Below are 72,089 nucleotides of genomic sequence, written 5' to 3'. Positions count from 1 at the left end.
TAATGTAGCACACAATTGACATATATTCGATCAATATTTTATAGTAAATGATTAATATTCGGAGTACTAAGTTCAAAGTAAAAAAGATTAAAGAAGTCATTTTTTATTGCGAATAAATTTATTAGAAATAAATTAAAGAAATAATTTAAAGCCGGTTCATTAGATTTTGTAAATTCATTAAAATCTAAATAAGAAATTGAAATAAGTGTCCTATTTTTATACATTTCGATCGTGGATTTTCTATACCAACGTTATGATTTTTCATGTTAAAACACGATTGGACACGTTATGACGCAGTCACGCGCTGTTGTTACGTAGTGTTGTTATGCCCCCAGGCATGTTTAGCTGTCGTGTTTTGATTTGATGCAAGCATTCTCGACTATTTATCAGGCACGACATAGTTTATTCCTGATGTGTATATTCTGATTTCAAACACTTTCAAGTGATAGTTTACATTCATATTCTGTTTTGTTACAGATTTTACACAACTTCTCCACTTTCTGTTATTCTATGGAAAGAATCTAGTCATGCTCTAAAAACAAGAATGTAAATATCATTGCATTTTGTATCTGCCTCAATTAATTTTATCTTTTATATCTTGCTTTAATTGTTATTGTTATATGTTTAAAGATAAATTTTAATATTCCGTGGTTTTTAAATAGATTTTTTACAAATTCTACTTTCTTCTTGGGGTTTGATGATTCTTGCGAGATGACAGTTACTATGATGACTTCCTCTGGGACATAGCACCGTCGATGACAACGTCCACCGCATCTAATCGTGAGTCGCATGCGTTTTTATTCCTCTGATCACTCAATCATGTCGTAGGATGAAAGGTCCGAAGCGACACGGGTGATTGGTTGCATTACATAGAATTTGTTGTCGGCATAGTAACCACGGGTATTTATTATACCTGTGAATAGTAACTTTTTTTTGTTCTGTGTCTGATTTATTAGTTCAGGTAGGTCTTCTTGCACACCGCGTTTTTGTATAACAATAATAATATAATATAGTTATTTATAAAATTAGAATATATTCGATATTTTCATATAAATGAAAATAATAAAGATTTCTTAGTTTTATCTTCTCTTTTATGATAATATTAAACAATTTCGATAGTTTAATTGAAATCTTTTCTATTATAAATTTCAATATTATTTGACATGTAAAGATATTAATGTTTCTTTTTGTGACATATTAAATATCATACATAATCTATTAAATAAATGTGCAAGTAGAAATCTCGCGACCGGCAGATTTTAGAATCGAAGCAACAAAGTATGAACGCTGCTCCCGCATCTTCGAAAATGTGCTTTGATAAAGGAATCTCCTGAGGTTATTTCAATTAATATTTAATTTTTAATTAGAGTCAATTATTCCATCACATTAAATCTTAGTTTTCTTTCTCATGGATAATTTATATATTTTTTGCTCTTTGCCACTTATTTCTTTTGAATATTAGAGTTTTAATAATTGGTTGAGTTAATAGATTAGAGATATAATTTGAAATAAAATGAGAAAATGCAAAATTAAATTAGAATAACAATAGACCGTTGTACACAAGATATAATAATTACTTTTTTAGCTCAGGATTTCCAGGTTTCATCCTTCCATGTTCATTGTCAAGATCTCACTCACGTGTTACATAGGTGAGAGATGATGAGCACAACGATCATAGATTATAAGCTTAACAATGTCTCAGCGACTGACGATGGGTTAATATACTATACAAGATGTATTTTCCACAATGTGTGTATATGTGGTTAGGCTGTGGAGTTTTATTGCATATTAACAAAATTTATAATCAGTAATGGAATTTGAATTTATAATATTAATGCTAGATTCACTCTTACATATTATAGCTGAAGTAATGGATAAAATTAAATATATAGTGAGGACTATAAATAATAATATTATTAATTTTCGTATTAAATTCCAATAATGCTATTAAAATTTTGTGCTATCTATTCCAGTAATTTTACATCAGACATTACAGTTTAGAAGATATATGTACTTTACCTATTATAAATAGGCGCACATTTGTAATTAAAATTGAGATTTATACCGATATTTTTATTGCATCACGCAATAATTACTAGCCATCGTCAGTCACTTTCAGGAAAATGATATGTAAATTAGCATGCAAGTTGTCTGCCAAACTTAGATGTTAAATGAAATTGCCACAGGTGAGAAAACTCATCTCTAGCTTTACCTATCGATTTTTCGAATTTCATGGTCGCTGTCACGAAGTAGATTTTGAAACGAACGTACACATATTGCACGAGTATGCATAATACGAATAGGCAACGATCGCCTATGATCGTTTGTCATCTCCGTGTATCTGAATCAGCTTCCTCGATTTATATTTCTATTTCACTGTCGTAAGTTATATTTTAGTTTTCGATCAAAAAGTCTCGAGCCCAGATATAAGTTTCAGCGAGCATTGCGCTCGAAGATAGAAGAGGCTACAAGCTGAAGAGGCTCGGCATATTGCCATTCAAGAGAGCAACTACTAATGATTTCCCATCCTCTGGCTCACCTAGAGCATGGGTAGTCATTCTTGTTACTATTTTGTTACTATGCTCGCTTTTAGTATTTGTAGTCGTAGTAAGTTTTCTTTGACCGATGTACGAGTCAGTTTACTGTCATATTAGACAAATCGCGAATTTTTTACTAATATTAGGTAGTTTGAATTTTGTATTTTCTATTAAAGTTGCGAATAAACGTTAATTTCTATTTAAAGTAGAATTTTGATAATTTCGCGATTTCGATGTAAATTAGTGTTGCGATAAAATGATGAATTTGACAGAATTTCGTGGAAAATATAGCTGTCCGTAAATGTATGCATATTCCTACCGCGTAAACATCGTTTCACGTACTACTACTTCAAATTTACAAGCAACACGATTTTCCAGTTAAACAAGTTAACATACAAACAAACACCTACCATACGAATAAGCTTCCAATTTACTCGTTGAACAATAATCACATTTTCCACTTTTTGGCTAGAAGCAATGTTCGGTTTCAATGCAATATCCGTGGTAGTTCCTGTAGCAACAAATCCATTCCATCTAACGATTGGCACTCAAAAGCGACTACAGTTTTTTCCTCTCGCGTTACAATCGATACTTAATCACTCCATTTCATCCGTATAAATATACATCCGTGTTTTCCACTGTCTAAATGCTTTCGAGCTCGTTCGTTGACGCAAACACGGCCAAGTTTCACGGTGTTTTGCACAATCCACCTGCGCGTGTTCGCCCTTAAGCCCCGGAACGTGACAATGAGTATTTGCGGTCGCGCTGCTGCTTCGCGAGAGCGTGATCAGATTAAACGCCGCGAGGATTTTATGGCTGAGCCGTGAACGATTTACGGTAATCGATTAATTAGTCTTATTCCGGGACTTTCCGATGATCAGCTTCTCTAGATTTGTGTCAATGATGGGCTGGATGCTGCTTTAGCTCCGCTAATTGCTGTTGACTGATAAACCCTTGTCGCGATACAGAACTTGATAAGTAAGATTCTGCTTAACATATGAAGAGGATCCGGCGAATTTTTGTTACAAGTTTGTTCTTAATAAATTTTGTGAATTTTCAAGTATGCTATATTGCAATATGGAGCTGTATGAAACAATAAGAAATCTTAGATAGTTGCAAAAATGTAACGAAAGTAAGCAAGCTTTGGAATCTTCCATACGTGTTCTTCGAATTTTCATTCAATTTTTGCTATCCAAATGAAATTATTTTACAATTTTTTGAAGGTACATTAAAGCTCCTTTAAATCAAGAGACCTTAGTTATTCCGAAGAAATATAATAATAGAGGGTTTCCATATTTATTTGTAGAAATAGCTTTGATTGAATTTCCATTTTCCAGGCAATATTATTTCACAATTGAATTAATTTGCGAAATATAATAAGTTTTTCTTTAAACCACAATAAATTTCAACTTGTTTCAAAAAACTGACAGAAAAACGAAGCTTTAAAATCCCCAAACTATGCATTTCGCGGAACGTCTTTGACCCAATTTCCACTCACGAAACATCACAGTAAGAAGGAGAGTTATCCAAGCAATTCAGAGAAGCGTGCAAGACGAAAGATTATCCAGCCACTGTAAACCATTCGTGGTTAGGAAAAAGGTAGATATAAACTCAGTGAAAAAAAAAAAAGAAAAGAATAACACGATAACGTGGTTTGCACGCGATAGTTTTAACGACCGCGGGGGGTTCGGCCGAATTTTATTAAAGGACACTCATCGTTGGCCAACGAAGGGGTTATGCATATGCATGAGGGCGCGTTCGCGCGACGAACATGTTTATTGTAATACTGACATAGAGCGCGCGAAATTAGTGCGGGTTAAGGCGACATTTCCATTCCTGCGATGGAATATGCATGAGAAAATGCATCGTAACATCTGCGCGGAGCGTTGTTGCACTGGGTCAGCCGAGCTTAGACGGCCAGGGAAATATTTCATGCTGTCGAGTGGGACCCTCGGCCGACTCGCGTGGTCATAGTCCGTGAACGTAACTGTTTTCGCTTATGCACTTTGCCAACGGCCGTTCTCCGACCCTGTGAAGAGATAGAGAGTTGTGACGATGAAGTATTCAAACGGGAGGCCGGAAGTATCTTCCCTCGGTTTCCGCGTTTTCTGAAAATTGGATTCGCGAGACCGTTCCACTACCTTTTGCTCACGATTTTTCTCGGACCTTTCTCGGGATATAGCCCTGGCTTCAGTATTATGCAACTTTAAAAGGCTAAGCTACTAGGCAGAGATTTTCAGAAAGAAGAATATTACCTCGTAAGAATTATATAGCGGAGTTTCGTTTGTCTGGATTAGAATAAAGAATTTATGTTGTTGGGATGAGTAGAAGAGAGGATCTATGAAATTGTCGATTCTACCATATATGCAAAAACTAATTCTAAAAATGGGTTATTTTAAAATCCTTTCTTTAATAGCGAACAGTATTTCTATCGTTATTAAAGAGTATTAGATTATAGGAAACTCTTCGTATTTTACTCTCCTTTCATATTGGACCGAAATGTAGGATATTTGCGCCTATTCAGAAATACAAAGAACCTCAGTTTGCAGTGTCTGCCTTTCCTCATAAATTGGTAGGATAGAAGGTAGGAATTGAGAGAATATTGAACGATATTTTATATTTATTGGCATGCCTCGATAGGATGCATATAATCTTAAGAAAAACCAAAAGAAGAGTAACGCGATGCAATCGGAAGGAAACGAAAGTGTGGATGATCGAGTCTATCTTGCAGTGTCTATCTTTCAGCCACGGTGCAGGATATCGTTGGCTGCTTATATCCATGGCAGATGCGCCCGGTCGAATCTAGACGGAGACAGAGAACGAACAACGCGGAGCAGACGAGCAAAGAAAGGGGCCACTTCGTATGCAAATCCGACTCCGCCCTGAATAAAATATTAACCGACCAATCGAGGCGCGTGGCGGGGGTAGAAGCACGCGAGCCTCCCTCGACGAGTTCGTTTCCTTGCCGAGGTCGCTTCCTTTTTTTCATTACCTTTCGCGTAGGCATCATGCGTGCAAATGCACTTACACATACCAGGATCTATATGTGTACACATAAAAGTACACACTAGCAAAAATTTCTTTTGCATCTCATTTTTTCGCTGGTGGCTCTTTACGGCTTCTTTCCTCGTCGTCATCCAGCTAACCAACGCTATACAACCTTCGTGACGATGCTTCTTCTTCTTCGGTCCGTTCCCCGAGGTCTCTTTAAATCGAAGACCTCGTTATCTCACCGACGAACGGATTCTCGTTAGCGAAGCTTTAATTATAACCACTCTGCTCCGCAATCCTGATAACCGTCTCCGGTACTGGAGTGGCGACCTGTAGGAAAGCTGACGAAGGAGAAAACGAAACTCGCTCGTGTCGCGTCCAACAATTAACGCCTCCGTTATTATGATTTGTTCTTTCTCGGACGACAGTCCTGTTTCCCTTCTCGTTTGATCAGGTTCGTCATTTGTTACGGTTATGATTGATTTTGTTTGATTTGTTGAATTTCAGAATGTTTGCACGTTTATTTGATGGCCATGGTCCATTCAAGTATTCGTTGATAGGATAATAAGGAATGGCGAAAGTATATAGTCGTTGACAGTAGTTGCTTTATTACTTTGAATACTTATGCTAGTGTAAATAATACCATTTCATCACGCATTAGTGTATATATTATATATATTAGTGTATATAGCATATATTAGTATATATATACCATCTAAAATCCCAGGGAATAATTATAAGGTGACGTATCGTATAAATATTGGTATTTAAAGGATAGAAATGCCAAATTCTATCATGACTTTCAAAAACAGCAATCGTTCCTAACTATGTTATAAAGTTTACCTAACAAAGAACTTTAATATCGTCACTTTTTCCTTAGAAATCAACCAGTTGCGTCATCAGTCGCCATCGAAGACCTGATAGATCGAAAGGAACGAATGGAAACGAAAAAGTTCGAAGGAAAACGGTGGCAGCGGGTTTCCTGATCGTTAACAAGCATGGATCGTTGCTGGGTTTCTCTTCCGCATGAACAATTCTGCTTTTATTTCACGGCGACTGTTCGTTTCGCGTTTTAGAGCGAGCCGTTATAAAGGAATTCGTGAGAAACGCCCGGGAAGATAATAAGGAACGGTGAACGGGTAACGATCGAGCCACGGTTGTTACTCTTTCTCTCTGAATCTTTCTGTTCTTCCTCTTTCTCCCCTCTTCTCTTCATTTTTTTTTTCTTTGAACAGAAAAGAACGAATAGATTTTGTTTGGTTTTTTGCTCGTCGAGCACGAAAGCTACGAGTTTCCAGAGGAGAAAAATCGATGAAATCGTTAAAGCACAAAGAAGGTTTAGGTTAGGCAGTAGTCATGCTACACTGCTAGGCTGGTTTTTGTTATAGGCACTTTCGAGTAGAAAGAACACAGACATAGTCGCGGTGCAAGCGAATTGCCGCGTGTAATTAAGAAAGTTTCCTTGCGAAACCGCGTTCCCTATCTCTTTATTAGCTTTTACTCGTGCGCCTCTTTGTAAATCCTTGGCGCGAACAGTGTCAGAAACCGGTTCCGAAGGCATTAAAAGCGTCTTTGAAAATTCCCAGTTCTCCCCCCCCCCCCCTACCATCGAAATTCCATCTTTGATTAAACTTAATGGCAGGCCATTACCACTATATATTATCTTGAATCACAACGTTGCAAAGCAGAGTCACTGGTTTTACAACCAGTCGTTCGGATGTTTCATTGTATTTCGAAGTTCACTATGTTCACTAAGTTAAATGACGAACAATATGAACCAAGAAATGAGTAGAAATTAATTCTTTCTTTCCATCGAAAGTCTTCGCTTATAGCACTTGCATCGTGCATCATTTCAACTTCTCAATTATCTCTCGTTTCTGACGAAAATCGTGGATGAAAAATGAAACTGAGGAGAAAAAGCGCGTAGAAAAACCGAAGACGGAGGACAGTGCCAGTGACGAGAGATAAGCGACGTGACTGCTGGTCACGTCGATTCATGATAACCCCGTTGCTTTTCACCTTTTGTCCAGGAGGCGCGGTTGGATCCCTGTTTAGCCAGCCGCGAAATTACGTAGCTTCGTGGTTGGTGCACGATGCCGTCTGTTCTGGGGAAACAAAATTCTAGCGAGACGAGATTCTAACGAGCGTACCCATGTAGAGCCAGAGAGAGAAAGAAGTGTGAGGGAGGGTAGTGTGGTTGTTCGACGCGAGATTCGAACAAAAAAGCCTGGGGACCTCGTTAGGGGACGAGAGCATTTCTGCTCGGCGCATCGTTATTTCGATTAATTATTAGGCGAGCATTCGTTGGCCGGTTATATTGTTCGCGGTCCGACGGCCTCGATCGCGTCCTCCGGGGGAAAAAAATGTCGACTCCACGAGACGCCGATTCCACCCTATTTTTCTTTTTTCTGCAATTAGCGTGAATTAATGCGACCAGGCTGTGTCGCGGCATCGTCCAACGTCCTGCTAAATGAGAGTTCTAACTAACAAACTATGGCAACTAAAATTCTGCTTTACGAGGATATCCTTCAATTGGGAATATGTAGTTTGTATTTTTAATATCGAAATGGAAGACAGAAATGATAAATATGTAGGAAGCAAGAATTTAATTGGAATTACAAAAATTGTATTACATATAAGCATATCTTATCTTCCTACATTTCTGGAAATAGCACAACAGAATACTCCAAAACACATGTAGTATAATCAGGACTCCGAAAAAGTTACTGTTCCATCATCGAAGCGATTTTCGAGGGTCGAAAATTAAACCGTCTTAAATACCACCGTCATTGTATGCTAAACACACGCGTGGGAGGTTCTATTAGCATGACGTACGTATAATTTCCGGACGCAATTAAGTCGTCTCGATGTTTAACAGCCCGACGGTTACAAGCCTGACGAGGCATTACCTAGATTTTTCATTCGCTAGTACGAGTCTAATCGTAATAACGATTAACTGGACGAGTCGTAATTAAAGATCCAATACAAAAGGGAAAAGGAGAGGGAGAGAGAGAGAGAGAGAGGGAAAGAGAAAGGAAGACATTCTAAAGCAACGGTGCACGCGACTCGATACCATCTCGAAGGATAATCTAATGAGCAGCGATTCGTGCGATTCATTTCGAGACCGGCTAGCCTATTCGTTGGGCTCGTAACTCCGGGATAATCGAGCTTCTCCAACAAGGAAAGAAATTGCATCGGATGAGGACGATCCTTAAAAGGGAATACTCCTCTGATCCGTTTTTTCTCGTCTTGTTGGTAAAGAGAGAGGGTGGCTAGTGAGAGAGACGCGGGGTGCATAGTGGCCCGGAATCGTTTTCGGTACTCCTGGGACCGATGACGAAGGCAAATTCTCGGAGAGATTTCCGAGGAACGAACCTAATCCTCCGGGGTTCCTATGGCCGGCGAATTGGGTAGTAAAGCGGCCGGTAACGGAAAAGGGGTGAATTAGTGTAAGAGTGGTGGGTTTCCGCTCTCGTGGATCGCTAATAGAAAAGCTCCGAGGCTGTTCTGAATTTTTTTCCCCGGTCTTTCGAAGCTTTTTGCTGAATTATACGAGCTAGATCGGGGGTGGATTTAGTGCCGGTAGGGTAATGGAAGAATATATGCGAAGGACGTCGGTGTAGGTACTATACGCTTTTACGGAGACTTATCTTCACCATGGCTTCCTACATGGTATTGTTTTTGCGTGAGCTTGTAATCAGTTAGGAAGATATAGTATGCTTTCCTGATAGTTTTGTTTTATGATATTTATTCTTTTGGTTTATCTGTTTATAAGAAAATTCTGAACAGTTTTATTCAATGATCGATATTCTAATGTAATATATCTCCCATTGATACATTAAATCACGGATAAATACAGAATGCGTTGAAAAATACGTGTTTATATAACAAAACATGTTTATATATGATCACTGATGAAATTACGCAACCTTAAATCCTACTATACACGTTGATTGGAATTACAGATGAGTGGCACGATTACGTAACAGGGATACACATATATTATATCTTTCATCGGGGGCGATTTCTTTTTCTTGATTCGCAGCTGGCCTAACGCAACATCGTTAAAGCGAAAGATAAAATGCACGGTCGTAATGAATTTTCTTGATCGTTCCACCAATTTACACGCAACTCTGCTATTCAAAGGACCGGCCCCGCGCCACCAACGCGTTTTCACCCGTTCATAAATTATCCGCTGGTTTTCATAGGCCGTGTATCGGCCAGAGCGATAAATATTTATAGTAACTCGCGATGCTCAAATAAATATTTATGAACGGCCTGATCGCGACTATAAATATTTATCGACCAGCCCTCCGGAGTCCGTAGAAACGCAACGCGTCTTTTCACGCGCGTCCTCAACTTTTAATCGTTTCGCTAGAAAAAATAAGGGGAAAAATGACGAAAAGAATAGAAAAAACAGATCTCTCGATGGATTTTCATCGCTTTTGCGCGAGTTCGCAGATGTCAATGGTCACAGACGCGAATGGACACTCTCTTAGTTTCCCACGATTGATATTCAATTCCCAAGCAAAGCAAATATTCGTCCATTTGTCGAATCGGTCAACAATCTCGTGAGTCCCTTTGGGATTATGCTTTCGGGGGATGGTTTCAGAGTCCAGGGATCAGGTTGGTCGAATTTTTTCCAGGGTTCCAGAAGGCTTCGTGTCGCACGAGACGGCACGAGGAAGCCCGCGCGAGCACAGGAATTACTGTCGACGCTGGTGTAATAATATCCAGCCGATCGTGTCTGGCCGGGTCGCGAGCACGCGCGATCTACTTTTTGCACGGCAGGATCGTTAATGAGAGAGTCACGCGACACACGCGAAGCGAATCACGACCGGCGCGATCAAAACCCTCCAGAAAAGGAGCTCTCGCACGTTTTTCTCCTCTCAACTCCAGCATACGTATGGTAGTTGTAAATTCGATAAATGATTCGCTAATCGATCCTATCAAGGTTTATTGTTTTAACAATACGTGTATTATATATTCTGATACTTAAATTGTGAAAGTAAGAAATTAAATTAGTTTAATTTTCGAATGAATCGAGTTTGAGCTTAAAACATTTCCAAATACCAATACAATAAATAAGAAAGTCCCTAACAAAATAAATTGCAAATATTTTTTAAAGGAAAAATAAAAGTCGTGAGAAAAAGGAATCGAACACATCAAAACGTCCACGTATAAAATATTGCATCTACATATAAACAATATCCAACAATACTGTAATCATCAGCACATAAATCATACCGCTAAATCACCTACCCCTTTTCCCCTGATTTTCTTCAAACCATAGAAACGCACCTTCACCCCCTGAAGCGTCACTGGCCGCCGCAGGACGTTTGATTAATTGCAAACCGGATCGGGCTGAATGTAAATCGCGATATCCGTCCGGGATTTTTGCGTGGAAGCGAATCCACGGGCGCGGAAGAGATCTATGGCGTCCGATCACGAAACGTTTCACGTGCGCCTACATGACGGACGCGCGCGATCGACACGGTGTATTAGTACTTGTTAATGCGTCGCTCCGCGTCGCTATTTATCGCCACCGTGCAGCTACCACGTCCGGTCCCCTCCGGAGAACACACACGTGGGCGTCGTCGGTGTCTCCTTTGAGCGCTCGACCCACCGGTTCCACAGATTTCTAGTTTTTTTTCCCCGTTTCATCTGATCACTGGCTCGCAGCAGCTTTCTCCCTCCATGGCTACAGAGAGAAAACGTCAATGCGTTAAATTGAAAATAAACAGTCCAACACTCGCGACATTTTGTTTTTAAATTAAAGACAAATAAAGACTATTTCTGTGAGTGATTTTTCTATTGCTTACACGAGGTAGAAAGACAGGGTGGGAAGTGATCGTAGATTAATTGCTGCGTCGCGTCTGACTGATTTTCGACGTTCGATAGAACTGACCGGGGCTAATGGGGATTATCCTCCCTGCGATTGCAGGCAGGGAATTCTGAGTAATAGGGCGGTTCTTGTTAATATCGAAATTAAATCGTAATTGGAAAGTAAGATCGCTTTCTCGACATTACGAGGATAGGTAAAAAGTGGTCAAAATTACTGATTTGTAATTCTCCTATTCCATACAAATTTTATAGATTTAATATGATGCATTCTTTGGGATTTAATTCGAAAGAAGATTAAAACGTTGAAAGAAGAAGGAAATGTTGCATAGGACTCCACTAGGAAACCTAAGTAGAATAAAACGGAAGAAGTTCTGATCATTACGACGGGTAACTTTCATAGCTGGGCCGTAAACTCGAACAATTTCCGAAACTACCTCGTGAAGGTAACGCCGGGTCGCAGCTCTCGTGCGGTATGTCGCATGTATACGTAATAAGTCGTACCAGCTAAATTCCATGGATGCGGAGGAGTGGGCCATTAATACCGGAAGCGGGATCGTTTGCATGGAAACGACGTCGTGGAGGCGGTAACGCGGAAGAGTGTCGATTCAATATCCATCGAACCTCTGATGGGACGAGGGTCTGGATACGAGCGCGAGGAGAGAACAGATACCAGTCAGGTGAAACGAGTTTCCCTGGAGGATCCGTGAGAGGGACGAATCGAAGGAAGGAAAGAGGAAGAGGGTTCGACGTAACTGGGGTAAAAGACTGGCTCATTTTCCATGGGGAATGACAAAATCTGCTACGATCACCGAAGGGCTAGAGAAGGCAGAGGGAGCAGTAGGAAACCTAAAATCTTGGTAGTTATCGTTCCGTCTCATGAATCGCGAGAAGAGAGAGAAAGGATGCGCGATGAAACAATATTTTTCTTTTTATAATAAGTTTTAAAGTCGAATCAACTGCATGTACGTGTACGGTTATTAGCAACAATGAAGACCATTGACGAAGATCAATGATGAAAATCAACGATGAAATACGTTTCTGCTGGTTTTCTGATTTTAACATTGCTCTATGATCAGAGGATTTTGACACAAGATAATTGAAAATGAGAACGACCTGTTTGATCGAAAAATATGTCTCTGAGATTTCAAGACGACCTGTAATTTTTTAAACGATACTTTACTTTCGTTTAATTCAGACTGTAGTCTATTCCATGATAAGCTCATTTAGTTCATTGATCTTTGACATGCTGTTGATCTTTCCAAGTACAATATCACAAGTTTGTAGATCAGACTTAGAAATTAGACGTGTAGATCTACTGTGACCAATCCCAAGTTAGTTTCATATAGCTTGTTTTTTACGGTGGAGATTTTCAGCAGTTAGATCTTCGTTGAGAGACAGACGATATTGAAAACCTATAAAACCCACCGTAATTCGATGGGTGCCGCAGTCCATTGCAGTTTAGCCGGAAATGCAATTTAAACAAATTGCTGGAGCGAGCACGGCGCCGTGTCGTCCCTTTCTCTCTTCGCGCGTCCATCTCTGCTCGGTGTCTCTATCTATTCATCCATCTCCGGCTCTGGAGCTCCGTCCTCGTCCCTCTTCTGGGTCCGCGACGTTCCCCTGGTCGTCCGACTAGGCGCCTTGCTCGATTAATCGAAATCGAAACGAGCGCACCGTTCTAACGGACGTTTATCGCCCGTAGGGCAATAATTCGATTTTCGGTTAGCGGCAGCATCTCCTCTCCCTCTTTCTCTCGGCTTTCCTGGCGCGAGCATCCGCGCCGCCGCCGCTCATTGTTCATCCGCCGACACACGCGGCAAAACTGGCGATCAGAACCGGGGGTTTATGGATTTTCAGTTGGCGCCCGACCACCCTGTCGTGACTCGCAGCCCGATCGAGTTAAAAACTCGGTGACGCTGCACACGCTGTGCAGAACCACGTCTCTTCTACTCCGTTTCTCCCTTGCTTTTATGCCTCTTTTATTTTTATCGCCGTTTTTACGTGCCTTTTTGCCTTGTTTTTCCTTGCAGTTTGATTCTTTATGATATTTTGTTTGTTCTATCTGGCTGAGCTTCGATAGCCAGTTAGCAGAGAAATTTCCGCGGAGAACGTCCTGTTTGTAGCGAAATTTTGCCGCTAGAATTCGCAGCGGTTACGTTCTATAATACGACGTATGCTTTTAGAGTACTCGGAAAATAGTTCCATGGAAACGAGATATCGTTCACTCGTCCACACGTAGAACTCGGATTTTAAATATTGCTCTGGTTTTTTCCCTTTTTTACCGAACTGTTTTAACGGGACTTTCGTTTCATGAAGTCCGCCCGTCCACGAGTGAAATGAAAGCTGAAAGAGTCGCGCAACGAGTTCACGTTGAAATTAACGTGGCTCTGTGGATGTCGGATTGCGAATGACAGAGTTTCCGGTGTTTCAAATATCGTTTTGATATAGTGGAAAAATTTTGTCGGCCTAGAAGCATGGACTAACAAATGGATTTTAATAAAAATTTTCGTAAGAAATTCGGGTAATTGCACGTGGTACGCTTTTGATGGTAAGAGACGGAAACTCGTCATGTAGTCCGGAAATTCGATGTGTCACTTTGCGTCGGCCCGACGTTATCTGCTTCGAATAATGTTTAGCCGCGATTAATAACCTCTGTCGCGGTACCACACACGCACTTTCGTCGAACGGACGAGAGAGTGGGGGAGAAAAAAGCGATTTCTAACGGGGACTGTACGACCACTGGGTGACAACGTAGTTTCCCATGTTTTATGGTCAGTTCCGTGCGCCATGGTATCTGATTGCGTCATAAATCGAACGAGAAACGGGGCGAGGGTTGCAACGCGCGATACACGACCTACGAGATTTCGTTTTGCTGAAATTTAGCGGTCGTGTTCGGCCGTTTTTTTTTCATTCCATCCCCTCTACCGCCTACGATATATTTTTTGCTCACTGCGAATAGCCCGCATAATTCTCTGGCGTCTCGTTAAAGTCGAGTTTCCTAGATTTTAGATTGGTAATCTTTATGTAAGTCGTTTTATGGTTTTCCTTTGTGACGTAGAATATTTAGCAATTCTCTGAAATAAAATGCAATATTTTTAGCTAATGTTCATGTTTAGTTCAGTTCTAGACTTTTATGGACTGATAGTTTAACCACACAGACACTTCAGTTACTCAGTTCCTTCATTACTTGAACAGATCTGTAATTAAAAAATAATCCCTAGGATATTTCAAAATCTTTTGATTACATATTTTTCTCTTTCCTGAAAATGTTCAGCTTTAAATCGTCTTTCATCTGTCCAACATTCTATTAAATCTTATTTATTTCAAAACTTGTCACTTAGAAAACAAATAGCGGTACCAGACAAAAGGGTTGGAGTGTAGAAAGTACAAAGGATATGTTCTCTGAGAAAAATTGATCCTCCAACACTTTCAATATCCGACGATCGAATACGTCGTAGGAAGGTTTCGAAATAGTCGAACGCTTTTAGTTCGTCGAACGGGTAACAGTTGTTCCATTAAAACGATTTGGTACTCGAGTGGCAGCAGTGAGTCAGCCGGCTACGTCGGTTCTTTCGTTCTGGAGAGCCACTCGAGAGAGACTCCGCTCTCTGTGTAATTAATTCGCCGTGAAATGCTACATTAATTCGTAATGGGCCATGTGTCGTGTATACCAGGTACCCCGGCTCGCTTACAAGTGCGCCGGATACGGCCTGCGTATTAATTGTTTCCCGCCCCGCGCGAAACACGCTGCGACGATGCAGCCGCAATTCCAACCCTTTCTTCCAGCCACCAAGATCGATATTCATTTGTCGGAATATCGACTACGTAGTTTGTTGTAATTTTAATAATTCGTTTCCATGTAATATTTCCATGTAATAATGTATTATTTATAAAATTAACAATTCAATCTTAGAAACTGAATCGGGTGAAGACAAATGTGCTTGAAATTTACAGTTGGCCGAGTATATAAAAAATGCTCCTTGCATTGCTAGAGACCATTTCTTTGAATATAGCGTCGCTTTTTTGTCCATTTTTTGCATTCCGTATGTATATGCATAGTGTGGTTGTATTATCTATTTTGCATTGTCATTTTTACGCTGAATATGGTATTGTTGTCCATTTTTTCATTGTCTCCTTTGCATTCAATACACGCTTTGTGTATACTTTGTGTATAACAACTGCGTTGTTGCATTATTCTATATTCTTAATATTCTCCGAATATATATTTCATTAACTATGCTGCACGTCATGCATTTCTTTTTATATTCCACCATTTTTTCCTAAATATTTAATATAAACTTCAATATTTCCAACTTCTTGACCCTCGAAATTTAACATTTCGCCACGAAATTAAACCGCGTGTTCCTCCGTCCGCTCGATTCCCAATTTATAACGACAATAAAACCCCGGACGAATCGAACGAGTACGCCGAGAATCGAGAGGGCGAATATAACGAGTCGCGGGACAAAGAAATCCAGCAACCCGGAACAGATCGGGCAGCGGTAACGTTTAAATTACCGGCGCGCAGCTTAGGTTCGACGGCTGGCGAAAGGAAAAAAGGAATTGCCGAAGTTTCTTCAATGGAGTGCAGGTCGAACGAACAGCTACATTGTCCCCGTCGTTTAATCACGTTTTTCACAGTCTCACCGAAACCTTTTTACACAGTCAGCGACTATGGATAGAGCGAAAAGAAGATGCAGGGGTTGGTTCGATCCCCGGGCGAGTAAACTTTGTTTCCTTCTACGGGACAGATCCGGAGCGCTTCCGAGGAAGAGGAACGAGCATAGACAGACAGACGTAGAATTTGCTACGACGAAAGAAACCGAGACACAAGAGAAACCACGAAAAATGGCGAGGGATGCTGGTGGTAATCGCAACTTCCAAACGAGAGACACCCCTCTCCTCTTTCTACCCCCTTGCAATTTTACTCCGGTGAACTCGCGGGAAACTTTCGTCGTCCTCGTGTCGCTTGCACACACCGTGGAAATCGTCTCGCGACTGGTACCTGAAAAACTTTAACTTCATCCGCAATCCGGCAGCTCTTTTCCTGCCACAGAGCTTCTCGTGGATTTCGCTCGACTTCGTTCCGGGATCTTTCGCTCACCCCCGTTCCCACGAGGGGATCTCGCCGGTTGGCACGCCCGCTGAACAAAGCATTATACGTAGAGACGACTGCTCTCGCGAGTCGAACCGGTTACTGAGGCGGAGGTCGAAGGTCGCGGGGAGTTCGGTTTCTACCTTGCCTCGTTTCAGCGCAACAACATCGGCCGACTTCCAAGTGGGTCGAGTGGCGGCTTGCCTATCATTGCTGGAGAGTTTACGAGTATTTATTGCGAGCCGTGTCGTGGACCGCCGAGATCGAGCGTGTATCAAGGCTGGATCTTGAAATATCAATTCCGTGCCGTTTATTAGAGGCTCGATGCGCGCCATGCGTGATAGTTCGATTCGCTCGGCCACACACGTGGGTCGGTGATCGTGTGCTCCACCTGGAATTGTCTGCTCTTTGTTGTCTGTCATTTGTTTCACAGAGGATCGGAATAGGAATGTTTGTCGAACCTTTCTCATTTTCATTAGCTAGACACTTTTTTATGACAATTTATCAAGTGATAATTTATTAATTACAAATTTTTATTAATAATATTCGTTCAATTGTACAAGGAAGTTCTGTTTATCCTCTTTATTTTATACTTATTTTGTATCTCTATTTAATGCTATTTCCTGTCTTTTTCTCCAAGATTCATTTTTTTCGGGCTTTCTTCCTCTACTTAATATGATTTTCTGTAGACAGTATCTTTTTTCGCAATTTTTTTTACTAGTGTCGCCTTGTTCGATAATTATGCTATGTTCATAACTGCTGTTTGAATACACCGAACTTTCGAAATATATTAACTTTCACAGAACCACTTGTTTCACACTTGCTCCGAAATTCCGTTTCGGACTAGGTAATTCACTTTTATCACGATCCATTCATCATACAAACCGTTCAAACTTCCACTTGCACACGCGGCCGATTCTACGTCAAACCCGAAACATTTTCAACTCTCCTCGATGCGCACAGTCTTTCATTCTAACCGGTGAAATTCACCGGTAGCTCCCCGAATCTGGAATTATCGCGGCGATTTACGAATTCCTCGTCTATTGTCTGGCCCCTGTCTCGCGCTCGTCGTTACTCGATCGACGTAGACGTTTCCGCGCTAGGCGAATTACTCGAAATTTTCGTCGGGACAGATTTCACGGTCTGCCTGAGACGTTCGAAAGTTTGGAGACACCGAAGCAGGCGGAAACGCACCGGTGCCAACGATAGAGCTTGCGAGAGATTCCGCTCGAAGCCCTTCCGCTTTTCCTTAGAAGAAGAAAACGACATGATCGAGCGGCTATGTCAGAGTAAGAGAGAAAGAGGCTGAATTTGATCGGGATGGGGGAAAATCGCGGGAAGGGAAAGTTTCCCTTAATAACTATGCCGCGTAGCTTGGCAATCGAGGCGTGAACGCGAGATACGGATTAAAGGGGAGAAGTTCGCGTCGCTGTTCCTTGCGAACCAACGAAATTCTGAAGCTTGTTTTTCGCCGAAGCTGAAGCTTGAAGGGCGTGAAAGCGCGTCGAACTTCCGCGACGGCGAACATTTTTACGTCGACGTGGCACCAACCACCGAGAAGATTCTGCCAAGCCCGTTAATCCCTGTCAAATGATCGCGCTGGAAGTTGCAACGTTTATAGAACGTTTTAGTGATTTTTTCTTTTATTAATCGTTTTGGGATATTGACTTCTTAGCGAGAGTGGTCTGATCATATTTTAATCGCCTTTGAAAAGTCACAAGTTACATGTTACCATTAATATATTAAGTTTAGAAATCAAACAAATGCAATTTGCAAAACAAGCAAATTTTACACATTATAGATTTATAAATTTATATAAGAAAATTTATAATAGCGTGGAAATGATATCCGTAACCTACAACTTATGACTTGTCAATTTACAAATATTATTAATAGCTAAATCATTGCATAAGGAGATCCAAACATCTCATCTAAAACGTCTTACGAATTTCGCTAACTCACAAGATACTTCTTTCGCAGATTCGAAAGGATCCATCTCTTCGCTTATTTCTTACCTTCCATAAGACCAAACTTCGATCAAACTCAATACCAAACTTCGATACAAGTCAATAACAAATTAAACAATAAACTCCATCCACTGCGTCAATTAAAGGAATTACGAGGAGCAGGTTAAAGTCGATTAAATCCTGGAGTGGACTGCACACGAGTCGATTAGCGTCGGTTAGGGAAATTATCGGAGGTTGGAGCGCGCGGAGGAATCTCGTTTGAGACGTAACGAGGTCCAGTGGTGAACCGGAAGAATTCGATTTTCCTCGCGGCGGTATCGTTCCGTGTGTCGTTGTAATAGGGCGAAACGGGCCGGCGGCGGGCCGAGCTGTCCAATCAGCGACGCAGCAACAAGCCAGTTACGGATAGCCGAGCGTAGCAATTACATACGTCGCCCCGTTGCAGGCACAATGGAAATTCGCCAGACTGTTTGAAATTCGAATTACCGCACGGCTATCTTGATGTAGACGGTTATTCTGCCCTCTCTCCCGCTTTTCGGGCCGCGATTTTCAGATAAATTTTTCATTTCGCCAAACCGCGAAGAGGGTTCACTTCTTTGGAACGTGTACTTTAACCTCGGCGGTAAAATCCTGTTTGGTTCTGCCGTGATTCTATATCATTAAGTTTTTATTTGCATGAAGTAGATACGTTACATGGCAGTGTTAAAGTAACGATAGGAACGAAAACTCTGAAAATGAAATAAACGAATTTTTCCATAATAAAGTAAAACCAGCCATGAAAATAGTTATGAAAACAGTTTTCTTATCGTAGCTGGAATTCATAAAAATCAATAAGCAAATGTATCGACTACATCGGCAGACGTCACGTGTAGGTGCATTCAGATTTAAATTCCAACACATTATTTGACTTACACCATTCCACTTCTCCGTCGAATAAAATTTACCTTCGCTCTACAATTCTCGAAACCATCACCACGAAACTGCAAATTCCCTATTCTCTCACCCGAGTGATCTCCATCTTCGATCCACCTCCCACGATCGAGCACATTCGTTCCGAACGACGAAACGCAGTTGCTTGCAAACCTCGTGACTCGTTCAATCAACCCGCTCGTGTTAAAAATCGACCCGCAATCTCGTATCGATCTGATTTTACGTGTGCAGTAAACCGTGAACCGTATGGAGGAATAACCTTGAACGAAAATCGATCTGGACTCGTATCTTTACGAGAAGATTACGTTTTTTACGGGATGGTATGAGAAATCGAACGTCCTCCTGTTACGTTACTATTGTGGTTCATCAGAAATCGTTGTAAAACGCATGTCTATTGACGCAATAAAAGCCACGAGAGCGTTCCAATGATCAGAAGAGCGGAGACATGGAGTTCCTGGCGCCTCCGGCCGGAAACAACCCTGTTTATATCGGCAATTAACAAGTTGCCGTACGTTGGATAGGGTTGGAGAGAGACCAGAGTTAGTGCAACCCTTGGTTCGTGGTGCGCTAACGATCATGAGGGTGGCTACGATTTACGAAATTTCGCGAAAGTCACCGCGACGACAATGGCGGTTCGCTTGGGGCGCCACCCCTTTTAGTTGGGCGATAAAATTCGCGGACGCGTGGGCTCGTTTTAATGAACGACGCCTCTAATTTATCGTGGACCACCGTTGAATTAAACAGCGGGTGGAAAAAAGAGTAGGCAAAGGGGTGAATAACGAACGCGTTAGAACGATGGCCGATGTTCAAAGTTACTGCAATAATACGTTTTGATGTGAACAGAGGCGAATCGTATCTAGAATGGGGTAGAGGAGTCCACGATTCTCGACAAAACGATGCGCCCTCTCTTTCATTTAATTGGAGTGCTCCACTTCGTCTATTTCTGTCGCGGATTCTGCAGACTCTTCCGGGCCATCCACTCGTCCAGCTATAAAGTAATTAGTCAGACATTGTTAGCGATCTAGTTGAGCATTCTGGAGTCGATTGCTTCTTCCTCGACGTGTTTAGCTCGCTTGGTTCGGAATGCCTTTCGAGAGATCTTGGAAATCCAATAACGACCAAAAATGGCCTTTGTCGAAGAGTGATGCACGATTACTTCGATTCTATTAGAAACAAATTCTGTTTAATGTCGCGAGGGTGATGGAATTTTATCGATAGATAAGAGTCGTTTGAGAAAAGAATGATGAAGGTGTGAGTCACAGACGTTTCTGATTCAGAGAGTTAGAAGTATGAAAAAAAGGAACCTTTGGTCAAATACTTAAAATTAACGTACGTTGTACAGTTTCGATCATCCAAGATTTCAGGTGGAAGTGTCTGAATATCTTCGTGGAAGGGTTGCTAAGTCGAAGAGGACTGAATTGAACTCAGAGTTGAGATAGAGAGAGAATTTGCTCGAAAGGAGCAAAAGTTTTGAATGACCGTAGTTGTGTAAAATCTGCCTGCAACTCGCTTCCATCAATGAATTACCTACATCATACAGTAAATATCTATCAGTGAATCAATCGTACAAGTCCAGTGTAACACTCGCAAAGTAGATAAAAATTCTCTTTCAGCATTTCAACATTCCATTCTGCTCGTATAACCGTTCGTTATCGTTCTCACCGCACAGAAAGAAGTCAATACTTCAAAAGAATATTCAGTCGGCGATACGTAGCCATGCGGAAAACGGGCGAAGACAACGAAGACCGCAAAATGGCAGGTTTTTTCCGCTGAGAACTCGTTACTTTTCGGCTGACTCGCGGGAAAACCGAGTCTCGAAGGTCTGGACAGGCACCAGAACCTCGGAAAAAAGGCGTTAGGATAAGGGTTGGCGCCGAATCCGCGAGAACGACGAAGGAAAAACGAGGGCGGACAGGAAATATAATTGCTCGGTGAGTCGTTCACGCGCGAAGCTTTTTGATATGCTCGCCAGAGCCCTGATTGCGAATGTGATTTCCCCGGGAAAGTGGATTACTGGATTAAGTTCGTTCCGGCCCGGAAGACCCTGGTCGAAGCGAAGGATAACGGCGTACCAGGCCGTCACTTCTGCTAATCGCAGCCCTCGCTGCTTTTTGTCACTTCCGAGCCGGCGATCTGCGCCACTGGATCCTTCTGAATTGAAGTTAATTGCCGCCTACCACCTCTTTTGATCACCTGAACATTTGCGATCATTTCAGACCCGGAATCGTAGTGATCATGCGTATAATAGATGTTATAAGAGAACAGTTTTGGTGGTTCGGCAAGGGTGAAGTTCGTTCATTTCGTTCGATTCTCCGTTTAGTATGTGGAAAAATGATATATGTGGTTTAGTATTCTATTGTTTGAATGTGTTAAGATCTGATTATAAAATCTTTATGAATTTTACCATTGAAAGAGCACTGTCAATCATAATATTATGACACGTACTGGTTACATTTATTAGAAAACTGTATTTTTACTTTATTTAGAATTTTACATAATAAGGCACACATTACGTGAATGAAACAACGGATATTAAAGAATAAAAGCAGGAAATGTTTGCGCGGTTGAGATGTAGAAACAAGAAACAGCAAAATGTTACTATTATACGTTTCTTACTGTTTATAATACATTTCTTGGAACTTTAGTTTTCTCATTATCCAACTTTTCATACTTCCACTCATTATTAAATTCTTGATCGATCTTTGAACCCTCACTGACTTGAACTTGATCGCGTAAGTATTCACGGGTAGAATAATTCGTGCAGGAACAAGAACGAACTTGGAAATCCTGGGAGGTCATTGTCGCGACGACAAAGCCGCAGCCCTGGCTTCTGCAGCAGGATCGACGTTAAGGAGTCGACGATGGATCGTCGCGGTGACGAAGAGGCCGGGAATTTCGCTCGTTGAATATGGAGAGGCCACAGGCCTGTCGATCGCCCCTAAACGACGTGCATTCAAGCTCGCTCGCGTCCCGTTGTCATGGAAATCGAACCACGACGACGACAATTTCCTCGTTGGATCGCGCGCGACCGCTTTGCCCGAAAGGGACGACGATCACGATGACAAAAACGTTCTATGTCGTTAAATTCTTCGATGACAGTTCGTATGTTCTATCACTGGGAGTAGACGTTGAATAAAACAATGCGCTCTTTAACCTATGCGCACACGCGTTTTACGTTTTACCAATGTCTCGGTGACACAAAAAATGTGATTTTATTTTTGTTTTCCTTTTTTGTTTTGAAAAATGGAGACATCGAGCGTCGGTTAAATGTGAAAAAATCCGGCGTTTCGGCGATTTAGGATACCCATGATGAATGAGCGAACGTTTGCTAGTTTTTGAATTATTTTTATCGCGTTACGTATACATAGATTTATAGTTTATTGGCTTATCGAAATTTATCATCGGGCGTAGTTTGAATAAAGATAAACTTGACTGGATGCATGATTTTTTATTTGGAAAATATTTGCATAAATATTGGTCCTGTCACGAAAGATTTTTACTAACGGATAGATTGAACGTGAGATATTACTCGTGATTTTTATGTGTACGATCCAATTTCTAGCGATACGTGATTTTGTTAGTATCTTCAAGCTATAACGAGATAATAACGACACAAAATTTTTATTTCATAATGAATTTTATAACGAATTTTATAATGAGAATTGAGTACTGTACGTGAGGATTAAATTATAATATTAAATTTTATTAAATTATTTTCTAGCTATATATCTTCCTTTAAGTAAAATATAATAAAATACATCACTAATTGCTCATCTTTAATAAAAATGGAGAAGGAAAGTAGGGATTGGATTACAATTTATTGGAATTTAACAGAACAATATCGTATAAGTAGTAACAATGACAAGAATCTAAGATCCTATCTTTTTCCATTGAAAGAAGAGTCTCACTAGGGAGCATGATTACTCGTACAGTAAAGGGTTGGCTGCTCCCTCGAGTAATTAACCGACTTATCCAGCTGGTCTGATGCCTAAGGTAATAATCAAACTTTCACGACGAGCAGAATTCCGAGGTCGAAAAGCCGCGGTTTCCGAACGTACGCGTTCTTTATGCATACTCAATAACTCGTCGACGTAGCACGGAAATTCGTTCGTTTTCTCCTCGAATTCGTAGATTTACCGTACATCTCTCTTCTCGATTCTACGAGAACCGCTATTCGTCTTAGAAGCAGAAAAGCAAAAAGAAGGAAATGGGGTTGTTCGACGTCTCGCGATAGCGTCGCGTGCGTTTAACTCCCGGATATTCTCGGAGGTTGCACGCCCGGAGGTCATGCTACAACACGTAAAACGAAAACACGTGCGATCCTCTCGATGTTATCGTACGTTGGCGCCACGTTCGAGACACTTCCCGCTTGTTCTTAGCGGAAGTCCGCTCAGGGGAGGCGTAATTCGAACCACACGTCCACGTCAAGCAGACCTGTTCACCGACACACTATGTATGGTATCGTTTTGTGCGGTTCAAGCTTGTACGAAGACGAGTAGTTTCTTCTTTTCCCGGTGGTTCGTGCATTGGTTATCTCGTTAGAGAAGTCTGGCATTTAATTAACGCCATTCATGATGAATTATGAGGGAAATTTTCGGGCTTGTCTTAGCTTGTTTTCTGTATTAATGGCAACCTACGTTTGGAAATTGGAGAATCTGAAAGCTGAAAATAAATGTGGAAGCTTGAAAGTTTTCTGGAAATTTTCTTCTTGTTCTTCGTTAGAACAAATCTGGAAACCATTAATCACGGTGGTGATTGTCAGTTTATTTTTACATTTCTAACTTTTGTAAACATTTATCGTAATATTCAACATTGTATATAAAAAGTACATCGTCCGTGTGCTTTTACCGATCATTTACCGAAAGTTTCAGAACGTAAGCTCAGAAGATATCAATAGAATCAATCATCCATCCCTCCCACAATTAAAATCTCTCTATTCTATTAATCCTGTGCACCCGAACAACGCGATACATACACGAAAAGAGGGTCGAAAATCGTGCACGAAAAGAACCGTCAGTCCGATCCACAAATCACTAGAATTGAATGGCTGCATCGTACGAGATCGAGCGGCGGAACATTGGAACGGCGGCAACAGCCCCAGAAGCGGTTCCTTCCGGTCTGCGGCGCGTGTAACGCGTATAAGTGCAATGAATCTGTCCGCTGGCCCGGCGAAACAAACGCGAAATCGGTGCACAGGTTCCGATTCAATGCGGCTCGTTAACGCGACTCTTAATCACGATCGTCGCCACGGACAATGAGCCCAATCGGGAGAAAAAGTGGTCGGCCCTGGCGGCAAATATAAATCTCCGCTGTCAGAAACAATGCGACGCGGAATACCACGGAACGAAAAAGAGGCGCGGGTATCGCCCACGCGACCGATCTCGTCGATACTCGGGTTCGAACGGCGGCCCTCATCGTCCCATTTCCGCTTTGTCTTCGTCCCTCTTGTTCGTTCTTTGTTTCGTCGGTGTACAGGCTGTTTCTCGCGTGTCTCGTCTTCAGGGCCGGGGGAGAAAAATCGACGACGATCAATTTCGGTGTGCCGATAAAGAGTACGTGGTTGTGGCTTCGATGCTTCGTCGCGAGAAAAATGTTGGCCTCGAGCGGCTTCGATGTACCGGCGATGGGAGAAAAATAGCAACCCTTTAACGCACTGATGATGCATCGACTTACCTGCGTTGTAACGTTCCTTTTTGTTTCGGAGAACATTCGAGATGATGCGGTCGTTCTTTGGGATGAAAGCTGCGACAAGTCACAGAGGGTGATAAGTCGCCTTCGGTTCATTTAAGAATTTTATATAGGCATTTACATGAATTAAAAGAGAGTGAACGAACATGAAAGGATCGAAAGTGAAGGCAAATTGAAGCTGTGAGTTGTTGTTGAAGGTTTTTTTTAATTGTACATATTTCAATGTATCAAAAAAACGAAAGTCGCATCGAATTGTAACTATCCATCTCGTTCTTTTTACAATTTTATGTACGTGAATTGAAAGAAGATAAAGGACTCTACAAAAATTACAAAACGTTGTCCATTTAACTCGAGTATCCAAGAAAGCTTAGTAACCTGCAGCCTCGGAACCAAATTCCACCCATGTTCCGGCTAAACCCGAAGACCTCCTTCGCGTTTTTAACACCGTCTCCGGCGTCCCGTTCCGTGAAACCACCTCGAACAATCTACTTGTTACACGAATCCCTAATTGCCGTTTAAACTTGTGCGCTAAACTCGTTTCTAGTACAAGAGGAAGCGGAAGCAAGAGCAGGCGGATGGTGAAAAAGAAGTCCAGTTAGAGAGAGGGAGGCTCGTATCGTTCGGGAGGATAGAACAACGCGTTCTGAATACGGGCCAAAGTCATTTAAAGAGGCGGCTACGCACGGGCACGAGCATTAAGCCGTTACAGATCCACGAACTTCTAATAAATTGGCAACGCGGTTAACCACTCCCTGGTATTACTTACAATTAGCTAGAACGACGAAGCGGGCCCGTGTGCGCCGCTCAATTACGACCTCAAACAGCCCCGGTGAACTACGATACGCGTATACCTAGCGTGCGGCGCGGTATCGTTCAATTAGAAGCGGAGAACCGGTGGCCGAGAGGGACGAAGCGAGGCCGGTAAACTGGAACACGCGGCGGAGAATCAGTGTGTTCGCTCGTAATCGCGATTGCATCCCTCTCTCTTCCCCTCTCGTCAAAAGCTTGTCGGATTAGCGATTGGTTCCTGGCCTGTATCGGCAGGAAATTGTCTGGAGAGTGACCGGCTCGCGGAGAGGAACGCCAGTCACGCTGCGTGCCGATCGATAATCGATACTCTCTACCGCGGCACTACGCTTACTCCCCTCTACCTGCTTCAGATTGAATAGCGAACTAGCTATGTAATTGGCTCCAGTTGGGGATACGTGTCCTCCGAAGCTTGTACCAATAGGCAGACATCGATGTAAGGAGAGATTAAGATGTACTGAGAGGGCAGGTGTTATTAGGAGTTCGTGAATGGATCTTGAGGCCTTTTGCGGTTTCGTGCAGGTGTTATGAGGGGCTGTTGAAGAGCAGCATGTTCTTTTGGGGTCTGTGCGAGGTTTCTTGGTGGTTGGAAGTTGTAGATGAAATCAGGGATAGATGGTGGAGAAAGAATAGTTTTGAAGTGAAGTTGAGTAGATACTTGAATGGTGCTTCTTTGAATTTTCTTTGCGATGGCTGTTGAATGATAGTTTGGAACACTGGCGCCGTGCGGGTTATAAATACTGCAGTGTGACAGGTTACGATAGAAACTGGTTACAAAGTTATTGATAATGCCATATAAAATAATAGAAAATGAATATGAGAAACGTGTAGGTCTAGTAATTTTTCCAGTAAAGACAAAATACAGTTAATATTAAATCACACAGTAAAAATGAAATCAGTACGAAACATCCAATTTCTCATCCCTATAGAGTTAGTACTCTGTTGAAAAAAAAGAGAAAAAAGTGAAAGGTTCGCAAGGAAGAAGAGGGCCACTCTCCCAACAGGACCGTGCATCGACGAGACAGGAAGAATTTCATGCTCTGCCAAGCGGCAGACTCTACCCGAGGGATTACCTTCAATTGATCCGACCCTGTTGTCGTCTTCCTCTCTCCTCCTTGCTACGTTAGAAAGAGACGAGAACCTCCCAGAGAGAAGTGAGTACTTAGCTCTGTGTGTTTCCTCCGCGGCCACCCCCTTCGTCGACGATCACGAGGCATTGTTCGCGCGAGAAACCGATAGCGGGAAATACATCGTTACGAGGCGACAGGAAGGAAGAACGAAGGACTGTAAGGACTATGGTAACGACTTCGACGTTGCCTCTTTGTGCCTGTCAACTGGCCTTGCACAGAGAGTGCTCTATCACGCCTGATTTCGTTCTTTCCACGGACTGGCGAAGCTTCGGGCTTCTTGCTTGTAACAGTTGCTCTGTGAAGCGTTTCCACGGGACTTCCTGCCGGGAAGTCGACGATACGGAACTGTATCGCTATGAGATGGATTCAAATTGTGCTTGTTCCTGGACAAGTTGCAATGGAACGTGACTATTTCGTGAATGTTTCGGAGGAAAGGAATTTATTTCTGAATTTTGTTTTGTGTCTTCTATCTAGGAATTTTTTTGTTTCGATCGGAAACGAGGGTGGTTGAGAAATATTTCTTCAGTAACAATATATTCGCTTTGAAATTTTATTCTATATACCTTATTGTTCCTTCTGTATCTTTTATTCAGTTTATACCTTAAAATAAATTTATTCATCGGGTAAATATATCCTTCGTTTTTAATGTACATGTTTATCTTATATTCTTTTTATATCTGTAATTTATACTTTTTACTCATTCTACTGCTATCTCAAGTCTAGAAGATTGATCGAATAATAATTTCTTATTCTTGACGTAAATGTATAAGTATTTCCAATCTAGCCACAGCTATCGAATTGTAATATTGTGTATTCCAAACCATTTGCACCAAATGAATTACAGTATCAAATATAACCTGTCACTCGATAAGCAACTCAAATCTAGAGACACAAGAGGCCGACACCGAGAGTACTCACGGAAGAGCACTCGCGCTAATCCTTGGCATGTGCAGGCGCCACTCCCGATGCTCTTCGCGTCTACCACGGTGAATCTTCGCGTCAATTAGAAGAAGTGACTCTCTCTCACGCCTGACGAAAAGCCCTCGGGCTAGGAGGAGCGCGTTGACAAAGTGACAATTACGCGGAATGCATGCACGCACGCATCCATAGGCGTCGAGTGGGAGAGGGTAGCCGAACGAACGTCACGGACTAACCCTCCACGTGTTTCCTAGTCACGTGCGGTCTCGTGTTACATTTTCATTCGGCTAATTGCCTTTTCATCGGATCCCCGCGGCAGCCAGGCTCTTTCTACGCGTAAAACTGCTCTCCCTGTTCCCTTGGCTCGTCGCGTGGCGTCGCGGCGGTGATCTCGTCGTCGTCAACGAGCTTCGAATCGCACGAGCCATCAGGGGAATAGGACCCTGATCGTCGAGGTTCAACGCAAATTGGAGACCTCCCCTTTTGGCCCCAGTGCCTTTCGGTACTTACGAAAGAACGCCCTTTACCCGGACGACGACAGTGGAAAGGATTGATTTACCAGCGGCGGGAAAATGCTTTCTCGTTGGCCCCGTTTTGCCTTTGATTGCACCGAGTCAATGGAGCTTGTCTTCGGTCGTTTAAGTCAAGTGGCTTGCTTCCAAAGAAAATAAATAGTAGCTGTCGGAGAACGTTCTTTTTTAATGAATGAATTAGGGAATAGCTAAAGATCGAACAGGTGGAGCCTTTTGTATTGGTAATTGAACGACTAATAGTATTAGTCTATTAATAGATTGCAGGTTGAATACTTTATGGTTTTCTTCATTATAATTTTGTAATCATAGGTCAAATAAGATAGTTAGATAAATTCAGCAGGTTTGAGACATTTTCAATGTGATATGTTACATAAAGTACGTAAAATCCATTTACAGCAGGAGAAACTACGTTCCCTCCCATCGGTGCATTTTCAATTACACGAGCAAACGTAAGACGTTAATTTAAACCTAGTATCGGGCAAACTCCACTGAACTCGAACACTTGGCTGGTACCAAGTTCTAACATTACTACTAGCAAGTTGCAACATCTACCCTTACTAGAACTCAACCTATTCCTCGGTGAATCATTTCTAAAGATAAAAAGCAACCTAAGCACTTGCAGCCTTCGTCTTCAAAGCATTGCTTCATTAACGAAGCTCTCATATAAAATTGTTTATTAATGTTCGAATGTACTGATAGTTTACTAATTAGACATCTTTATTCGTGGTGAAAATGTTGCTAAGGCATGCTTGGAATTCACGGACGATAAATTCCGGAGAATCCCAAAAGAAACAAGCGCAAAAAAGTGTCAGTATGAAACATCGTTCTCTTCTCCTTTCTTTATTTTTTCCGCTCTTTTTTTCACTCGAACACACTTGGTCGCTAATTGCTTTGTATTTTACGTAAATTATTAACGTTTTATTAAAGAGCCCTGGGCAAAGGTCCGCAATTGCTTGTCGAGGAGTTGTAATGCCGCTGCCCCTAGGGACATCGGCGCGTTCCACGCAAATTAATGCCGCCTAGCCTCGAGAGCGACGCTGCGAGCGCGATAATGAAGCTGCGACATAGATATCGAAGTAAAGCGATTTTATCGTTGCGTGCCAGCGAAACGATAAATTCGAACGGCGCCGTGGTTCGCTGCACTTTTGCCCGGTGATGCGACCAAGTCTGTAAAACTTCTCGTGACACTTGTTCTCTGTTTTCTTGGCTCGAGCGGCTTGTCTGTATTGTGTAAGCAGAATGTAATTGTTTATATTCGTGAATAGGAGAAAGTTCGGAAACGTGATGTGTAATTAACTTTATTGGCTTGACAAGTTGGACTCTAATTTTTTTTAGAACTGTCCTGAAGCTAATCTAATAAACTCAGACTTAATAATAACTTTGATTCGTGAACAATAGACTTGTTGATTTAAAAATATAATTTAAATAAGTTTTAAGAATAGCATATAAGAATAAAATAAGTTTTAAATAAGTTTTTAAATAACTCCTTAATAAATAAGCTTTTTTTATCGAGGTCTACATTAAATCTTCATAGTATCAAATTTTGCAGTTGTATGAAAGTATTAAATGACACGAAAATTATACTGAAGTCTAAGTCTATGTTAGGTCTCAACACGCTTTGATTATACCTTTAACTTCTTAAAGAGGAAAGAATTGACCATCCTTTTCTACAATTTTCCCCTAAAATAAATTTTCTGCCATTGAAATCTCCAACTAAAATTTGTACGATTACTCGATTTCCTCGCTCTATAAACAAAACACCATGAAATAATGTATTTCTCAGGGAAAACCCACGGAAATCTACGTGTACGCGCGACGTGTACTCAAGGCGACTTCATCTCTAATTCCCTTGGCCCGCTTATGATCAAAGAACGAGAAAATATTCTTCTATCCACGGTTTCGTGTTGTGGCTCATGCACAGCAGAATATTACCTCTCCCTCGCAGGGTCAGAGAGAGGAAAAGAAACAAGCCATCAAGAATCAAGACGTTGCACGAAGACAGTTATCAAGTATCAAGGTAGAAGAGAGAAAAATAAGAAAAAGCCTCCCCTTTCAAGAGTCATCATGGTCTCTCCGTCTTTTCCTCTAGCTATAGCATTTAAACTTCTCTTTTAGCTTTGCGTGGACTCGATTATCTTCTCATTTTCGAGCGACGGCCCGGTTGGGTCATCGCCAAGACAATTTCGGCTTCGTACCAGCCCGGCATCAGGGGGTGGTTGCGGGATTCATGGGTAATAAATGCAATCTTAAGGTTCGTTTCTCTTTACCTTCAGTCTAGCCACTTAATCGACCACACAAGAGTGGTTTATTTATAACTAAACTGCAAATTTTTATACATATATGGGAAATTTAAAGGTAGAAAAATGCATAGAATGTACATAATAGGCAAACTAATATAAAATTATTATACTGTTTAATAGGTTAAACAATTTGCTGCTTATATTCTATTTTTTTAAATATATTCATAAAAAGTATGACTTTAAACAAGTATCCTCAGCCTATTTATAACAGTTTTGTAACACAGTAATATCCATGGTCTTAAATTTGCTGCTCGAATTCTTCGTTTCTCAACATTTATTTCAGCCAACGCTTTACCCCCCATCGAAATAGAGGCTTCATATTTTTCTCAATGTTAAGAAATTTTCTATCGGCAATAGCCATGGAACGCCAAATGAACACCTATCTTTGAAATTTCATCAAACGTCGATGAACGATCAGTTCCCTCTTCCTTCTCTATTTTTACTCTCTTTTCTTCTACTTTCTTCTTCTTCGTGGAATACCGATATCTAGTAATTTAACGGAGGTCAAGAGCTCCGCGAATATCGGATACGCTGGCCCTGTCCCTCGAGTCACCGCACGTTTTAATTTACTATTATTACGAACACTTGGAGGATCAACGGGCCGGATGAAATCTTATTTACGTCGCGCCACCCTGGCCGACCAGCCACCCTATACGGCCATCCCTTGCAGCTACTCGATGCTCGCGACGTGAACCGAGAATTATCGAGAAATTGAGCGAACCGACGATCGTAGCTTGCGAACTCGTTCTGTAATTAACGGCAGTCTTCGGAATCGAACGCCAGCCAGTGCATTGGGAGGGGCACAAATCGATGCTGGGCGAGCAGGTGAAACGATCGAGCTCGTGGTCTGGGGTTAAGAACGGTTTAGTACGATGTTCCCTGGCCCTCTTCGACTTTTTTATAAAATGTAAATTAGAGGATCACTCGTGTATCATTGGAGATACCTGAGTAGATTCTATGTAGGTCTTGTTAGAACGGATTTAGCATTGGATTTTTGTCATACTGTTTCATGGGATGGTTGTACTTATACATTATGCAAGAACTTGATGCGCGATCTTGATATAGAAAAATGTGAAAGTAAATGATTTTCGGCGATTAAAATAAGATAAATAGAATGACGAAATTATCTGTACAAACTATGTGATGTCTGAGAACCTTTAACCAAGTATACCATTAAAAAATAAAAACAAGTTCTAATTCTTCAATAAGTTTTGGATGCAGTTGAAGACTGTACTTGAATCACTTAAGAACAAGATATACTAAAAGTAGAATAAGGAAACTGTCTTTACCTACTGAAAAATATCCGAAGATCCTCAATATCGATTAAACGAAACAGCTGATAGTAGAGAATAGAAACTAGACGAATTTCTGACGAAAAAATGATTGCTAATAATTGTACATAGTTATATAAAATCGAAGTTCTGTCTAACCAATAACGACGAATTTACTTGCATATCCTAGCGAATATTTCAATCAGAGATTATAATTCGCTAAATTCTCCGACTTCGTCATCCATATCCCCTTCTTTCCGCATTTCTCCATATTAATTAAGAAACTTCGCAGTCATTCATACGCCACCGAATCTTTAATCCTTCTCTACTTCTTGCTCCGTCCACTTCGAAACTTCTCTTTCGAACAAGGAACAATTTTCGAGCTACCGGCGATGTTGGTGGTGCTTGGTAGCCGGTGACCTTGAGCGGTAGCAGTCAGGGGAAAGAGAGGCAAAAAAAAAAAAAAAGGAGAAGAAAGAAGAAGGGGGAAGAAAGAGTTAGTTTTGTAAAAAGCGTTTAACGATCCCGGGCGGTTCGGCTGGCGGCGTCGTCGGCGAAACAACGAAAGCCTGGCGCTCGATAATTTGTGGCTCGCGAACCACCGGCGTGGAACCGGCCTCGGTGTAATTACCAAGGTAAATAATGCTCGCCGGCTGTCCAATGGCGTGGCTCGGCTCGCGAATAAATTCGGCCGCACATACGTGGCCGGAGTGCGGAATGTCGGTTTCCGGGGCCCCGGTCTTTCCGAGGAAAACGAAGAGATCGTTACGATAATCACAGATCGGTTTTTTGCCTAGCCTGAGATTTGTTTCCGCAGTCGGGATACGTTTCCGCCGGATCGCAGGCTGTACGGACGTTTTCTTAAAATATACGATCGAACGCGCGGATCGCATCCGTCTGGAGAACGGATCCGAAGACGAGAGCACGGTCATTCGTCTTCTTCTCCTTTTTTCGGACCAGTTCTTCCTTAGAATAATGGGAGAATGTAATCTGGAGCTAATTGGTACCGTGAATTTGCGAAAGAGCACAGAGATTCTGGCAATTACTGCTACTTTCTGCAATTAGATATGCAAAGGGCTTGCTCAGGCTCGTCCTTTCAGTTTCTGTCAGGATTATAAAATGGGTAAAATCGAATGAAGGTTTTATATGTCTTTAACCTTTTTCTGCAGAAACGTATGGCAATGGTAGAATTTTTGTGAAGAAAATATTGTAGAAGAGACTTGGAAGTAGAGAAATAGATATTTATAGAGTGGTCTGGATACTGTTCGAAATATGAAAGAAGAATATTTGCACAGAGAATCTGTGTTTATCGTCTGAATCAATATTACAGTCATTCACGATTTTGCATGGATATAGATTATTTTTTTTAGAAATGGTTACATTAAGCGAAGAAAGTAAAGCAATAAAGCAGGGAGAATATACAAGTGAAATTGCAGTTGGCCAGACAGTTAAGAATAACAGAAACTGTTATTCTCAATATTGATAGTTCGCCGGAGTAATGTAAATTGTGTAGTTAAATTGTTATTACAATTCCATCTCATTATTAACCGTAGTTCGTGTTGTTTTATTCTAAGGTTCCAAGTACTAAAAACCTTCCTTATAAACATCCAATATTTTTCTAAGCTGTTTTATTATTTAGAAATATATGTATATCCGTGAAAAAGATCTTGCCCTAACCTTTCTCTTTTATTCACCAAGAAAACATTTCACCCTCCTTTTTCACTCCAACAAATATAACCCATACAGCTTCAATTTCCAAACTTGGATAAAAAAATTCCTCCAAGATTTTCATCTCCACTAATCCACTCTCGAAGATCATCCTATTCACGTATTTTCATCTCATCATGAACTAATCCACAGTCACCTCAACAATCCATTGCGGTGTCTTGAAACGCGAATTACCACGATCCATTCTGAAAGAAATCTTAGCTCTGGAGTGTCTAATTCCTTCGAGGACAGTGGTCGATGTCGCGGGAAGACCCTGTCAACTGATCGCTGCAGGTTTTTGCGTTCGATCTTTGGTAACTCGATCCGGGGGCGCGAGAGACGCGAGGAAGTCTTACGAACACGCCTTAAGCTCGCCCGTGCCTCCTTCGTCCCACTAACGAGCCACGAACGAAGAAACTAGCTAGTCGGGTAATTGGATCGGGCGATCCGCTCCTTTATGCGACCGACTTCGACGGGCAAAAGCGGTCTTCCTCAAAACCACCGGCGTTGCGCGAGCCAAGACGAAGCCAGGGGTCACGGTAACGTTATTAACCCGTAATCGAGCTCCAGGCAAACAATGAGCCATGGCTGCACCCCTTCTCTTTCGTAGTATTCCCTTCTCCATCATACTACTCGCGATCATGCCCTCCAGGAGGTTAACCCTCCGCATGGCCAAACTTGGGTCACCCCTCGATCAAAAGTTTCGCGGGCCGCGTTATGCAAACTTCTTGTTTCCGGTGTGGGAAACCAGCGTCCGTTTCCGAGTCCCGTCGAATACCTTCTTAACGCTTCGACTGAGACGGTGAACTTGCTTGGCGAACCGTGCACGGCAACTTGTAGGCCGGACAGGTTTAATTTTCGTTGCTTTTCGCAGCTCGAGGGTGAGTTTCGGAGAAGGGATAGAGAGTAGTATTTTGCTAATAGCCTGTTGCGGCACTTCTGTATTTAGTGGCAGAATGATACGTGTTGAGACATATAATTCTTGGCTGTAATCGGTTTACTATCTCTTTTTGCTAATAATTTCTCTAACGCGAAGCTGAGTAAGGTTATTAACCCTTCGCCACAGAGGCTGTATTTTAAATTTGTCGATTAGGTGTGCCACCTCCGATCGCAAAGAGTTAACCAGTTAAGGACCTTCACAGCAAACTTCATTTGCAATTTCTTTCGCTTTATTTCTATTATCTAATTTTGTTTCGTCGGATTTACGTAACTCTGCTGAATTAATCGTTCCTTTCACGATCCAGATCGATTATAATACCTTATAGCGAATAAGCAAGTGTTCTGATATTTGTGAACAGAAGCGTGCAATATCTGTCTGACGGGTATATTAATCCCACGAATTCTACGCTCTCCCTCTCTAGTAGCTATCGATGTATCGATTGAAACGACGTCCGAATTGCACGTATACAGACGAGATAAAGGGGGGAAAGAGCATCGCGGATTCGACATCGTGAAACGCAACTGGTGCGTGTATCGCGGGCAATCAGGATGTTTCGATATTACGTCGCCGCGGCCGGTGAACACGGTTTTTCTCGTTATAACGTAGACGCGGCCCGGAATAACGAGATTTCGCGATTGACTTTGAACAGGGTTTGACGACAGGAAGCTGACTGGTCGGGAAACAGCATGAGCTGGCGCGACGGTGATGAGCCGACGCGCCGAAGGGATTTCCATAACTGAGTCGACCGGACGCGGAGTTGCCTTGTCGGCCGAGCTGTCGCTGCAACCGGTGCAAGCGTATTCGATTTTCACGGGTCACATCGCCGGAAACTTATTATTCTCGGACGGGGAAGAGACAGCCAGAAGTTCCGCAGGAAAGGTGGAAAGAGCTGGATATCGTCGATGGGAAAACGACCGTCATCAGAGAACCGAATATCCCCCGCACAGTTCGATCCGGGGAAAAAAAATAAAGGTTTGCTTTTTTCGAATGGCTCGATCGGGAAACGGCATCGCAAGTTATCTCTATGGAATAATTATTGTTCTGGTGTGACGTGGCTCTGCGTGTGCAACGTATGCGTTTACTTCTTTCTCTGTTTCATATTTTTGCTCAGGGATGATGGAGGATGAGATTGGACACAGGGGCTTGACTTTTTAAATACGATTTTTCTTTTGATCTTGGCGAGCACGCTTTGTTTCTATTGATGGAAATAGCAATTTAAGCCTGGTAAATCTTCATGTTCCAATCTTGTTTCCAGAAATGAAATGACTCTGAATTTTTTGAAGAAAAGTATGGCATAAAACTTAAACGAAAAATCATGTAGCACGTCAATGATTATTGTTGTATATTTTCTTCAAGTTTAACTCATTCGTGATATACCTTTAAGTAGAAGACAATCCTCAGGATAATTCTGATGGTTGTGGATTATTTTCTTCCTTAAGTTGAAACCACAATCATTTCTCAATTTCATATAATATTCTCCGTAATATTGCTCTTCGTACATCACTAGTTAAATTGAATAGACACTGAATATGTTTCAAGTGAATGAAAAAGTTCTCTATCTGTAAGAAGATATGATTGGATAAAAAATGAATCGAAAGACTTGGGTACTAGAGTTCAGAATTCAATACTACGGCCATTCTAGAGAGGATCGAAGATAAGTTTTAGTCGGAGGAGCTTTAAACCAGATTTAATTACTCCATCTTCTCTGCTTGGTTAGATTTCGTTCTATCGAAAAGCGACGGATTGAAAGAAAGTGGAAGGGGTTAATGTTACGGCTTCGTCCCAATAGGAACGGTTTTCTGAACTTTCTTAGTCATTCCTTAGTTCACGGACGGTAGGTGGCCGTCGTATGTCCCATTGTCGACGAAGAGATCACGATTTCGTGACTTCGTGAGCGTAGCTTCGTGAACGGTGGGCGTATCGATCGTTCGCTCTCGATGCCAATAAGATCCTTAGGTAAATCCTAAGCCGATGAGACGAAGTCGGAGATCAGCGAGCAAAGACCTAAAGACTCCGAGGCAACTGGCTAATCCTAATTGAGTCGCCTTATATAAGTCGAAGCATTCGCTTCTTCTCCACCCTGATTCTGTCCCAGACCTCTCTTCTCCTTGCCTGCCTCTGCTAATTCCCTCCCCCACTTTTGTTTTCGTTGATCATTCCATCTGCTTTCGATTGCTTTTTTCTTTTCTCACCGGTGACTCCCGTTCGTTCTTTTTATTCCTTTTTCTTTATTTATCCTTTCTCGTGCCTTCTGATGTTTTTGTTTCACCTTCTCTTTAAATTTGGTCTCGTAATTATTTCGAGGAATGGAGAGTATTTTTAAGACTGTAGGATTGAAATTTGTTTTTAAAAGATGGAGGGATACGAAGGTTAAATGAAAATAAAATTTTAGGAAAAGCTTGATACTCTTTCTAAATTAATAGAAATGTCGGATAGACCTTTTCTTTAATTCAAACTCCAGTTGAAAAGATAAAATGAGCTATTTCTACACTTACGTAATATTTTCCTCAAGCATGTCGAAGTTTTTTTCGATATTAGTTATATCTTAATATTTCTAGATATATTTGAAATAAACTTAACCGAAAAGTAAACAAATAGGTGTTTTTTGAACTAAATGAATTCATCGTTGAAAAAGTTAATATCGTCAAGCTGTACGTTTATTATACTCAACGTAAAATAGAGCTCTGCTCAATAATATTTCAATAATAAGAGCTGCAACTAACAAACTATGAATAAATAATGAATAAAGTAACAAGATTGGCGATCAAATTATCTTCTGATTTACCCCAGACTTCCACTTACCAACTATCTTGTTATAATATTCCTAAAAATACACGTACTCTTAGATTTCTTCGAAAGCAGAAATATTATTAAAATATAAAAATTTGTCGAAGATAAAAAAAATCGTTCAAAAAGAAAACACCCTCTTGCCAGTTCTTTACTCCTCCTTTCCTCTATTTTAGCCATTTATCTGCTCACATATCTCCTATCTATTGATCTATTTTCCAACCGGTGGCTCAGATCCACGCAAAAACAGCGAGATCTGAGTTTAGTGGCGAGTTCCAACGACAGATCCCAAAATTGATTTCACGGCTGTGCAGCGAGAAACGATCCATGGCCGGGCGTCGTACATCAAATCCGTGAAACGAGCCAATCGAACGGTCTGCAGCATCAAACTCTTATATCATCCAGTACGAACGATAGCGTCGCAATGCGTGCTTCGATTAAAGACCAACTCGACCGTGTTATCGAGTAACGTTTCACGCCGCTTTCTGTCATGTGTAGATGTCAGGAGTCTCGATAATACTCATTAAAGACTTTACGATGCTGAGTCAGAATATTGTGCTTTGATATTGTGCGGTTTAATATTTTACGATCTCCATGATGGATTCAGTTTCCAAAGTTTTCGCCACGTTTATCTCGACGAAGACGATCATTTGGACTATTAAGAGACGAATAACCCAGCGTTTATGTACGGGTGTTACTGTATTATATGATACTATGCTATGCACTTTCATGGTACTATTACTAGAAAAGACACGGAGGAGAAACGTAAGAAGTATTAAAAATTAGGAGAATTTTTAATTCTTCTAGAATGATATTCTGTTTAAATTGTATTAGAATTGGAGTTAATTATATTACATTTAAATCGGAGTTATTTACATTATATCGTATTTGAAAAGGTAATTTCCTACATTTTGTTTACGCTTATTATTGTACTCGAAGAAGAAAAGATGTTAGATATTACATTAGGCGATATATGGCATCAGTGCAATTCTTTTAGAATCAAAGGCCTTTAGAAGAAGTCATCAATATATATGTTTTTCGATCCTTCATGTTCAAAACCCAATGAAGTCCTACTACTTCAAACTCTTCCAAACTGTATGATTGATGTCTCAATAACATTCGTGCTGTGAATAACCAACATTACAAATCTTCGATAAATTCCAAACTCCAAACTAAAATATTTAAAAAACCCACCTTTTCCCCCATCTGTTAGTACAATGGTATTTAATTCTTCGGAAGTAGACAGATTCAGAGAGATCTCGATGGGAAACACTTGGAAACGAGCGACTCGTGTCCCGGTTGGTCGTTTGATCTTTCCAGGGGAGGGGTTTGGTGACAATCGCGTCGCGACGCGACTTTTCGACGTGCCCCGTCGGTCGGTGTTCCTTGGGAGAGCAGCAACAGCGGAATTTAAGGTCCAGGAGAGGCTGTGTGTGATCCTTTGATCCATTGTCTCGACGATGGCGAGGAGAGGTGGCGTTGGAGAGCGAGAGAGCCTCCGGGGAGCGTCGCCGTCGCGCCGGCGGAAAGGCGAATTCTAATTTGACGAATGAGAAAGTTTCAAGGAAGAGCGATGTCTCGAAACTCGCGCCGCTGATGCGCGACAAAGGGCGTCAAAGACGGCAGGCCTGAGCTATTACGATATGTAAAAAAAAAAGTTGGCAAGAGAGAAAAAGAGAGAGAAAGAAGAGAAGAAAGGAAAATACGCTAACGTTCATCGAAGAGAAATGTCTGTGTGTCGGAGTGAAAGGAAAAGGAGAGAGGAAAGAGAGCTCGTTTTCTCTGTAGTCGAAACTGACTGAAGCAACGGGGAAGAAATTCAAAGGGATTCTTGAAAAAGTTGCTTCGAGTTTTGCGGTGATCGATGCACGATGTGGAAGTTCTCTCTTTCCCTTCGAGCGGTTCCAAAACGATGGAAACAAAAGGAGCGTTGTTCGAACGTGAAACGAAAGCCTGATCAAGATTCTTTTTTCCCTCGCTCTTCTTCTTTTGGTCTTCTTTGCATTTAAGGAAACAAGTAATTACTTTTCCATTTTAGAATTCTCGTGGACTGAACATTTCGAGATTTTGCAATAGCAGAAAATATTTTGATCGATTCAGTGAATTAGGAAGTTCGAGAAAGCGATGATGTTACAAATATTGTTTTTTAAATTTACCATAGAATTTATTTATGTCATCTTCTTGCAACGAGTAAAGCTACGAAATTAAATATTTGTTTCCCTCACGTTTGGATATTAATGATCAGTTAATGATCTGTTTGATTTCTGAGAAGTTCGATAGCTTTTTCGTTTCAGGATGTTCATGGTCATGAACATGTCGAGGCTTTGAAATTACACTGTTTCGATCATTCGCGGAGAGACGCGATCGCGAGATATCACGTCAACGAGAGTTGTAAGTTCTCGTTACGATTGAACAATCGACGCCACGAACTGATCGATTCCCTTATTTCGATTATGATAATAAGGGTAGTTCAATGAAATCTCACAGAATCAACACAACTAAATTAATGTTTATTGCACAACTTATTAACTAGAAAATCTAAATGGAATAACAAAAGAAATGTGACTATGTAATGCGCGATACAAGATGTGTGTAGACTCTTTGGCTTCTCGAAACGTTCTGATTCTTTCTGGAAGGCGACCCCCACTACCTTCGGATCACGCCACCTTCTTTTACGCCAGATCAAATAACGGCCACGAATCGACGTTTCTGGAGGTCGCTCTGCTTAATGAACCATGCGCTTGCCACTACAATGTTTATTTTGCCGGGCAGCCGCGACGATCCGTCTGTGACATTATAGTGCCGCGACCGACAGTGAAGAATATGATCTATGGCAAGCCGCATGGCGTAACATCCTCCCCCCGTTGAGAGGGTACCGATCAAATTAGCGAGATGTGGTTGAAGTTCCCATCTTAGTTCGTCTCGGTGGCTAGTTGTTCGGGTTTCTCGAGATCGGGTTGAATTGGCAGTGGGACAAGCCTTTTGACGGCCCGATCCAAAACGCTCTTTGCCGTCTGAACTGTAGCTGTCCGGATGACACCATCGGCGCCTGGATGAACCTTGATAACTCGGCCCAGAGGCCAATGCATGGAGGGAACGTTGTCCTCTCTGAGGATGACGATTGTGCCTTTTTGGATGCCGTGTCCACCCTTGCTCCACTTATTGCGGTTGGTTAACTCGTTCAAATACTCCTTATGCCAGCGGTTCCAAAAATGCTGTTTAAGCTGTTGGATATGCTGCCATCTGGAGAGTCGGTTCGATGGAATGTCTCTGAAATCTCGATCACGTAAGCACATTAGTGAATCGCCAATGAGAAAATGTCCGGGAGTGAGGACTAGGAGATCATTTGGATCGGTGGAGATAGGAGTTAGCGGGCGGGAATTGAGGACTGCTTCTATTTCTATGATAAGAGTATTCAATTGTTCAGAGGTGAGTAACTCGTTGCCGGCTACACGCCTGAGGTGGCGTTTAAATGACTTCACCGCTGCTTCCCATAGCCCACCGAAATGCGGCGAATGAGGGGGAATGAAGCGCCATTCGATTTGTTTGTCGGCTAAAAATGCGGTTACTTTTTCCTTGTGATCGTCCGATTGTAATAAATCGTGAAGCTCTCGTAATTCGTTGCTTGCTCCTCTGAAGTTGGTGCCGTTATCAGAATGGATGGTGGAGCAATAGCCTCGTCGAGCGATAAATCTGCGAAGAGCGGCGATGAAGGCTTCGCTAGTGAGATCGTCAACGAGCTCGATGTGTACCGCTTTAATTGCTAGGCATACGAAAATGGCTACGTATACTTTTATCTGACGACGGTTACGATCTCGTTTTTCCTTGATGTGGAACGGCCCGCAGTAATCGACGCCGACGTTTGTAAATGGGCGAGATTCCGTTACTCGCGCCTCCGGCAGATTACCCATCACGTATTCTACCGGCGGTGGTTGAGCGCGGCAGCAGCGGACGCAGCCTTTGATCGCCCGCCATACTTGACTTCGACCGTCAACGGGCCAGTATCTTTGTCTTACTGCGTATAACGTAGCCTGCGTTCCGGAATGCATGTGGATCTTGTGCTCGTGGTCTATGATGCGTGTTGTAACGGATGACTTAGGTAATACTATGGGATGTTTCTGGGCGAAGGTCATCGACGAATGACTGAGTCGACCCCCGACTCGCAATATTCCTTCCTTGTCTATGAACGGATTGAGTCGCGTGAGCTTACCCTTTATCGCCGCGTTCCGATCTTTTTGGAGTGTGCGAATTTCCTCGGAGAAATGGATGTTTTGCAACAATTTTATCAGTTTATTGTGCGTTATGCGTAATTCAGTAACGGTTAGGGGTGCCGCTCGGTTCCTTTTCTGTTTCCAACGGAGGCAACGAGCTATGATTCGTATCAACTTGGGCCAGGATGAATACCTTTGCAACAAACAGTAATCGGCGGGGTTTGTGGACAGACAAATCGCCCCCTTCTGCTCCGGTACTTCAATTTGCGGTGTTAGCGCCCATGTCGGCCAATAGCCTTCCGACTGGTAGAGCCATGCAGGACCGTGCTGCCAGATGGTTGGGCGCAGAAACTCTTCGGGTGTTTGGCCGCGTGATATTAAGTCCGCGGGATTGTCGTCGGTAGGAACGTGGCGCCAATCGCGGATGCTGGTTTTTGTTTGAATTTCGGAGACTCTGTTAGCGACGAATGTTTTAAGGGTGTGAGGTGATGTATTGAGCCAATGGAGGACGATAGTGGAATCGGTCCAATAGATAGTTCGAGTAATTTTGTGTGATAGGGCTTGTTGTATTGTCGACATCAGGGACGTAAGAAGGAGTGCTCCGCTCAGCTCGAGCCGAGGAATGGTCTGGCACTTGAGTGGGGCGACTTTCGATTTTGCGGTTAAAAGTTGGGTCCAAACACGGCCGTTGGTGTTAAGGGTTCGAAGATAAATACAGGCTCCGTAAGCCTTTTCGCTGGCATCGCAGAAACCATGCAGTTCAATTTCCATTGCGGACTCGATTATTGCCTTGCGTGGGAACCTGACGTTGTTTAATAAGGGTAATTGGGCATAGTACCTTTCCCACTCTGTATGTAACTCGATCGGAAGTGATTCATCCCAATCGATTTTCGACGACCATATTCGTTGAAGTAGCATCTTGGCCCGAACAATCACCGGTGCGAGCAGACCGAGCGGATCGTAAATTTTTGCAATCTCCGAGCTGATGATTCGTTTCGTGACTCGAGACGGCGTGGGTTTGACTTCGACCGAGTAAAGAATAGAGTCGTCGGATGAATTCCATAACACTCCCAGCGTCTTCAAGGTTTGCGAGTCGCCCAAAAAATGTTGGTGATTTGTTTCTTCTAAGGAGAGTCCGTGTAATAAGTCATTATCGTTTGACGCCCATTTTCGTATGTTTAAGCCGGCCAGTTGAAGTAAATTGGTGAGTTCTGTTCTGAGCGTGAGGGCTTCGTCCTTCGTTTCAGCTCCGGTGAGAGCGTCGTCGACGTAGAAATCCCGCTGCAGTACCTGTGCTGCACGTGGAAATCGATGTCCTTCGTCCTCTGCCAGTTGCTTGAGGCACCGAATAGCTAGATACGGGGCTGCGGATAAACCGAACGTTACAGTGTTAAGCTCATATGTTTCTGTTTCTCCACTCGCGCTGCGCCATAATATCCTTTGATATTTCCGATCCTCTGGTCGTACGAGGAATTGCCGATACATTTTCTCGATGTCGCCGGTGAGTACGTATTGATGAGCGCGGAATCTAATTAATATATAAAATAAATCTTCCTGTAACTTGGGTCCTGTGTGAAGTGTATCGTTTAAGGAGGTTCCGGTAGTGCTTGGTGCCGATCCGTCGAAAACTACACGGAGTTTGGTGGTTTGACTCGATGCTTTGGTCACGCCATGATGGGGTAAATAGTATCCGTTGTCGTCGGAGTGGTTGTCATTGACCTTCGTCATGTGTCCCAACGCCAGGTATTCCTGTATTACCGTTCGATATTCTGATTCGAAGCGTTTGTCGCGCTGGAATCGGCGATTGAGTGAGGCGAGTCGTTTACTCGCCAGCGTTTTAGAGGATCCGAGTGACTGAAGCTGATCGTTGAAAGGTAGAGCGACGATGTATCGTCCTTCGCTGGTGCGTCGGGTGTGGGCTTGGAAGTGTTCTTCGCATCGTCGATCTGCCTCTGAGATATGTTTAATTGAGGGTCCTTCATCGATTTCCCAAAACCGTGCGAGGTCTGCTTGTAAAGTCGTCGTGGATGTGTGAAATATGTTTGTAGCGGTTTGGGAAGTTGGACTCCCCCCGATTACCCATCCGAATCGCGTCTTTTGCAGACGCAGTCCAGGCTCGTCTGGCTGCGTGAGGTTGACTTGTCCCACACACATCGACGCGAGTGTTGAACCTGAGCTTAATAGTACATCTATCGGAGCTGGTAAATGAAATCGTGGATCGGCCAATTTGAGATTTTTTGGTATCTCAAGTGTCGAACGATCGATGGGTTCGCTGGGAATTAAGGTTGATATGATTGGAATGATAAGGAACGTTAATGTCCGCGTGTATGTACCGTCAGTGGAAGTGATCGTGGCCGTGATGTGTCGCTTAGAGGTCGTTGTCAAGGTATCTAGAGCTCCGATCGGGACCGAACATTTGTTTTGCCTTATCCTTAACGATTTTGCTAATTCCTCGGTAATGAAGTTCATACTGGATCCGGTGTCGAGCAACGCTCGACAACGGATTGGTTGCTGTTTATCATTCAAAATATTAATCTGCGCTGTGATGACTAGATCATTGGACAGTAATTCGGATGCTATTGGTTTGATATGTTCGGTCATGAACGGAGTCGTCGATCGTCGGCGTCATTGGTTGTGTGTTCGTTTGTCACTGGGCGGTGGACTTGCAGACGCGGCTGTTCGTGGTGTTTCCGATCTGTGGTCTGTTGTGTGCCTTTTGCGACGAGTGGGTGATACGTAGGGTGGCGAAGAAGGTGTTGTGGATCGGCTATTTGATGGGGAAGATTTCGGGCTGGACGTGCTGGAACGAGACCCTGAATGGCGTTTTGTCCTATGCAGCATTGTATGATGTCGTTCTCCGCATACGCGACATGATCCTGCGAAACAATGCTTCGTTGTGTGCCCTTTCCCGAGGCAGTTGAGGCATAGTGATGCCCTTTTGACCTCCCGAATGCGTTCGCGAAGGGATTTGGTTTTGAAGGTGTCACATCTCCAAATGGGGTGTGGTCCTTGACAGGTGGGGCATGCTGGAGTAACCTGTGTCGCCGTAAGTGCATGCCCTCGTGATGCGCGTTGACGGACAGGAGTAGTTTGTTCCGGTGATTCTCTTGTTTGTCTGACTGTGGTGATCGGTTTGGAGCTTCGTGCTAATCTCTCTAGGAAGTTTAGTAAATGAATGTACGGAGGCACCTCGTTATTGGGCAGCGTCATTTCCCATTGCTTTTGGATACTTAGTGGTATTTTCGAGAGGATGAGGCTGTTGAGCATAGCACTGGTATCGGGGTAGGATTCTCCTAATTTGTTCAATGCATATATGTGTTGTTTAAATGTGTGGACTAAGCGCCTTAATTCCGTTGGAGATTCCTTGGTTATCCTTGGATAATCAATTATTGCCATGCAGTGACTGAAAGCTGTGTATCGTGGACATTCGAAACTTTCCTTGAGAACGGCAATAGCCTGACTGTAGTTTACATTACTAAGGGGTAACGCGTTTAAACAATCGGCTGCTTCTCCTTGCAGGGCGGACTGCAGGTAATGGAATTTCTGTATGTCAGTGAGACTAGGATTTTTATCGATTATGGAGGAAAAGGTATCATAAAACGTGTTCCATTTTTCTAAGCTTCCGTCAAAGGTAGGGAGCCGAAGATCTGGTAATTTAATGGATATCGGATTTAAACTTGCGGATGATGCACAGGTTGGAGGGTTTATGGATGTCGACGGCGAAGCTGTTTGCGCGTTCCTCAGAAGATTTTGTAGCCTTGTGTCTACCGCGACGTACTGATCCCTTATTTCGAAGCCGCGCGCTTGTTCCTCCTCGTCCAATACTTCTAATTCGAGTTGAATCGCTTCGAATTGACTCGCAACTTCGGTCAGTTGTTTCTCGTAATTCTTTAATAAGGAATTTTGCTGACTCTCAGATTGCTCGTACTCGTCCAGTCGATTCGATAAATATGTGAATCGGCCGCTACAATAGCCTCGTCTCCGACGCAGAGAGATGAGTTGGTCTTCGCTCGTCATCGTTGCCGAGGATAGGAGATGGTTGAAATAAGGAACGAGCTTACCTTACTGTCGTGCGGCGTGAGGTCGCGTGTATGTTAAGTTGTGAAATTCGTTGCGTTGATGATTGTCCAGCTGCGACGGAAGGCTGCGTGGTTGCGTTCCCTTGCCAATGGGATGTGCTTCTTCGAAGATGACGCGCCTGACGTCACTGGTTTCGCTGTAGTGGTTTTGATAAAGTCACGTGGCACTGTGTGGTCACTGGTAAGTGCACTCTTCACTGGCACGTGATCCGGCTCGAAGGACCAAAATGTTTCGATCATTCGCGGAGAGACGCGATCGCGAGATATCACGTCAACGAGAGTTGTAAGTTCTCGTTACGATTGAACAATCGACGCCACGAACTGATCGATTCCCTTATTTCGATTATGATAATAAGGGTAGTTCAATGAAATCTCACAGAATCAACACAACTAAATTAATGTTTATTGCACAACTTATTAACTAGAAAATCTAAATGGAATAACAAAAGAAATGTGACTATGTAATGCGCGATACAAGATGTGTGTAGACTGTTTGGCTTCTCGAAACGTTCTGATTCTTTCTGGAAGGCGACCCCCACTACCTTCGGATCACGCCACCGTCTTTTACGCCAGATCAAATAACGGCCACGAATCGACGTTTCTGGAGGTCGCTCTGCTTAATGAACCATGCGCTTGCCACTACAATGTTTATTTTGCCGGGCAGCCGCGACGATCCGTCTGTGACATTATAGTGCCGCGACCGACAGTGAAGAATATGATCTATGGCAAGCCGCATGGCGTAACAACACAGAGGCCAGTTATGCACGAAATTTCATATATGATCACATTTATCGAGAATTATCGGTTAATCGCGTTCGATGTTATCGCAATTAGATGGAAAGCTTTTAATTTCATGGGCACTTGGGTCCGTTGAAAGAGCAGATTTTATAGCCGGGGCTTGCTTTCATCTGAAACTCCAGCGATATTATATTGCCTTAATTGTGTACAGATGATCGATATTAACGTGGCTAAACATCGAATCCCGCTGCTTTAAACGTAATCGCTTTTATCCAAAATTACAATATCGAATTTTCAAACTTTGCCAGATAATCGTGACTCGTCCCAGTCTCGTCGCACAAAGCGTTCAAGTTTTGCTGGTCGATCGGTTATATACCTTCGATATTTCCACACCCGTCCTTTCGATTCTATGTGTAATTGCTCTCCAATTTCGAACGTACAAATTCCTTTGAATGTAATATTTCATATTGTATTCACACATTTACATTATACAGAATTGCAAGAAATAATTAACAAGTAAAATCATTAACAAATTTCATTCAGAATATTATTCATAATAATGGAAGAAAATTGTCACCCTGTGATATCGTACTTACTCTATATACATTCCTATCGATATCATTCTGACGAATTATAGACTCCATATATGAAAATAAATAAAGGTAGCATATAAATAGTTGAAAATTATGAGCTTATTAATATAGCTCTCATTTCAAACAAGTTTAGATCTGATGTGAAATAATCTTGATTTATCGTGATAGAAAATTGCTAGGATAGAAATAAAAAAGCTGGGATTGATTCCATTTGTTCCTTCGCGTTCGTAAAAATACAACTTTGCATAAATATACATACTCTCCTTATCTACACTGCTATAATTAACCTCTAGTGAACGTAACATTTTAAACACGTAGCCATACGATTACAGTGAGAACGTGAGGGTTGAGTACGCCAGGAAAAAAAATGAGTCGCTGTTGGTAGCACGCGGGTAGAAAGACAGCGGCTGGAAGGAATAATTACCCGAGATTTTTCTCCGTTCTCGGTGAAACATTACGAAATCAGCTTTTCGACGGGGTTGCACGCAAGAGGTACGAAGTGCGAACGAGTCCAGGCGGCAAGGCGCCGTCTCAACGAGCGACTAACGACAGCCACTTTGCGACGCCCACGCCTGGTGCACGCTGTTCGAACGGTTATTAATTACGAGGCAGCGAGTTTTCGTGTTCTTCTCCGCCCTCGTGTTGCTCAGTGTCGTGTTCCCTTGGTCGTTCGGCGACGACGACGACGTCGACAACGACGATGGTGCCGTTTTCGAGCAGCACCTCCGTCATTCTCTTGTCTTACACCGTGAAACGTTGCCCTGTTTTACGTTCTTTTTATTTTCCTCTGTTGTTCTCTCATCGACGTCGTAATAGCTCGATGTAGCTTCCAGCACAGTCTTTGACGTACATCTGCCTCTAGATGCTTAAATTTACAGTAAGAATTATGGGGAGTAAGAGGTACACTTTATGTATGTATCTTTAAAGTACAATTGAATAATAAGCATATATAGTAGAATAGCCAGATAGAAGATGAATAATGCAGATTTAGAATCAGTCCCATTTCGCTATAACGTTCCTCGATTTTAACCGATATCAAACTCAATACAATTTTCCATGCCATCAGCGAAACGAGAACTCTGTAATGGTAAAGCAACCCCCTTTCCGTACATCGTTACGCAGAAAAGCTCCACCATCCTCAAAACGAAATTCAATCCGCTTCATCGCGATCGAAATCGAAACGATCAGAATCTCGTTCCCTGCCCCATTTACCATCTTTCCTGATTTTCATACAACCATAAACAATGTGAACGTCGCGACAGTAAAGCGAAAGAGAAACGCGGAATGCGAAAACGTCAGAAACGAGGTGCCAGCGAGTGTCGCATGACTCGAACAGTTTCCAATAACATTTTGCCCGCGCTGCTCATGTTTCTTCCGTTTCGATCTTCCACGGATACTTGGATCGAGCTCTTTGAAAAGGACGACGGAGGACGAACCTCGTTCTTCCCTTCTCGAAGACAACGAAACACAGCGGGACCCGGGAAGGCCACAAATTGGACGAGACCAAGGACCAACGTAAGCGGCTTCCTCGACGACGAGGACCGGAAGAAAGGCGGCGGACGGGATTTCCGAGGTCGGGCAATTTCGCGACTCCCAGAAGATCGAGACCTCCAGATACTTCGATCGGATCGATGCCAATCGGCGAGGCATCGATGCCCGTCCGCCCGTAAAATTGATTCCGCTTCCATCGTCTCCCCAGGGTCGGTCGCGAGACGTAAAATCTCGTGGGAACCGAAAGGTGATTCCTTGCCTTTCTGTTCTTCCTTTTTCCTCTTTTGACTTTCTTCCATTCTTCTCAACGTCGATTTGTCTTCTTACCCTTCTTCCTCCTGTTGTTCTCCTTCTCATTGCTCCGACTGATTCCTACAACGGACACAGGACACTTTTCTGTCCTCTCGCGTTTTTTTTTCTCGTGTTTTATTTCTTCTCGTGTCGTTCTCTCTCCTCCCACCCTCTTTGTCTTACGATATTTCTTAGTCTATCTGTTTCTTATTTGCCTCGGCTTTCTTCGCGGTTCTACGTCCGTTTTGAGGTTTTGTTTGCTTTCCCGAAAGCAAGCCGCAGTTTGTAGCCCCGGTTCGTCAGTCTCGATAAGATTCGTCGCAAAGGGACGACCGCGACCCTCCGGCTGCCATTTTAGAAACGATAAGTTCTGCCGCGGGATGACCGGCTATTTGCTTTTCCCTCGCTCCCATCGCTCACCTCACTTCGAGTTTGCTGAGACAATATACCTACGCTGAGAACGTTTGCCTCGTTTCGAACACCGTGACACCGTATCGATGATTCGAGGTACACCTACCTGGTTCAAACACAGTCGAGGACGCTTTCAGTCGCGTTACTTCGAATTTTGTTTGTTCTTTATAACGGGTATCCCGGGGTATTATTTGCCGTGCGAGATAAAATTGTTTAGTATATCTGTTTGTGGAATTATTTGGAGATCGGTGTATACTAGTGTTCTTTGCAGTTCTTATTAATATATACTTAGTGTTATAAGTTTAACAGAATTAGAGTTTAGGATTTACAATAATTTTCTAAAGCGATTTTATGATATTCAATTATATATGATTGGTTTACACGAAGGGTGAAACGTTTTTATTGTTAGATGTTTCGCTTTTAGAAAACCGACGATATTGACGAGCAAGGAAGCGTCAAGAGGAGCATAGATTATCAAGCCAGAAATTAAGAATCAGCTGCTGAAATGGCTCGTGACGTGGTTAAAAGAACGCGTTAAACGAGCGTGAAAATATCCATAAAGCCTGATTTTTCTTGCTTTTAACGCGCGAGGTGTCCGCTCGAATAGATTTCTCTGTTGGACTCAGTAGAAGCAAATTGGATTGTGCACGCGTCGAATCGGTCGTATCTCAAGAATACGATTCTCTAATGATGCTTTATGCAGGCTGCGTGTGCTTCAGTGGAATTTTCAATTGGAAAATGTATTACGCCGGAATTTGCGAGCTGTTGCGAACGCGCTGGTTATGCGTCGATAAAGAAACATTATTCGTCTCGAATGGCGCCACTTTCTCATCGTTGATTTCGAGTTATTTCACTTGCTGAAGTGTGTACGACCTTATAAAGATGAGTGCGAGCTTCAGAAACGAGATAAAAGCAAGCATTATCGTTAAAATAATTTATTAGGTAAAAAGCTATCTTTGATTTATGAATATTACAACAATTTCCTTTGTTCTGTTCCAAGTTAATCGCATTTTACTTTACGTTCCTGATGAATAATTAACTTTAACGAGTAACAATCTCTCTTCAAAAAAAAAGTCAATTATCGCTTGTTAACTTTCGAGAAATCGTCCCTAGGGAGTTCAATTTTAATGACTGAAAATACAATTTATTAAAAGGGAAATATTTAAAAAGAAGAATTGTAGCTAGAGACGAAGTATCTATTCTTTTTCAATCGGCTATATGTCGATTTTTAAATATTTATCAAAAACAAGAGCAACCGCCTCACGAGTTACAATGTCACGCCCTATCACCCTCGAACGGATCGTTGCTTTCAAAAAACGAGGATTCGATCGTGTCGTGAATCTTTATTTGTTTCGTTGAGTCTTCGCTTGTTCCGTCGAGTCTTTTTCTTTCCGAACGGTTCCTATGGAATACCGTGACAACACTGTGGAGACCGCAAACGTGACGCTGGAGTAAAACAAGAGCAACTTTCGAGCTTCTTCGATCGTTACTTTCGCGTATACACTTGAGAAACATCCGGATTTACATTGAAAGAGATTCCTCCTAAAAAGAGCGTATATATTTTACGAAATATACGAAATGTATTACAATATTTCATATTATACATTTTTCGTTGGCAAACACACGACTAATTTGCAATTTTATTGCAATACTCTTACGAATCATCGAGATGCATAATTTTAAATTTCATACATCATTTATATTTTAAAACACACTCTCATTATGGACACTACACAATTTTCTCATGCTAATTTTGAGGTGCCGCCGTCTCGTCACTCAGTCGCCAATAAAAGTTGGATAATCAACGCTTCGATCCCTGCGCGACGCATCATTAAAAAGAGAAAGGACTGAAATTTGCAACATCCACTCCCTCGACTTTCAGTCGAGAGCTGGTCAGTTCACCCCGGCGGTTCGTCCCGTGGCAAAAAAAGAGCTGTCCTGCATAAATAGAGGGGGGAGTTGGTTTCGAAACGCAGACCTTGTGGAAAACTGAAAAAAAAGAAAGAAATAGAGGAACGAGTTGAGAGGGGCGAATGGTCGGCTCGAAAGCAGTGCGAGCAAAGTTTCGCCGTGGCTAATTCGATCGGAAAAATTCCGTAGGGGTTCGAGGCAGCAAAACCTGGAGGGGATGTCGGTGCCGCGTGAAACTTTTATTTTTCGTCGAGCCGATTCGGACGCTCGTCCATTTATATGATTAAATTCCACCTGATACGCTCCCGTTTCCGTCCAAAACTTTACAGACTACCTGAGAAACGAAGAGAAGGGAAAAAGAGGGGGAACAAAAGACGTCAGTGATGGTCCATTGTGTAGCGTATTCTTCATGATCTCTCGCTATCGAGATCTGCGACGCGTTTCGAGGCGATGTTAACGATCGAGATGTTGTAAAATGCTCTTCGAGTAGTGTGACATGAGCAAGTTTCGCTTCTAACCAAGTGGTGAACGTCTTCTTGCGTTCAGTGTGTCGAGTAATCGTACACGGGGTGGTTGTTGAGAAGATTCTGCTTGCTGTTAAGAAATAAATACTTTTTCTTTGAAGAAGTTGTTTAAAGTGACATGCGTATAAAGAAATTCTGTTTTTTGGAGGGTCATATTTGTGTATTATTTGTTTGTTCTATTATATTTGTAATTCCCAATAGGTGCAATTGGGTTGTAAGCGATCTATAAGAGTAAGTTTCTTAATATTTGAACATGTTCTTTGATTTACTCTTGTTTATAATGTAATGCAATCACAACGTAGTTTATGATATGTCATTAGTGTTTCATGTGATAGACATCATTAGCTTCTTCAAGGAGGACATAAAAATGTCATGCCGATATTTCTCAAAAGATTAATAGCATTTAGCGAACGTAAATGATAGAATATAAATTAATATTAAATATCTTGAAATTAAATCAAAGTATTGTGGTTATCAAACAATCATTGAAGGGTTAAATTATAGAGTATAATGGATGCTATAATTTCTTTGATGTCTGGAATATAGTTTCATACTGAATAACCAAACGATCCAACGTTACCAACTGCTCAAGCGGAAGCCAAGATGGTCATAAAACTTTAGGCGATAAGTTCTCTTGGCCGGAACATTGTGTTTCGGAAAAGGAAAGTTTACGGTGTATATAATGTAGAAGTGGTTTCCGCTAGTTCGATAAATATTGTATTTACTCGGTGTCGCTGTACATTTGAAAGTTTCACGACACAATCACAGCCAGAGAGAAAGAGAGAGGTAGAGTTATGAACCGATTACTTTTGCAGGGTAACAGTTGATAGTTTTCCCGGCACAGTGCCGCTGAAGTTTATCGTGTGCCCTCTCGGTTGCTTGTATTTTTCGATCTTGATACGGTTAAATAATAACACTGCCCGGAGTACAGCGCTGCCCAAAACGCGCCACAGCGAAACCTTTGCTCGCGCTTCGTCGATTTAATTGGCCGCGAGCACGGAGGTTACGCTTAAACCAGAAAAATATGGCGAGGCAGTAGGGAAAAGGTCGACTGAATTTTACGATTCGATATCCCAAACGAAACTCGCAACCCCTGAAAAATTAATATTTCATTCCCTATCGCGTCGTAAAATTTCTACATTTTACCTCGTTCAACGTATAAAACTCACAATATCCCGCTATTTTTCTATAAAGAAAACCGAGCCAGTGTGTTCAACATCCTTTATTCCGTGATTTATTGCGGAACAAACTTCCCCCTGGTTAACTCCACTCAAAAAAAGAAAGCAGAGAAAAATCGTCGCTCGTTAAACGCACAATCAACCCTCGAAAATACGAAATACGAGGCACGTCAAAAAACGATGCTCGCGCGTTGCTAAATAGGTCATTACAGCCCCCGGGGACATAAAGTGACGCAGCGGTACATCAAACCGCGCGACAGAACGGGGTGGTGGGTTGCGAGAGGGTGGCGCGGCACGTCCAGCGCAAGGCACGTTATATTTTCTTACGAGTGCACTCGCCTGTTGCGGTTTCCCGGGGCGTCCGCATCGGTAACGAGCTGCGTTATGGTCACCGGCCCCGTGAAACGAAGCTTTTGACGTAATTCACCGTCAAGAGGCCACTTTGCCATCGGCTGTGCCACCGTTAAGTTCGACCAGGCCACGAGGGTTGCGGTAGTGGTCGCTGCATCTCCCCGCCCAGTGGTTGAAGAGAGACGAAATCAACAGACGAATATCCACTGAAGAGAAACTACCGATACAAACGCAAGGTGAGAAAAGAAGATGAGAAGAGAGAGTGGAAGATCGCGGAAAAAGAGAACATCGTTGACGGCCGAGAAAAGCAGAACGGTGGAACACAGGGGGATGAACGATTCTACCGCAGGTTTTAGCATATCGTTACTTGGGTACTCGAGTACGGCTGCGTTTAACGACCGGCATCGCGGCGCCCCTCGTGCCAGCCGACAAAAAGCCTGCAACGACGCGGACCAGGGACGCGGAAGAGTGCTCGCGACGTCTCAATTGACTCGCTAACGGCTGATTTATAGAGCGATTCGCCGGCAGTCCGCCTCGAGTACCACGGCACACGCCGCGACGATTGTGTCGCGCTAGCGACGCGAATGGACCGGGCACGGGAAGTCGAATCGACACGGATTTATGGCGAGATACTGAGATTTTAAAGGAGTATTGGATTCCAAACTGGAGAATCCTTATGTGGAATCATACGCAGCGGTGTTGGGTTTTGCTTGGAAAATATTGCAACTCGATGCCAGAAACAATCATGGAATAGTGTGACGAAAAAGAGGAGAGGTATTCTCTCTTCTTTAATTTTCTGTAGATTATTATGTAGAAATTTTAATTTACCTACTATTTCTAGTAAATCTTTAAGCCACAATTCCATACGATACTATCTTGAAAGATCGTTCCGATCTTCAGGGAATTTGGTCGACACGAAAGATCACATTGAAAAGTTTTTCGCCGAAAAATCTGAGAGGTTCTGAGAGGATGGAGTATTCAAGTTACGTGAAGGATGGACAAAGGTTGTGGAACAAAATGTCACCTATATAATTCAATAAACGTACATAGAATCGAAATGTAAATCGGAACGAACTTTCCGGGCGACCCGATATAAATTCAGGAAACAATTTAATAATACAAAGAGACTAAAGAATATAAGACTCGCTCGTACTTTTATACTAAAATCCCTTTATATCTATACTTATTCTACAGATCATATAGATATTCATTATTCATCCACCTGTCGCGTTCGATTTTTTCAATAGGTTACATGATAACTCAATCAATCTTTTTCTGCCGTATAACAACAATGAAACATTAATATTCTTTATACAACACATACGATGTAAAAATGTACTATGGTAAACGCTCAAACACTTTCATGAATCAGCGTAGACAGTCAAGGACAATCGGAATGGTTAGGGAAAGAGAACAAAATTCCTCTTTTTCCCGGAGCGAATTAGACGGCCGCGTCGTAAACCGAGTTTTTGCGAGGCGCGCGTCTTCTGCGAGGAATTACGAGCAAGCTTAGTTCAATATTGACCCGGGCAAACGTGTGGCGAATATTATTACACCATCTGCATAATTTCTGTATTCAGTCGGTACTCTCTGAAACGCGTCTGTAATTACTTCGGTTGCCGCGAGCTCGTGGCCGTCGTGGAGGGTGCCGATGCTCGCAAGCCACCGTTCGAACGAGGGATGGCGGTGCTTCCGTTGGTAGTGAAAAGCGCCACGCTGACGAACGGACCATGCGCGTTATGTAAATGCTGTATACGAGATAATTGAACGATCGTGCCCATCCGAAACGACGATTTTCTCGTCGGTCTCGAAGCCAGGTCGTGGTTTACCGAACATCACATGGCGGAATTGCCGCTTGCGATTCCGTTTCTACTGGCGGAAGGCTGTGTCAGACCTTCCTTTTGTACACCAACTTGCTACTATACACTGTGCAGCTAGAATTTCCCGCGTTTACCGGAGGACATTTTGGTTTAACATCCCCTAGATCTATGGGGGTGGCTTGTTTCGGAATAATGACAAGCAATCGGCTACGATGCTGTTTTGACGCGTGTAAACCTTCTCCAATGATTTGGAAATTAGTGGTAAACAAAAGGATGCTGAGATGTTCGACGATGTTCAGTTTTGGGGTGGTAAGGAGGAATGTTTAAATCGACGGTAAAATAATTAAACAAAGTTTTATATTTCTGGAAACAAAATTATAAATTTATGGAAATATATAATTCGTTTGATGAAAGATCGAATCGAAATTATGCATATCAGTAATGAAATTAAGAAATGAGCAAAGATTAATCAGTGTGGTTTGTAAGAGGCTGATATATAAATCAAAAAATTGAATAGGTCTTTTCGTTTGTTCTGTTTTAATAGAAGCATAATTCGAAGAATGGTTGGCGGCAGTTACGCGTAGGCCGAAATTAACTCTGCATTCGCACGCAACTTCCTCCCGCGGCGGATTTACGCGGCGGGCGATGCTCACTCAATGGACGGAGGAGGAACGTTCACCGTTACAATGGAGATCGTGAACATTTTAATTCATGAACCGATGAATTAATCATTACTTGCAAATGTACTCTGTCTGGAATCTCGATTAAGGCCTTGGAGCTATTCTTGCCCCGGCTGCAGTTTGTCATACCTTCTCGCCCGCCATCCGGAACGCCCGATAATAAATTATAATAAATTTGGCGACGCGATTACGCGACAATTGACGCTTCTCACGGGTTAATCGCACGTCGAATGTCCTGTCTGAGGCCATTGAATAAAACCGACATATTTATCAGCCACGTAATCGAGTTCAAGAATTCCAATAAACTGGAGAATATCGCTAAACCCTCTGATTCCGTTTCCATACGTTTCCAAATCAAAAAACCATCTCCTCGCTCCACCGAGTTCCATCGAATAAATCGAATTCCCGTCAACGTTGTTCACCGGAGTCCAGTCCATAACAAAAAAGAATTTGCATCCGAATGGGACGCGTTCCCTCTCTATGCACATACGAAATAAAAAAAAGAGAACGGAACGGGAGGAAAAAAGAATAGAGAAGAAGCGGCGTGCTCCCTTTCTTCTTTACCCTTCGTGGAAATATTACGCGTTTAACACCGACGATCCAAGAATCATCCCGCCCCCGTTTCACGAATCGTGCGGCCTAGCGCAGAAAAAAGAACCGATTCACTGTATTGGGGGATCCCCGTGTGCGCTGTGCCACGACGACTTAATCGACGAAGAGAGGTGGTTTCCGTGGTGGCGATCGGTCGCGACGCGGAAAGTACGCTGATTGTGAATCGAGCTGATTGCCCGAGTGCCGGCGGCGTTCAAACATCGTCCACAAAGGCGGTAATACCAGGGCCGGGGCCCGGTGGCGCCCTCCCTAAAACGATTATCCACTCGACGAGCCCTCGCTCGCAGGGGAGGGTTAGCCACCACGTAACGACGTATTGTGAGGACCTCTCTGCTCGGGAAAAGCCTGCAGGGCTTTCCTCTACCTTCCATGCCGGAAAATCCTCCGGGAGTATCCTCTCGAGACCTCTCCGCGTTCCCTTTCCACAGTGCTCCTTTCTCGCTTGCTGACTTCTATCCTTCGCTTTACTTGAAACACCCCTACCCCTTTCTTCCACCCACATTCACCCTTGTGCCTCCTTGACAGAGTCGCCGGATACCGAGGACTCTATCAACACTACGATTCCAAGAGATCTACGAGCCGATTCGACGATTCTATGTCACCCACGGATAGTCTCGAGGACACTTCACCAAGGTCAAAGGATTACGCTGCGCGACTACAGCCTCGCGAAACCCTGGGATTAATATCGGTTTGATTCTGCTGATTCTCTCTATTCCGGGGAGATTAAAAATGGAGGGAGGATACGCAGCTTTCTGCTGGTCCCTTCTGAGAGCCTTCAGACTCTTTACAGACAAGTTTCTATTTCTCTTTCTCCCTGCGTTTTGTTTGACGAAAGGTTGTATTAAGTTTTAAGAACCTTTTTCACTTTCTTTTTGTCTTGGTGAAAGATTGTGTTGCATGTTATGATAAACCTTTCTTTTTGACACGATTTTTTTAATAAACATTACGGTTGGTAAGATTGATTTGTGACAATCAAGTGTCTCTTGTACTTTTATTTGTACGTTTAACATCCGATGATTTTATCGACTGGAAGCCTTTTACGAGGCTTCTGTTATGTGTGTCTCATATATGCTCACAATCATTCATTCATGGTTGTGTTTCGTGGAAGTACTAGATTCTGAACTCGCATACAGACTTTTCTTAAACACATGTACTTAATCTTTACACTATTATTGAGGGCTGAAAAGAGAGAGAGAGCAGAAATTACGCAGTTATAAAAAGGCTTGGAAGAAATATTGCACAATGTGACTGAAAAGACTATTTTCTATGACGCTAGAGCGAGAAAATTTAGAACGAAGAATCGTTCCAGGTCTCTACCAGCGTAAATAAAATATAGACCGATGTATCGAGAGCGTGTTCCTTCTGCTCCGTGCTTTTTTCTCTCGTTTCTCCACCCCGTTCTGTCCTTTCTGAACGATCGCGTTGCACGACAGACACTTTGTTCCCTTCGATCGTCGTTCGAACCTGCATTTTTCCCCTCCCTATCCTCTCCCAGGCAAGAGGCAGAGGCACGATCCGAGGATATACTTAGACCGGTATCAGCTATAATAAATGAATGACGAGGCAATCGAGTGGTCGGTCATGCAAACGTACGACGTTCTATCCGGGGAAAAGTAACCCTTCCGTCCCGGCGTCTTGCGTGAATTTCACTTCCGTGTCGGCAGTGTGCACGTTCTTCCCTCGTATATCCCTCGATGAACGTGTATCGGCATACCGTGCAGTTCCGGAACGTTGTCCGTGAACCTCACGGTCGTCTCGTAAAATCTCCACGAGATCAGGACCGAGTTACGAGCGTCAAATGCCCGTGAAGCGACTACTAAAATCGACGTCGTTACTCTACCGACCGAAGTGTTCGCGATATTTTCGAAAACGTTCCCGTTCAGTTTATCGTCCAAAAATATGGGAGCCGATCGGAAAATTCTGTCGTTTTGTTCTTTAAAAAGGTGGAAACCAATTTTAATTGAATTTTCTATCAGTTAGTATTCGGCATAATGTTCATCGTTACTTATAATCGTTCTCTATCTATCTGACAATTTATGTATTTCGTTGCTGCATTATAGTATTAGTAAGGTACACAATGTAGACAGTGTAGTTGGTTTATATTTGTGCATTATTCATTACTTTCAATTAGGGTCGAATATTTTTCCCGAAGCAGGTTGTATGATTTTTTACGAGTTTTTACACGTTGTGTATTCCACCAATAATAGATGCTATAGATCTCCATAAATTGTTCTTCGTACTTACGGCAATCATAATTTTGTAACCCTCAGACTTCTGCATTATTCATCCGCTCCTGTATAATTTTCCTTCGATACTTTTTGTCTATTATTTCTTCCTCCTACTCATTAAGTTCATGACTGTCCGACATACTTCATTTACTATACTCTACATTATCGATTTAGTAACAAACCGATACTTTTAAAAAACCACTGAAAAATTCCCACATCACTCTTAAAAGAGTATTTCATATTTCCTTTATTCGTTTGCTGAATTAATCTTGAAATATTTACTCGACGAAACAAATCTCCATTTAGATTCCATCTCCTTAATCAAAAAATACGAAATTGCATAAATATCCATAGACCATTCATTACCAGGCATTCAGACACTAGTTAGAGCAAAAGCAATACCGCGGAATAATTGCGAGAATCCAGAATCTCCACCCCCACCTTCCACTCCCACAGGGAAAAGAGAGAGAGAGATAGAGAAGTCTTCGACTTAATGAAGCGTTTCTCGAGGAACAGGACTGTTCTACTCTTCGGACCGTACACGATTGTTAATCGTTCGTCTTCTTGCGTGAATATGCAACACTGTGCTGGTGGTCTCGCGCGTTCACGTGCAAGAACTTTCGCCATGAATAGCTGATGGCTAATAAGTGTCCCAGTGTAACGTTTCGTGGCCGAAACCGCGAACCCCTCTTAGCGGTCGTTGAATTAGTAATATTCGGCGACGCGTATCCTAAACGGGCGTACATCGTCGTCTCGGAACGTGAACTATCACCACCCCCGACGGAGTTCCTTTCCATCCAGTTTTGTCACCGTGCCGCGGAAGAGAACAGCCGGTTTTCTCGAGTTTGCGAAGACAACAGCTGCACGCTCGTTGAAATATTAAGGAGTTTCATATGGGAGGCAGCAGCGCCAGCCCTCTAAGAGAGGCATACAATCGATCGAACGCCACGACCAACGTCGTGCTTCCTTCGTTGATCGATAATACATCGTGTCGTCGGTAAATCGATGTATTTGTGCAGCTGTGGCTATACTCGCCGCACGAGGCAAAAGTAGAGCGTTCTTGTGTAATGCTCGCACTATTTCCGGAAGAACAGGGAGGTATGAGTGACGTTTGAGCTTTTCGCGGAACGTTCTTTAACCTCTTGAGGAAAGTTGCGGATCCAGAGTGCAGAGGGGATGATTGAACCAAAGAGTTATATTGAGTTACGTAAGATGTTAAAAATGAGTTTCCACCGTTATGTGGTCCATATCGTGATACAGTAGAGTTTAGTTTGTTCGAGACGCGTTTATTGGAATGATATTTTAGTCAGAATTGGATTTAACATTACAGTTACCGATCGAGTAGTAACGAGGATAATCATCGAAGTCTTATTAAGTGCATCCAGTTTCTTGAAGCTTTCCGGACTTCGATGCATTATTACACAAATCAAAGAATATATATATATATAGAAATCGATAGACCGCGAAAGACCAGACCACTCCAAGATACCAACAGCGGTCGATAAGCCTCTACCCCATTTCCGTGCAAATTGCACCGATCCACGAGCGGTCACGATAAGCGTTCTGAAACTCGAATTACAGCGAAAGCTGCTCGAACCTTCTCACTCCTATTTCATGGTACGATTCTCAGAAAGGAATTACGAAAGCTGATTCGCATGACTACACCTACGTCGAGACGAGTTAAATAACAATCGTGGCGCCCTATCGACGAAACAGGGCCAATAGTTGCTATTCAGCCTCTGGCAAATTTATCGTGGATATCTAGTCGAATTGTTAATGTTTTGACTCCATCCGCGTTACGAGGAGTAGTAGGTCTAACTTATTTCATTTTACGAAGCACTAAACATGCTACTTTTCGTTAAAAATCATTGTATTCTGTATTCCTTTCGTAGTAAAACGTACAAATGTGCTACTCTCGGGGAAGAAAAACGAAGTATGATATTCTGAATCGCATCTGAGTCAAACTTCTATTTTTTCGTAAGACAAATTAAATGTGCTACTTTTCGAAGCGCAGGTCAATGTTATCGTTGCTCCTACGATTCATAGATAGACCGCCACAATGTCTTTAACCTCTCACGCCTTCCACAACGTGAGTTTGGAACTCGATCGGGATTATCCTTGTTTAATGATGGAGCGGATCGTTACACGGTTTGTCATTTGTATTTTCCATGTTCCGTGGACACAATTAACGAGATCCGATTTAAACGAGATCGCCGATATGTGTGCTTAATGACGCGGAACGTCATTAAACAGTATAAAACCGTTTGTTTGCACGTAATCATCGCGCCACGTCTCCTGCCATACCCGATTTCAGTTATTTCGCTGTTGCGATCGTTTTGGCCCCGCCGTTTTCAGTTTCGCTTCGCTCGCACACGTCGGTCGAAGCGTTAATAGATTTTGGTTGTTTCATAATTTCCAACTGCGTCATGGGCTAAAATTAGTCGCGCGAAATTACGTAGCACGACCTGGCACCGCTTCGTGGCACCGGTATTAATTTTGGGTACATTGAAATTAGGAAGTTTTATAATTGGATAACTTTATTCCGTTTAAGGAAAAATTAGGAAAATTTAGATGCTATTGTAGTAGTGAGAACTCATATGCGCGGTAAATGAACGTTCGTATTAAGCTGTTGATAGCGAGTAAGGGATAATTTAAAGGATACACACGCAGATTTGACATATATAGTAGCCATGTGGAAGTTTGACCGCATCTGAAAAGAATGTGTGTTATCGTGTGAGATTTATAAGATATAAGATAGATCTAGACGATACGATTGAGAAGTGAGAAAGTTCTGACAATAAGTGAATCGTTGAAGAATTGAAAGAGAGTAGGAGTTCAGAAAGACAATGATTGAGGGAGTCCAATTGTATTAAGGGAGAGTTGTTGTAGAATTGAATTGTTATTGTACTGTTTGATTTTATTATTAGGATGTAACATATGGAATTCCTGGTTCATATTTCACTGGACCCAAAGGGAGATTCGTTTATATACGTAAATATAAAACTGCAATTCATATATGAAACAGAAAATTCTCAACTTTGAAATAACGTACACGAAATGATAAAGATAAACTTATTTGTTAAAAAAAGATTTAAAAAATTGCCTAGAAGATATTATTATTTTACTCATACGTAATATAGTTGTTATTTTATATTCAGTGATTAAAAGTCTTACAATCTAACATTTCTCCAATACGAGGTAGCAAGTAAAACTTTGCAAAACCACCCTTCATACTTGCAATCTGAGCGGAAATCAAACGAGATCAGGAAAGGGATTCATTCCGGGTCACTGTACACCCTTCGCAGTGTTTCCACATTCCCGAGGCAAACAGCTTCCCTTTCAGACACGCAACAGCCCTTTCGCGAAACTTGCAGCGTTCGACGTCTCCGTACACCGGAAATGTACTCCACGTTTGAATATTTCAACCAACTGGCAAGAGGCAAGGCGTAGGCGACGAGGCTTCTTCGAACAAAGCCCGACATTACCGAGTCCTGCGTCCTTTCCAATAAGCAGTCGAACGCTCGTAAGCCTCGAGGCTTCGCGCCCGTTAATAATTCTGGCCGCCTCTTATCTCGATTTAACATGATATATCACATGCTGCGCGTGAAACGAGCACGTGGTAATTTATTTAAACGCGTGCACACGAGCACCTTGCCACCCACTCGCGAACGTCTCTCCTCCCGAGGAAGCAGTCGGCGATTTTTCTTCCTTTGTCCGTCTATGGAAGAACTTTTGTCAACGGTGTATTCCTTTCTTACTCGGGCGCGAAATTAGCGATCGTAATTAGTCGCGGCTGTGGAACGTGGCTAGTAACCGAGCACGGGCTTTCTTCCGTTGTTTTCCGCGTTCTAGCCGCGGGCTGGTACTGCCAGATTGTTTCCCTCGCCTCTATTCTCTTCCGTTGTCCTTCTATTGTCCCTTTTCTTCCTTGTGTCGTCTTTCTCTCCGTCGCTACCCCTTGTGCTCTAGTTCCTTCTTTCTTCATTTTTCTTTTCAGTTCTCTTGATCCTGATATTTGCAGTGTACGGGGTGTAGATAAGCGTAGGATAAAATGAAGGATAGGGTCGGTATATTTGAGATCTTTTTGTATTTTTAGATTAATTTTGTAGAGGATAATTGAGTGTAGATTAAGCGTAAATTAAGTGTGTGAACTTGTAGTGAGGTTGAGGATATTAATTTACTTTAAATACTTTTATAGGGTTTAGAAAAATGTATTTGTAGAATTTTCTGATGTAACGAAACCATAGCGAAATAGTAGCTCCATTAATGTGGAATATTCAAAGTGCGGAGCTTAAAATTTACAGTGCCTGATCCCAAAATGTAAGCGATCATCAGATCGAATTTCAAAATTTAACACACCTGCATTAGTAAGTATCTTAATCTACATATGCTTCCCAAAATTTATAATAAATGGCACTAAAATTTAGGCTATCGCCAGATTTGACTCCGAAATTTAGGTGGTCGTTAAAGTTACTTCAACATTTAACACACGACGAATTAATAGATAGCTTTCCTAATCTGCATATATCTGCCTTTCAAAATTTATACCAAATGATTTAAAATTCAGACTGTCACAATGTCTGACTCCAGAGTTTAGCCTCAAAGTACTAAATATCTCTATTAATCCATACAGATAGCCCAAAATTCACACGGTCGCCGTGTCTGCCCATATTCACTAATTCTACTTCCAAAGTAGAATTAACCTCCTACGCATCAGACCTCCGCTTGAATCGCAGTTCTCCAAAAGTCAACACCCCTTTCACAGACAAATCCTTCACTTGGCAGCGAGAACGTTGTACAAAGAGGCTCGATGATCCCAAAACGTCATGATCCATGATCACCCTTCCCTCGTGTTCCGTTTTTCCCTTATTCCTCCTTTGTCACTCACCCTTCGTTTCTTCCCCAACTATGGATGCTCATTGTACCACCCTATTTTTCTCCTCTCTCCGCCACTTTTTCTTTCTTTCTTCTATCACTTGGACGGGTCGCAGGCGCTCCCGAGGGCGACATGAACCATCGGACAAATTGCTACGTGTGTTTACGTTAAATGGCTTAAGAGGCGGCGTTGAACGCAAAAGCGCGCGATAGCCATCTGCGAGAAAGTGCAATCGATGTAAGTCAAGCTTCGACCAGCCAACGCGCTCTATTCCCCGTGTACGCGCATTTATCTGGATTAAGACAACTTTGTGTTCGTCTGGAATCACGTGGGGCACACTCGTGCTTTCGTGTGTTTCGCGCGCTCGCTAATCCGACGCGCGAGGGTAGTATTAATCGTGGAAACGACGGGGTGTGATTTTGTGGAGATTGCACCAAGTTGTTCTTGGGGAAGTGTTGTAATGGTTCCAGGAGGGTTGAGAAAGTTATGTGATGTGGAATGTTAATCGTGGAGCTCTTAGTGGGGATAAGTCATTGGATATTTAGTGAATATGCAGTAGAAATGAATTGATGTCACAGTTATGAAGTTAGGTTGATATTTATTAATGCTCGGGGATTTCCTGGGATTTTATTGTAGTAGGAAATTATGCGTATTGATGATGAATGTTTGTTGCATAAAGTTAATATTTATTAATTGTTACATTAAGAATAAATGTAATTCTCTAAGGTTTTGTCATGGTATTATACAAAGTATAATTCGGTGAATTATTTGTTGGGGAATCAGATCGTGATTCATAACATTGATATTTATTAATCGTTTATTATATTGTGGAAAAAAGTTGTAGTTCTTTAAGGTCCTACTAATAGAAATTTGATTACTTCATTAAACTTAGGCTGGTAGTGTAGGCAAAATGTAATATCCCTGATGATTTTTTATTATATCCTTTCCTTTTAATCCTGTAATCCAGTCGCTAACTTCAAGAACGAATTTTCCTGGAATTAAGTTTGGAAGTCGAGAATATCCTGTATTAAATTGCGGCTCTTTGATAGAATCTCGCCCAAGGGAGCTGCTTTGTTTCAACAGCCCGTATAAAAAGAGTAACGCGATAGAAAATTCGGGACGAAGTTCTTAAAACAATCTCGTAAAACGTCTGAGAAACAGCGCAATCATAATAGTGCGCTATAAATTCCAACAATGGTTATCCTATCTCATTTGCCACGGTGCAACATTCTTGTCTTCTAAACATGAAGTAAATCTCCGCGTTCCGTTGTAATTTACTATGGCCCGGGATTGTTCCATTAAGTAAAAGCAGCGTGATTGCAGCACAGTCCATTAGTACCGTTTCACGAGAACACCTTGACGTTGATCCACGCTACCAACTGTATTCTGTTCGAATTGCGAAACTGATTTCTCTGTCGTAACTCGAAGAATTTGTACCAGGTATTCAACTACATCCTACTTTATGTCAGAGGAATCTGTGCACCCTACACTATATTGATCGAATTTATTAATTATATTCTAACAAAATTGCAAAATTGATCTTTCTGCGGTATTTAGTAGATTTTGTGCTAATATATACAGACACATGTAGAGGGGATCGGTACAGTTCGTATACGTTTTGATTCATGCTCCTATCCATTTCTTTTCTTATAACTCAAAAAATGTCTATCAACTAGCAATTTCCTCGAAGTAATCAGCAAAACCAGCTTTTCTATTGTATTATGATTCGAAGAATTTCTATAGCCTTCCATTTCGTCGAAAGAATCGATGCAACCTTACGTTAATCCACTCTGCCAACAGTATTCCATTGAAATTACGAAACCGATTTCCCTATCGTAAATCGAAGAATCTCTACCAGCTATCCAATCATCATTTCACTTTCAAGGAATCTTTTCAACCTGTATGATGAGTAACCTGAGCCGATATTCTGTTGAACGATCACGGTGAAGCATCGACAAAAGTTAATCCAGCGGACAAGACGGAACGGAAACAGATCCCCTCGAAGCGATTTATTTACACCAAGCCAGGTATCGGTTTCTTAGACGCGTAACCAACCGATTCGGAAGCTAGTTTACCGTTACATGCCGCCCTCCCTTCGAGGAACACGTCACGAGCATCAACAACGCCTCTAACGCCGTTCCCGTGGTTGGATCCGATTTCACGTTCGAGCGGATCGCCGATGATCGACCGCCGGAAATCCCATACGTTCCCGCGAGGATCCTCTTCGACGACGATCGACTCGTTCGCCAACCGCCTTCGTGCAACCCGACCGTCCTCTTCGATGACATTCATTCGATCCTTACCGGCCCTGATCAGCTGCCACACGAAGCCGCAGTAACAATGACCGCGCACAACATTATTTTACCGACAAATGGGTGGAAAATTGGATCCTCGCAATGTGTCAAGATCACGTTGCTAACTTCAATGAAGTTTATGCCAGTTTTGGATAGTAAGAATTATCAGTGGAATGTTATTCTCTCTGAAGATGTTGTATGTACAACACGTATATATGAACTTGTATAATCTGTGAATTCATTTTTAGAATTAATGTTTGGTCAATCTTAAAAGAAAAGTAACTAATTCTAAGAGGGAAAAGTTAACACTTTCTGAAAACGAATTCAACAAATTAAGCTTTAAGACCTATCCAAATCACTGATTGGATACACACTATCCCAAATACAACTTCACAAATCTCTCACAACCTTCCAATGCCTCTTCGTTCCATGCTAAGTATCATTCTTATATCGACTTCATTTTTTTTCCAGCTAGAACCTCCACCTCGCCCTTTCTATTCCTAGGGAAATGTCATCCGCGTAACAGACTCGTTTGACCTGGAATTACCCACCTTCTACATTCTAAGTAACAAGCTCTAAAACCTTCTCAAATCCCCAATACCGAGCACCAATTTCCCAATACACATCTTCACAAACCTCTCACAACCTCTCAAAACCTCTTCAAACTCGACGAAACATCCTCCACGCATCATCTTCATTACTTTCGAAATCAAATCTCCATCTCACCCCTTCCACCTTCACTGGAACTTTGCCCGCGAAACCAACGACCACGACTCGCTGATACGTTAGTCGACGACTCCTCGACTTTGAATTGCTCGCACCCCCTGTGTCCATCGAAAGAAAATAACCGATAAATAAAAAGGATCGAGCTAGAGATGGCCGGCGCACGCAAAAGAGCGAGCACGCGTCTGATTTCGCCGCGACGGATGGTGGTTCGGCATTCGCGGAAGAAGGCGCAGCCTCCGGCATCCTCTCCGGAGCACTACCACCTCCGCGTCTCCGGCAGTGGCAGCGGCGTCGCCACCACTACCCCCGACGACAAGGGGATGAAGAAGAGCGACGCTATCGAAGCGAGACGTGTATATATGTATATATATAGAGGTGCGCGCACGTCGGCAAGTTCAGTCGTCTACCGCGTGCCGAGCGGCGAGGATCGTGCGCTGCCAACACTCCATTCCGAATTCCCCCCTTTCGGATAGCTCTTCGTTCCGTTTGTCGATCGCGCGCACACCGGGGGGTCTCTCGCAGCCGGTCACGTGTCCCTCTCTCAGCCTATCTTTCTCGTGCTACAACGCGGCACGCTCGAACGGAAGCGCAGCGAACCGTACCGCGCGCAGATTCGTCATGTAATTCGAAGCTGCGAACAATTAACGCCGCTTCAGTCTTCTCTTTTTTCTTTTGCCCGTGTCTTTTTTTCGACGATCAAAGAACAACTTCTCTCTGAATTCATAATTTTCTATTCTTCTGACATTTTGTTAATTTCTTTCTCTCTTTATGGTTTATCCGATATTTTGATATTTGATTTGTAATTCTTAGAAAGAAATTGAAGATGTGAAGAGAGAGTTTGGTAATAAGATAGACAATGGGTGATAAAAGTTTTAATGAAGATTCATGAAGTTGAATGGATTTTTGATCGTGTAATTGAAGGGTGATTGGAGCGTAAGGTGGTCGTATGCTGTTTTTGTTCATCGGTGGTCGAGGGGAAACGGTTCAGTGAGATGTGAGCCGAGAATGGAGCTAAAGATCAGCATATTGCTTCTGGCGCTTTTACGCCTCGCCAGCACTCTCGAGAGTAAGGATGAGTTATTTTAACCACGCGGCTTATGGTTTGTAATAGACAGCATCGAACTTCGCAGCGGGAACATTTTTTCATCGTAGACTTATGAGTCCATGGTAAATAGAGAATTCGAGCTCGAGAGTTCGGAGTTTCGTGCTTGGAATCCCCGAATCAAACAACGCTCCTTGTCCATAGGTACGAGAGTTTGGTCTGGCTGTTCGATTGTTATGAAATTGTTAGTGTTTGCTTGGTCGCGAACTTTTGTCGCGTTTGCATTTGTGTTTCGCCAGAACTTTGCTTATCGCGACACGTCTTGATGTGGTTGGAAAAACAGTCGAATAATACGACTTTTCTAACTATCATTCAGATAGAGAGTTACTGATGTTTCTTCAAAAATGTTTTACTATAATTTTCATTACTGAATGCAAAAAAGAAAGAAAATAATGAAAATTCACAGTTCAGGAAATTATAAAAATTCCAGCGAATTTCCATGCGCTGTTTTAACAGCGAGCGGGCGCGAAGATTAACACGTAACCAAAAACTGAGCAGAATGTAAATGAACTGGTGCGTTGATTCTCGCGTCCGCGACACCGGAGGCAATTAATCATATCCCGGAAAGAGGATCGCGAAAATATGAAGCGAGCGAATTAAATTCGCGAATACGAATCACACGTTTCCCATAAAAATCTCGACAGAATACCTATAAAAAAATATTCTCCGTGATTTTTATCGCGAAAGAAACATAAAATTTGTCAAAAATCACTCCGAATATCAAGTCAGCATACGAAATTTTAAAAAATACCAGAATATTCAGAATTTGTAGAAATTTTATATATTTGTATCGGTGCATTTTTGGAGATAATTTTCTTTTTATCAAATATATATAAATTCTTGTTACTCTTGGTAATCTTACGTATTAATAATAATTTCCTCTACTTTTACGCTTTGAATTTTTGTCAAAAGAATTCCCAAAGATAACAGTATTTTATGCTGACTTCTCTCCAAATCCTTCTATTTCATAGAACATACAGTGTACTGAAACTTTTGGTTTAGCAGTGTATGTGGTGAAATACTAAAAGTAAAGAAACAATTTCGTCCATTTTACATTTCGCCGCCGCAGTGTTAACAACTCGCGCGAGAACTTTACACAGAGTCGCGTTCGAAGTGTCCTCGGACACGTCCAAACATCCCCCGGGCGACAGAGATAAATTCGCGGGTTGAATTTACTCGTGCAACGTTGATATTCTACAAAGCCCTGGCTCGAAATCGTGACATGTTTTCCCGCGAGTGTGACAGCGAGGATAATCGTCTCTCGGTTTACTGCTTCGAGTCAAACAAGAGTCGCGATCGCCTAGTCGTGCCGGGTAATAAAGTTCTGGCTGTGACTTAGAGTGTGTGCAAGCCGGACCGAACGAATCACGAGGATAAAAGAGAAAGATAGAGAAACATGGTATGGAGACCAAGTGTAAAGACTAAGAGATCTTAAGCGAGCGGATCCCGCTGACTGATACACGACGTAAAATCCCGTACGCATCGTTAAACCGAGCTTTACCGTTTCCATCGCGCGACGTCTAAATTTACCGTGGGCAGAATCGCGCTTTGGTCGAGGTGGGACAAACATTCGATCGCTCGAGAACAGACATCGTTTGGCTTGTTATCCGCAGCCACGATGATCGGGGAGGAATGGATCTCTCGGCGAGCATGGCTCATTTCACTCGCTGAATTAACGCTTTGCACTCCATGCACGTGTTACTCGGTTGCGACGTCCGATCTTTATCGGCTGTACGTGGAGTTATGCGTTAACTCATTAGAGACCAGATAATGAAATATTTCGTCAGAGTTGCATAAATGCAACAGAATTGAAGGACGTGGTACTTTGAAATTGGAGGAGAAACTGTAGATGAAATTCATGCGATTGTAATGGTATAAGCTTTTTTTATTAGAGAATTATAGATTTCTATTGAAAAATTCGGGGGTTACATATTTAATACTCTATAATTGGATTTTTTCATTAAAATTATAATTTTAATTTTGTTTGAATTGAATTGAATTGAATTATAATTTTGGTTGAATGTATAGGAACATGTAGTAACTGCTCTAGATAGATTTGTTAAGTCAGATAGAGGATGTTATGGAGGTTATAAGTGCTGTAAAAAGTAGAGAAGTGTGTGATTTTGCATTAAAGATTCTACGATTTCTTCTTGATTAGAATAATTATATTACGAAAGGGAACACTAGTTGATTCATGAAACTATATGAAATTAGAAGCGTCCCTGTCTTTACACTGCCGCTTACTTCATTCTCTTTCAACTTTCACTTTTCCTCACGTCCGTGGCGGCCAAAGTTAAGCGCCTTAATCATTTATTCATGGTTCAAGGGAAGTTCCCTCGGCTTCCTATAATTGGATTAATCATTTAAATTCCACTTTTGTCATGCTATTCCACTGATATCGCAGAGCATCTAAAATTGTTAATGATGGAGATTTGTTGAAACAAAAGATTCATGATATACATTTTACGTAAATTTCAGGTGAACTTCACCCTTTGCTTCTAGACACGAAGGAGGAGGAAGACGCGGAGGAAGATGACGAAGAAAATTATTCCGTAGATGACTACGATTATGGTGACTACGAAAGTGCAACTATAAACAGCGATATCGATCTTATCGCTGGTGGCTCGTTGCCGATCTTCCTAGCGGAACCCGTTGACACGTTCGTAGTCAAAGGGAAACCGGCTACCCTTCATTGCCGCGCAGCACACGCTCTTCAGGTACGCAAAATAAACCTGTTTTCTGTCGCAATCAGAGAAAGAAGGCACATATCGTTATTAATCGAAAATCTTCAGATGGCATCGTATTTCACTGCTAGCACAGCGAAGAAAAATTTCTTCTTTATGGAACCTACATCTCCCCTTAGTAATAGAGTATAGTGATAAGAATTAAACTCCTCTCGCGTAACACTAGCATACCTTCTAAAAACGTGATAAACTTTAAAAAATTCAGCACATACCGCAGCCTACCCCCACCTTCCACATTTGTTCCAATTCCTTCATGAAGACTGAAAATTACAGTAGTTCATCGTACAACGCCTTTGCGATAAACGAGCCCCTTAATCTCTCCAAGTTACAGCTTCTCCATTACACAATGAAATTCGTAAAATAGAGCGTCGAAGAGGCGTAGTAAAGAGGCAAATAGTCGTCGCTTTTGCATCCAAGAGAAGGTTTTTGGCTCGGTGGGTTCCGTGTTTCGCACGTTGTTCGCGAAACAGGCCAGGTCCAAGCGCCGTCGTCCCGTCATTTTCCTCTTCACCCTTATTAACCACTCGAAAAACCTCTACCCACCACGTGGACGACCGTTGGTCTCTGACCCTTTTCACGCGCCGTCAATTACTACCTTATTCTAGTCGTCTTATTCGAACCGTGCTGCATTGCAGGTGTATTTTCGCTGTAACGGTGACCGGGCTGAACGTTCGCAGCACCAGGATTTTGTCGACCCTCGTACCGGAACGAGGGTCGTCGAGGTCGAGTTGAACGTGACGAGGAACGAGGTCGAGGAGTACTTCGGTAGGGAGAGGTTCAAGTGCGAGTGCGTGGCATGGTCGGGACCAGGTCAGATTCGAGGGCAGCCTGCTACGGTTGAGGTCGCTTGTAAGTAGAGAACACTCCAATCTATCCATTCGGCGCTCTCTCTTTTCCTCTTCGAGCTTTTCTTTGGTCACTCAGCTTTCGATAGTCCCATTTCATGTATGTGCCACTTTCCATGCTTGATTCTTCAATCCTGCAAAAGTCTCTGGGATTCCATTGAATCTTGCTTTTGGTAAGATATGGTTATGAATGGACCGCGGATTTTTGTGAATAATTACATAGGAAAAGACATATTTCATCGGATATAATTCATCGAATTTGATATAATGCATGGATATATAATGTACAGTAGATACCGAATACGTAATTCGCGAGGGTAGTAACGCATAAATAGATGATTCAATACCAGAAATAATAAATTTATCCTGCCTCAATCTGGTCAGTTCCTCGACGTTCTTCACGGTACCCCTATTTATTCCACTATAAATACAGCGCCAGCTCAATATAGGGAGAAGTAGATTGAGTCCGACAGATCAGACAGCCTCCAATCAATTTGTCCAAATCAGATATCTTCTTCCCAAAATAAGTTTCCAAGAAAGAAAATTTCTTTTTACTACCAAATTAAACTCTCGAAAATATATCTCTTGAAAAGGTTGATACTAAACTTTTACTGCTACACCGAGTTGTTCCATTAAAGACAGCATGTTACGATGTAATTGAAACGAACGTTCGTCGAGTAATAGTCTCCATAATTCCAATTATATGACGGAAAAAAGAGAAAAGATACGTAATGCAAAATAAAAAGGGGCGACGTGGGTGAACACAGAGAGGGTGAAAACGAATTAACTCGCAATTGTAGCGCGTATTCGAGCGAACGATGAAAGAAGGACTTAGGTCGTGCAGAGAAAACGGCCGGGAGCAACTAACACCTGGAATCGACCATAAAATGTAACTTCATTAACCCGATTAGAGCGAGCCAACTCTCGAACAGGGGTTTT

General features: G+C 42.3%; 2 protein-coding genes across 4 annotated transcripts in view; one reads left to right on the top strand and one right to left on the bottom strand.

The window, feature by feature from the left end:
* Positions 1 to 38,444: 38,444 nt before the first annotated feature.
* LOC117232308 lies at positions 38,445 to 44,257 on the bottom strand. The gene is made up of 3 exons (XM_033491619.1): positions 43,990 to 44,257; positions 40,948 to 43,020; positions 38,445 to 38,569 (listed from the first exon to the last, which is right to left on the bottom strand). Exons 1-3 carry the CDS (start codon positions 44,255 to 44,257, stop codon positions 38,445 to 38,447), a joined length of 2,466 nt encoding a protein of 821 aa, XP_033347510.1.
* Positions 44,258 to 66,859: 22,602 nt separating this feature from the next.
* LOC117232168 (netrin receptor UNC5C-like) overlaps positions 66,860 to 72,089 on the top strand; it is a 13,139-nt gene continuing 7,909 nt past the window's right edge. The window contains exons 1-4 of one of the 3 annotated variants that reach the window (XM_033491372.1): positions 66,860 to 67,079; positions 67,270 to 67,525; positions 70,040 to 70,278; positions 70,941 to 71,154. In XM_033491372.1, coding sequence (XP_033347263.1) covers positions 67,465 to 67,525; positions 70,040 to 70,278; positions 70,941 to 71,154 — 514 coding nt within the window. In that variant the 5' untranslated portion in view covers positions 66,860 to 67,079; positions 67,270 to 67,464. Of the gene's footprint in view, positions 67,526 to 70,039; positions 70,279 to 70,940; positions 71,155 to 72,089 lie in introns of all 3 variants that reach the window. The other 2 variants (XM_033491373.1, XM_033491371.1) reach the window with 2 other exon arrangements.

Source organism: Bombus vosnesenskii, unplaced genomic scaffold (assembly GCF_011952255.1).
Source record: "Bombus vosnesenskii isolate JDL3184/JDL3185 unplaced genomic scaffold, Bvos_JDL3184-5_v1.1 scf7180000013285, whole genome shotgun sequence".
NCBI lineage: Eukaryota > Metazoa > Arthropoda > Insecta > Hymenoptera > Apidae > Bombus > Bombus vosnesenskii.
The sequence above is the reverse complement of the archived record's forward strand: the minus strand, read 5'-3'. Positions and strand labels throughout refer to the sequence as shown.

Excerpts from the sequence above, each read along its gene's own strand:
- LOC117232308 (XM_033491619.1), bottom strand. The coding sequence starts at position 44,257 with ATGACCGAACATATCAAACCAATAGCATCCGAATTACTGTCCAATGAT. Across the intron at positions 43,021-43,989 it reads CACGATCACTTCCACTGACG|CCCCGTATCTAGCTATTCGG; the intron begins GTACATACACGC and ends GTTTATCCGCAG. Across the intron at positions 38,570-40,947 it reads CCCTCATTCGCCGCATTTCG|CACGAATGTTATTGAGACAT; the intron begins GTGGGCTATGGG and ends GGTTATTCACAG.